This window comes from Muscardinus avellanarius, assembly GCF_963383645.1.
Source record: "Muscardinus avellanarius genome assembly, chromosome: 16".
Classification (NCBI taxonomy): domain Eukaryota; kingdom Metazoa; phylum Chordata; class Mammalia; order Rodentia; family Gliridae; genus Muscardinus; species Muscardinus avellanarius.
In genome coordinates this window covers 1,823,090-1,886,542 of record NC_137802.1, presented here as the reverse complement: position 1 = coordinate 1,886,542, position 63,453 = coordinate 1,823,090, and the positions used below count along the sequence as shown (strand labels likewise).

At 63.7% G+C, this 63,453-nt stretch overlaps 5 protein-coding genes across 7 annotated transcripts; 3 read left to right on the top strand and 2 right to left on the bottom strand.

Annotated features, from left to right (window-relative positions):
- Positions 1–3,136: 3,136 nt before the first annotated feature.
- On the top strand, positions 3,137–11,707 carry BSG (basigin (Ok blood group); the record flags this gene model as incomplete). Its single annotated transcript, XM_080712352.1, has 8 exons — positions 3,137–3,203; positions 8,536–8,883; positions 10,012–10,168; positions 10,598–10,680; positions 10,771–10,907; positions 10,980–11,256; positions 11,526–11,550; positions 11,647–11,707. 8 exons carry the CDS (start codon positions 3,137–3,139, stop codon positions 11,705–11,707), a joined length of 1,155 nt encoding a protein of 384 aa, XP_080568478.1.
- Positions 11,708–17,931: 6,224 nt separating this feature from the next.
- HCN2 (hyperpolarization activated cyclic nucleotide gated potassium and sodium channel 2) lies at positions 17,932–34,262 on the top strand (the record flags this gene model as incomplete). The annotated part of the gene is made up of 8 exons (XM_080713069.1): positions 17,932–18,302; positions 26,219–26,642; positions 27,918–28,079; positions 29,384–29,602; positions 30,717–30,863; positions 32,198–32,438; positions 32,514–32,678; positions 33,745–34,262. 8 exons carry the CDS (start codon positions 17,932–17,934, stop codon positions 34,260–34,262), a joined length of 2,247 nt encoding a protein of 748 aa, XP_080569195.1.
- A 282-nt stretch (positions 34,263–34,544) lies between these two features.
- On the bottom strand, positions 34,545–44,852 carry POLRMT (RNA polymerase mitochondrial; the record flags this gene model as incomplete). Its single annotated transcript, XM_080713068.1, has 21 exons — positions 34,545–34,594; positions 34,660–34,724; positions 34,804–34,889; positions 34,975–35,047; positions 35,452–35,550; positions 35,642–35,694; positions 35,772–35,885; positions 35,980–36,066; positions 36,156–36,335; positions 36,427–36,549; positions 36,756–36,878; positions 37,097–37,885; positions 38,004–38,228; positions 38,340–38,510; positions 38,581–38,745; positions 38,972–39,121; positions 40,223–40,409; positions 40,498–40,628; positions 42,297–42,904; positions 44,178–44,276; positions 44,765–44,852. 21 exons carry the CDS (start codon positions 44,850–44,852, stop codon positions 34,545–34,547), a joined length of 3,666 nt encoding a protein of 1,221 aa, XP_080569194.1.
- A 6,620-nt stretch (positions 44,853–51,472) lies between these two features.
- On the top strand, positions 51,473–53,565 carry FGF22 (fibroblast growth factor 22; the record flags this gene model as incomplete). 2 transcript variants are annotated; one of them, XM_080712768.1, is made up of 3 exons in its annotated part: positions 51,473–51,677; positions 53,191–53,294; positions 53,371–53,565. In XM_080712768.1, 3 exons carry the CDS (start codon positions 51,473–51,475, stop codon positions 53,563–53,565), a joined length of 504 nt encoding a protein of 167 aa, XP_080568894.1. The 2 variants fall into 2 exon arrangements, with proteins under 2 accessions (XP_080568894.1, XP_080568895.1); XM_080712769.1 differs by having other exon boundaries at positions 53,394–53,426.
- A 1,803-nt stretch (positions 53,566–55,368) lies between these two features.
- Positions 55,369–61,053, bottom strand: RNF126 (ring finger protein 126; the record flags this gene model as incomplete). 2 transcript variants are annotated; one of them, XM_080712767.1, is made up of 9 exons in its annotated part: positions 55,369–55,512; positions 55,581–55,696; positions 55,764–55,857; positions 56,050–56,119; positions 56,187–56,255; positions 56,642–56,886; positions 57,065–57,128; positions 57,419–57,477; positions 60,892–61,053. In XM_080712767.1, 9 exons carry the CDS (start codon positions 60,964–60,966, stop codon positions 55,369–55,371), a joined length of 936 nt encoding a protein of 311 aa, XP_080568893.1. The 2 variants fall into 2 exon arrangements, with proteins under 2 accessions (XP_080568893.1, XP_080568892.1); XM_080712766.1 differs by having other exon boundaries at positions 56,723–56,886; positions 60,892–60,966.
- Between the last annotated feature and the right edge of the window lie 2,400 nt (positions 61,054–63,453).

Here is a 63,453-nt window from a genome sequence, read left to right as displayed (position 1 = left end):
CCCAGTCCAATTGTTTTTATTTTGAAACAGGGTCTCACTGAGTTGCAGAGGGCCTCACTAAGTAGCTGAGGCTGGCCGCGAACCGCGATCCCGCTGTCTCAGCCTCCCGAGTGCTGGGATGACGAGCGTGCGCTACTGTGCCTGGCTAAAACTGAATTTCAAATGAGCAAGTGATTATTCTCAGGTTAAGTGTCTCCTGAACACTGCGTAGGATACACTTGGACTAAAAATAACCAAGGAGCCAGGCATGGTGGCGCACGCTTGTAATTTCAGTACTTAGGAGGCTGAGACAAGAGGATCACAGGTTCAAAGCCAGCTTCAACAACTTGGTGAGGCCCTCAGCAACTTAGTAAGATCCTGTTTCTTTTTTCCTTTTTTTTTTTTGGTGGTACGGGGTTCCTGGCAGCCCTTCTACCTCCGGGCTACACTCCCAGACCTATTTTATATTTTTTATTTGGAAACAGGGTCTCTTAAGCCAGCACGGCTGTCGAACCTGCGCGCTCCTCCTGTCTTCACCTCCCAAGCGCGGGGATTACAAGCGTGTGCCTCCACGCCCGGCAAGATCCTGTTTCAAAATAAAAAATAAAATCAGGCCGGGAGTTTAGCTCACAGGTAGACCACCTTTATGTTCAATCCTCAGCACCAAAAAGAAATAAAGAAATAAAAACAAATTATGAACCAGGCGTGGTGGCGCACGCTTGTAATCCCAGCATTCTGGAGGCTGAGACCTGAGGATCGCAGTTCGTGGACAGCCTCAGCTACTGAGTGAGGCCCTCTGCAACTCAGCGAGACCCTGTTTCAAATTAAAGAATAAAAAATAGGGCAGGGGGTGGAGCTTGGAGGTCGAATATCCCTGGATTCCATCCCCAGACCTGCAAAAAATAAATTTTAAAAACACAACATTTATGAGCTCGGGACAGGGTTCAGTAATTAGTGTTTGCTCAGCATGCATAGGCCCTAGTTCTGTCCCAAGCACTGTGAAACAAACAGCTAGTTAATTAATTAACAACTGTCTATAATCCTGTAATCCCAGTATGTGAGAGGCTGAGGCAGGAGGACCACCCCTTTGAGGACAGCCTCATCAACTTAGTGAGGCCCTTTGCAACTCAGTGAGACCCTGTTTCAAAATAAAGAAAGAAAAAAATCAGGGTGTGTAGCAGAGGTAGAATGCCCCTAGGTTTAATCCTCAGCACCACACACACACACACACACACACACACACACACACACACACACACACACACACGGTCTCTCTAAATTGCTGATGGTCTCACTGGATCCGGGGCATGCCTGGTGCTCTGGCAAGGCTGGGCTTTATTTAGTAAACAAAAGCCAAGGCTTTCTGGCAGCCCTGAAATTTCCCAGGGGTCTGGACTGTCCAGGGGAGGGCCAGGCAGGGGGCAGGAATTCCACCCGCAGCTGGCGGGTGGTCCTGCGGGGGCTTACAGGCCAGCTGGCTGCTCCAGGCCCGGCCTCCTCCTGCCTGTAGATTCCAAGACCTCAACAAGATCCACTGTCCTCAGGGCTGGGGCCTCTGGGCTCCTCCCCACAGTTCTGAGGCTCCAGGCCCCTGAGGGGCACTGAATAGGGGTGGATCTCAGCAGGGGCCCCTCTCTCCCTCCCTCACTCCCTCCCTCCCTCTCTCTGTCTCTGTCTCTGTCTCTCTCTCCACTCCATCTGTGGCTACGACCCCTCCTCACCATTCCCAAGACCCTCACACACCAGGTGCCATCCCTGGAGTCACCCAGGAGTCGACACTCTGGTTTCTCCCTGACTTCTGAAGGCGGGATGGTACTGCGGATCGGACACAGGGGAGTTCTACCTCCGATCTATAGCCCCAGCCCGACTTTTTACTCTTTTTTAAAAAAATATTTTATTTAATTTTTTTTTTTTTTTGCAGTACTGGGGATGGAACCCAGGGGCTTCTACCTCTGAGCTACAACTCCAGCCCTATTTTTAATTCTTTATTTGAAAACAGGGTCTCACTAGGTTGCTGAGAGCCTTGCTAAGTTACTGAGGCTGGCTTTGAACCTGCGATCCTCCTGTCTCAGCCTCCCAAGTGCTGGGATTACAAACGTGCGCCACCACACCCGGCAACAGGTAACTCTCAGAAGGACTGATGGAGCCGTGCATGGTGGCGCATGCTTGTAATCCCAGTACTTGGGAAGCTGAGACAGGAGGTTGGCCGGTTCTCAGCCAGCCTCAGCTACTTAGGTCCTCCACAACTTAGAGAGACCCTGTTTCAAACTAAGGAATAAAAATTGGGGTGGGGGTGTAGGTCACAGGTAGAATGCATCTGGGTTCAATTCCATGTACCACAAAATAATAGTAATAATTTTAAAATAATAATGATTTTAAACCCGGGCGTGGTGTCGCATGCTTGTAATCCCTGCGCTTGGGAGGCTGAGACAGGTTCGAAGCCAGCCTCAGCTACTTAGGCTCTCGGCAACTCAGTGAGACCCTGTTTCCAAATAAAGTATAAAATAGGTCTGGGAGTATAGCCCTGAGGTAGAAAGCCCCAGGGTTCCACCCCCAGTACCACACACACACACACACACACACACACACTGATTTTAAATAATAATTATTTTAAAGTAATAATGATTTTAAAAATTAAATAGAGGAGCCAGGCGAGGTGATGCATGTTGGTAACCCCAGTACTTGGGAGGCTGAGACAGGAGGACCGCAGGCTTGTGGCCAGCCTCAGCTACTTAGGCCCTCTGCAACTTAGTGAGACCTTGTTTCAAAATAAAGAATAAAAAATGGGGCTGGAGGTGTAGGTCAGAGATAGAAGGCCCCCCGCGTTCAATCCCCAGTATCCCCCAAACAGAAAATGGTTAAGGAAACTGCCAAGCCTGAGAAGCCGCGAGGCCCCGCCCCTGGGCGGTCCCACCCGTCTCCAGGCAACGCAGGCTCCGCCCCCAGAGGGAGGCGTGGCCCTCGCGTCACGCGCCGCCGCGCGGCTTCCGTAGCGGGAGCCGGCCGGGCGGTCGGGGCCGGACGTGCGCGCGCGCGTGCGCAGGGCGTGGCGCCCAGCGTGCCCCGCCCCGCGACGTCGCCTGCGTGCGCGCGCCCCGGCGTGCCCCTCCCTTCTTATAGCGCCGCGCGGGGACGGGCGCGGGGACTGACGGGCGACATGGCGGCCGCGCTGGTCTTGGCCCTGAGCTTCACGCTGCTAGGCGTCCAGGGCGCCTCCGCGGCGGGTGAGGAGCGGTCTGGGGCCGCGGGCCCCGGGGGAGGGCTGAGAGGGCCCGAGCCGTGGTGGGGGCGTCGCCTCTCGGCGCCCCCAGCCCGGGGACGGGGGTGGAGGGCCCGCCACCCGGGGACGGGGGCGAGAGGTGACCCTGGGCGCTCTCGTGGTCATCAGCGCCTGGAAGCGGCGTCCCCGAGGTTTGGGGGCACGTGGTGGCCGGGAGCGGGTAGGGCAGTCGACTGGGGGTCCTGAGGGGGGGCAGCAGTTTTGGGGGCTGGCTTTCCCAATGTGTGGGGGGATCTGGACACCAGGGTGGGGGTGATGGGGCTCTCGGGGTGCAGGAAGCCCGGGCCAGTGTCTTTGAGGTCTGGGGGCCGGGGTCTAGGGAGCCGCTGCATGGCGGTTCCCATCCCAGGGCCAGCTGTGCTTCGGGAGATGTCTTTGGGATGTGGCCGCCCTTAACTAAGCTGCGGCCAAGGGGCACCGCCGGCGTGGGGGGCCTCTGGACAGAGGGGTACAGGGTCGAGGGGCACCGCTGTAAACGGGATTCCCTCTCAGAGGGCACCTGATGTTGAAAAGACCCCGAGGAGGCCTTGGGGGTGGCACTGCACGAAATCGCCACCCCTAGGAACGTCCTCAAGGTTTGGGGAGTCCCATCCCGGTTTCTCGGGGGGTCCTTGCCTGGGTACATGCGTACAAAGCCCCTGCCCATATTTTGGAGGTGATCTCCCAATTTTTTGTGGCCTTGGGGTGGGCCGTCGTCCCTAGAAGATTTAGTCTGAAGCCTGGACGCAGGTCCCTGGGGCATCGGGCCACCACAGCCACCTGTTTGTGCCACCGGCCAGGGAATGGGAGCCCCAACCCTGGGTGCTTGAGGGCCCCCTCTGGGCCGGAGCCAGAGCTCAGGGCCAGTTTGGTGCCGGCCCAACCGTGTCCACAGGCTGGAGCCTGCCAGGCTTGGAGAGGACACCTGCTTGAGCAATGCCGGGCGAGGGACTGCCCACCTTGGGCCCTCCATCTCGCATGTGAGCCATTGTGACCTTTGCTGCCAGAGAGCAGCCCCTCCGGCCTGGGCGCTCATCCGGAAAACCGCTATTGTGCTCAGATGGAAGCTGGGCCTCCTGACGCTCGGCCTGCAGGAATTATCATTCTTGGTGGGATTTAGCTCCCTCCCTCCTGGGCAGGGCCTTTGGTCTTGCCTGGTTCTGGGCAGAGGGACAGATCACTAGTCCCGTACAAGTTGGGGTCCTGAGTGCTGGAGGTGGGTGAGGTCGCCTCGGCCTCCTGGTTGAGGGAACTCGGCTCGGTGCCGTGCTTGGTCTTGCTTTCTGGGGCCTTCTGGGTAGGTGGTCCAGGGGTGTTTCTCCAGGAGAAAAGCCAGCCGCGCTTTTGCTCGACAGGGGAATTTATTTGTTTTCCTTTACGGAGCGCCCCCTTTCCCCGCAACCCCGTTTGATTCCCAGTTAAAGATCTACAGTGTCTGACATGCAGGGGGGAGAGGGCAGACCCTGGGGTCTGGGGCTCTGTGCAGAGGTGGGGGCTGGGAATGGCAGGTGCCAGGGCCACAGAGGGGAGACCTCTAGCAGAAACCTCACAGGCTGGCTCCTGACCCACTTTAACAGTCCCTTTTCCTCGTAATCAAACAGCCTTATGGATGTGTCCCAGGCCAGGGCCTTGGTCCCGGCCGCCAGGCTGGCTCTCTGGGCTGGTGCAGCTAGGTCCCGGCCAGGTGAGCAGGGGAGATAAGCCGGCCGGGGACGCGGGGCGCAGTCGCCCGCCTCCCGCTTCAGCCTGGCTTCCCAAGCAGATTGCTGCCAACGGAAAGCGCGGTTCCTGGGCAGACGCCCCGCTCGTCCCTGGATGTCGGCACGCAGAGCCAGTGCCTGGCCGTCACACCCCGAGGCGCAGTGTGGGCAGGGAAGTGTCTCGTCCGTCTGGGGCGGGTTTCCCTGCTAGCTCCGGGCTCTGCGCCTGGAGGGAGAGGCTCAGTGTCCTGGACGTGCAGCCTGCCCCTGTGGCCTGGACGCTCCAGGTCTGGGGTATTTTTGGTACTGGGGTTTGAACTTAAGGCATTCTACCTCCAAGCTGTAGCCCAGCCCCCCGCCTTTTTTTTTTTTAACGGTCTGGGGATAGAACCCTGGGGGCATTTGACCCCCGAGCTACACCCCCAGCCCTATTTTTTATTTTGAAACAGGGTCTCGCTGAGTTGCAGAGGGTATCACTAAGTAGCTGAGAATGTCCGCGAACCGCGATCCTCCTGTCTCAGCCTCCCGACTGCTGGGATGACAAGCGTGCGCCACCACTCCCGGCTAGCCCAGCTCTTTTTATTTTTATTTATTTTTTAATTTTTGGTGGTACTGGGTGGGGTTCCTGGAAGCCCTTCTGCCTCCGGGCTACACTCCATACCTATTTTAATTTTGGAAACAGGGTCTCCTGAGCCAGCGCAGCGTGATCCTCCTGTCTCCGCCTCTCAAGGCCTCTCAAGCGCTGGGATTACAAGCGTGCGCCACCACGCCCATCTTTATTTCTTATTTTGAAACAGGGTCTGTCTTAGTTTCTGAACTTGCAATCCAACTATCTCAGCTTCTCAAGTATTGGGATTACAGGTGTGCACCACTCCGTCCTTATTTATTTTGTGGTACTGGGGATGAACGCAGGGGCACTCTACCTCCGAGCTACACCCCCAGCCCGATTTGTTTTGTGTTTGTGGTGCTGGGGGTTGAACCCAGGGGGCATTTTATCTCCGAGCTACAACCCCAACCCAATTTTTTATTTTTTTATTTTTGAAACTGGATCTTAGTAAATTGCAGGGGGCCTCACTAGGTAGCTGAGGCTGCCCACAAACCTGCAATCCTCCTGTCTCAGCCTCCCAAGTGCTGGGATTACAAGCGTGGCTCACCATGCCTAGCTTCCCAGCCCTATTTTTTATTCTTTATTTAAAGACAGTTTGCCGGGTGTAGTGGCGCACGCTTGTAATCCCAGCTCTTGGGAGGCTGAGACAGGAGGATCGCGCAGGTTCGAAACCAGCCTCAGCTACTTAGGCTCTCAGCAACTTAGTGAGGCCCTGTTTTCAAATAAAAAATAAAAAGTGCTGGAGATATAGCTCAGAAGTAGAACATCGCTCGGTTCAATCCCCAGTGCCAAAAAATGAAGAAGAGCTCGGGAGCCTGGGTGGCGGCGCACGCCGGTCATCCCAGCATTGGGAGGCTGAGACCGGAGGATCGCGGTTCGCGGACAGCCTCAGCTACTTTGTGAGGCCCTCCGCAACTTAGTGGGACCCTGTTCAAAAATGAAGAATAAAATATAGGGCAGAGGGTGTAGCTTGGAGCTAGAATGCCCCTGGGTTCCATCCCCAGACCCATAAAAAAAAAAAAAAAAGAAGAGCTCAGGGTATAGCCCAGTGGTAGAGAGAGAGAAAGAGAGAGAAGGGAGGAAGGAGAGAGAGGAACCCGGGGCCCTCTGCTGGGGCGCCCAGCCTGGCAGGAGAACCCACAGAAGGCACGGGCTTCCCAGCGGGGCCGGTTAGCCCCAGCCTCAGGTGGCAAGGGGAGAGCTGACGCGCTCCGCCTGCTTTCCAGAATGTTCTCAGCGCTGCAGTGGGCAGGAACAAGGGCGGCTGCTCGGGGAGGGGCGCCCTCCACCTAGAGGGCCCAGCCCTGGGCTTGCTTACCCCATGGCCGGGCCTGGCCCCTGCCCCGCCTGGCTGCCAGGTGGCCTAGGAGGCGGCTGCGGCTGTTAGACAGAGGTGCCTGCCTGCCAGAGGCCGTGGGCTGCAGGCCAGAGCCCAGCCATGGCAGGGGCGGGGCTGGGGGCTCCCCTGGCCTGGGGGTTGCCAGCCTCTCTGCAGGCATCTTGCAGTGCGCCCTCTTGCCCACCCAGCGGGATGCCCAGAGCACCATGTGCACCCACGTGAAGGGCAGCGCGCAGAGTCCTGGGGAGAGGACCCCGCTGGCCACAGCCCCAGCCTGGGGTTCTGCGAAGGGCGTGGCCAGCTTTCCCACAGGGCGCCGGCTGGGACGCAGGGCCGCCTGGGAGCAGATCTCTTGTCCCTTACGGTGCACCCCCAGACACAGGGCAGCTGGTGTGGGGGTGCACGCCCGTGATCCCAGTACTCAGGAGGCTGAGGGAGGCTGAGACCAGAGGATCGCGGGTTTGTGGGAGTCCTCAGCAACTTAGTGAGGCCTTGTTTCAAAATGAAAGAGTACAATAGGGCTGGGGGTGTAGTTTGGAGGTAGAGTGCCCCTGGTTCCATCCCCAGCACTGTACGCACACGCACGCACGTAATGGGGGGGGGCTGGGGTAGCCATGACAAGACCTGGCAGCTGAGGAGCGCCTCCGCTGCACCAGATGCTGCCCTGAGGCTGAGGATGGGCGGCCAGTGTTGCCTGGGACAGGAAGGGGCTCGCCCGCCCTGACTCTGCCCGCTGCCCTCAGGAATCTCCACTCCCAAGGAATGTAGGTTACCCGGAGGTAATCTTTTCCTAAAAATGGCAGTGCCAAGAATTGTTGCCCGCTCTGATGGCCCGGGTCCTGGGGCCAGAGCCCTTGTCCACCCAGTTCTGGAGCCTTGGGGCCTGGAGCCTCGGGGCGGGGCAGGCGCCTGCTTTCTCTTGAGCACACCGCCTGGGGCTTTTGCAGCCGCACCTCCCTCCTCCCAGGGCTCGCACCTCCCTCCCAGGGCTCGCACCTCCCTCCTCCCAGGGCTCGCGAGGGTGAGGGTCTGCTCCTCCCCACCCCCTTGCAGTTCCCAGACCCCCGGCCCGCGCAAAGAAACTGGCGGGGCACAGTGGCACAGGCCTGTAGTCCAAGCACTTGGGAGGCCGGGACAGGAGGATAATGGAGTCAAGGCCAGCCTCGGCAACTTAGACTTTCCAGAACCTAACATGACCTTGTTTCGGAATAAAACAAGCCGGGTGTGGTGTTCAATCCCCAGCACCGCCAAAAAAAATACCCAAAGAGAGGAGAGCTGGGGTAGAACGCGCCTGGGCTCAACCTCCAGAGCAGGCCGCTGCCCCTGCCTGCCCCCTGCTGCTCCAGAGACTCTGCCCCGCGCCGGGAGGACTCCCTCCCTCTTGGGTGGCGTGATTCGCTCCAACTGACCTGGATCAGAGGGGCCGCCCACCCTGGGAGTCCCGCCGGTGTCCGGGTCCTTCCTTGGGCCGGGGCGCAGGGCTGGAGTCAGGCCCCGAGGGCGCTGGTGTCCGGAAGGCCTCTTGGAGGGCAGCCCACAGGTGGAGGGCCCTCCCCCAAGGGGACGGAAGCGAAGCCCGTGGTGGATAGCGGCCCGGCCCGTCCAGGGCGCCTCTCCTAACGGCACCACCGGCCCTCTCCCGCAGCCGTAGCCGGCTTCGTCACGTCGCCGCTGTCCCAGGAGGGGTGGGCGGGGGGCAGCGTGGAGCTGCACTGCGAGGCTGTGGGCAGCCCCGTGCCCGAGATCCAGTGGTGGTTTGAAGGGAACCGTCCCAACGACACCTGCGCCCAGCTCTGGGATGGCGCGCGGCAGGACCGCGTCCACATCCACGCCGCCTACCGCCAGCACGCGGCCAGCAGCATGTCGGTCCACAAGCTGAGCGTGGAGGACGCGGGTACCTACGAGTGCCGGGCCAGCAACGACCCCGACCGTAACCACCTGAGCCGGGCGCCCAGGCTCAAGTGGGTCCGCGCCCAGGCCAGCGTGGTGGTCCTCGAACGTGAGTGGCCGGGTGCCCGCCTCCGTTCCCCTCCTGTGCCGCCCGGCCCTGGCCCCGCTCGGTAGAACCCAGACGCTGTCCTGCCCCGAGGCCTCCACCCTCCTGCTCCTGGGCCCCGAGCTGGTGGCGGGGGGCCCCCATTCCGTTCCACCTGTCTGCTCCGTCGTCTGTCCTGCTCCCAGCGCCTTCCCGGCCCTCTGCTCCTGTGCTGCCCAGGGGCCCGGGGTCCGCAGCTCCTGTAGCCATACTGAGCATCCACACTGAGCCCGGGGCCCAGGCACGAGGCCCGTCAGGACCTCCCAGGGCTTCCCAGCCCTAAAGTGATTCAAGTTTTCACTCCCTAGGGCAGGCTGACAGCTGTGGGAGGGGGTGGGATTGCCAGGCTGCTCGCCTGGGTCCCTCGGCAGGATCGGGGCCACCAGAGACGGGGTTCCAAGCAGACCTCACCCACAGCGGGGCGGGGGGCAGGGCCTGAATTGCCACGTCTTAATTTTGGATGTGAATTTCTTATTTGCGGTCAGTACCACAGGTCAGTCCTTGTCCAGAGGTGTTGGGGGCACTCTGTTCCCCAGACACACAGGTCTGAGCCATTAAAGGGTCCCCACAGCAGGAAAGAAGCCTCTTTGAACAGGGTGCTGAGCCAGGGGTAGTGGCACCGCCTGGAATCCCAACATTGGGAGGCTGAGACGGGGGGGGGGGGGTGTCGCAGGTTGGAGGTCAGCCTCACCAACTTAGCAAGGCGCTCAGCAAGTTCGTGAAACCTTGTCTCAAAAGTAAAATAAGCTGAGTGTGGTGGCGCAGGCTTGTCATCCCAGCATCTGGGAGGCTGAGACCGGAGGATCGTGGTTCTCAGACAGCCTCAGCTACTTGGTGAGGCCCTCTGCAACTCAGTGAGACCCTGTTTCAAAATAAAGAATTAAAAAATAGGGCTGGAGGTGTAGCTCGGAGGTAGAGCCCCCTGGGTTCAGTCCACTGTACTACACACACAAATAGACACAGGGTGGTGCCGGCCTCTGGGAGAAGCCGTGGCCTGGGCCTCAGCGTCGGGCAGGGCCCGGCTGCGCGCTGGGGGCCTGGGCTGGGGCGGGTCCCCTGCTGCTGTGCTGATGTCCCCCCTGTGTGCTCCAGCGGGCACCATCTTCACCCACACGGACGGCATGGGCCCCAAGATCCGCCTGAGCTGCACCCTGAACCACAGCGCCGTGGAGGTCGCCGGCCACCGGTGGATGAAGGGGGACAAGGTGCTGGAGGAGGACGCACTGCCCGGCCTGACCACCGAGCACCTGTGAGTGGCCGCACGTGGGGGGCCGAGGCAGGAGGACCGCGAGCTTGAGGCCAGCCTTAGCAACTTCAGGAGATCCTGTTTCAACATTTAAAAATAAATTTAAAGGGCTGGGTGTGTGGCTTGGAGAGAGAACTCTATGTCCCTGGGTTCAGTCCCCAGAACCAAAAAAAAAAAACTAGGACAGGAGGCTCTGCTCAGACCTGGGGGCAGGGGCGTCCTGGGCGGGGACCAGGGACAGGCCGGAGCCGCCTCGGCCGTCCACACTGCGGGGCTCCTGCGCCCGGGCACAGAGCCTTGTAATGGGGCCATGGGGCCCTTCGCGTCTGGCTTGCTGGGGACCCCGGGCCAGGGCCTCTCCTGGGGGCAGCATCCGGGGGGGAGGGGGCCGTGCGGAGTGCCCCGGGGAGCTCACCGGCCCTGTGACCGCAGGGTGGACATGGAGGACAGCGCGGGCAGGTACTCCTGTGTCTTCCTCCCAGAGGCCTTGGGCAAGGCCGAGGTCCTGGTGCCTGGTGAGTCCTGCTGGCGGGGGCAGCCTGCTCTGGGCGAGGGCCTGGGAGCACTGGGCCTGGGCTCAGGCTCCCCCGCTCCTGTCCCTCCAGGGCCCCCCAAGATCAAGGCCGGGAAGAAGTCTGAACACGCCAACGAGGGGGAGACCGTCACCCTGACCTGCAAGTCCGAGTCCTTCCCGCCCGTCACCGAGTGGGCCTGGTACAAGGTGGTGGACTCCGCGTTCCAGGTGAGGGCCCGGGCTGGGCCGGGGCGGGGTGGGGGGCCGCAGCGCCCTCCCGGCTAACGCGCCCCCCCGCAGGTCATCGCCAACGGCTCGCAGAGCAAGTTCTACGTGATGTCCTCGGAGACCAGCTCTGAGCTGCGCATCAAGGACCTGGACCTGAGCGCCGACGGGGGCACGTACGTGTGCAACGCCACCAACACGGAGGGCAGCGCGCAGCTGGAGGTGACGCTGCGCGTGCGCAGCCGCCTGGCCGCGCTCTGGCCCTTCCTGGGCATCGTGGCCGAGGTGCTGGTGCTGGTAACCATCATCTTCATCTACGAGAAGCGGCGGAAGCCCGACGACCCCGTGGAAGGTGAGTGGCGGGCGGCGGCCTGCGCCAGCCTCACCCCTCCCTCCTCCCGCCAGCCCCCAGCCCGTGTCCTCAATGGTGAGTGGCCGCCGGGGCCGGGCCCGGGCCTGGGCAGCCCTCGGCACGCTGGGCGGCTCCGGCATGGCTGCCCTGGCTCCGGCCGCCGGCACGTGGCCGCTCCTGGGGCGGGCGGGCTGCCCGGCCGCGCTGCCCAGCGTCCAGGCCGCGCTGACGCCACCTCCGTCTCTCTTTCATGCCGGCTGCATCTTCAGACGATGACGCAGGGTCCGCGCCGCTGTAAGTGCCAGCTGGGCCGTGGGGGCGCCCCTTGGGCACTGGGGTGGGGGGTGGCGCGGCCAGACCCCAGTGCTGAGGCTCCGCCCGTGTCCCCAGGAAGAGCAGCGGGTCCGTGAACGACAAGGACAAAAATGTCCGCCAGAGGAACGCCACCTGAGCAGGTGCTTGGCTGCGGGCCCCGGGTGCAGGGGGGCCGGTGTCTGAGCGCCCCGCCCTCCTGGTGCCCCAGGACTGGAGCCCACGCGGGAGCCTGGCGTCCAGTCTCCATCCCCAGTGCGCAAAGCCCACCTCTCACCTCAGAACAGCCGCCTGGCAGCAGACCTTAGCCCAAAGTAGGGCTTCCTCGTAGACCCCGTGGCTTGGGGTTCCCCGTGTCAGCCTGTCGTTACAGCCGGGCATGTCCCCAAGGCCCCAGCCCTGAAGCCCGCGCGCTCCTCGCCCCTGCACGGCCGTGATGTTTCTTCTGAAGCCGCAGGTCCGTTCTTGGCCCAGGAGAGGCCCCGTGACCACTCTGACCTCTCGGTAAAGAGGACCTGCCCGCCCATCCAGGCGACCCCTCACCGCTCCCGAGACCCCAGCCCCCTGCTGCCTGCGTGCCCAGGACAGGACTCCAGCCGCCCGTCCCAGTGGATCACATCACCCTCTCCCGGTGTCGGGCCCACGCAGGAACCCCACAATAAAGACTGACCCCCATCCTGTGTGGGCCTTGGCTTTGACGGGCAGGCAGGGTGGCCTGGGGTCCTGGGCTGGGGCCAGCGAAGCTGGTCTTGGGAGCCTTCGTGCTAGGAGCAGCTGGGGAACGGGGAGGGGCTGTGGGAACCTCAGGTGCCAGAACACAGTGGGGTCACCCTGGCAGCCCGGCCTGCGGGGGGGGGTGCCTCCTGGCAGGATGCCCGGAGCATCAGCTGAGCTGCGGCTGGGCAGGGAGGGGAGGCGCGGGAGCAGGTGGGGCAGCGCCAGCAGGCCCACAGGGAAGAGGCCGGCCCCGGCGGGCAGGGCTGAGGGACACGGGCCCAGCCGTGTGGGAGCGGAGCCCCAGCCCCGGGTCAGGAAGGGGCTGTGGGGGAGTAAGGTGGGCCCCCAGGCCAAGGTGCCAGAGCCCCAGGTGGGCCTCCTGCCCAGGCAGGGAGGCAGCCCCGAGCCAGGCAGCTCTTCCTGGGCTTTCAGGGAAAAGGAACCAGGTCAGGTGTGAAATGTGTGCATTCCGGTGGGGGTGGAACCCAGCGTTTGAACTCCAGAGAAGCCACGAACACAGTTGAGCTGGTGCAGTGCCGCACCCTGTAATCCCAGTAAGCTGGGACAGGAGGGTCGCAGGCTCGAGGCCAGCCTCGGTACCTTAGCAAGCCTGTTATAAGTGGAGTGGTAGGTAGCACAGTCCTGTAATCCCAGTGCCCCAGTACTGGAAAAAGAAAAAAACAGAAAAAAACAGCTGGCTGCAGACCTGTGGTCCTCCTGTCCCGGCCTCCCAAGTACTGCGGTGACAAGCGTGCGCCACCGCGCCCGGCTCAGCCGCAGTATTTTAACGAGGCCCTGGGCAACCTAGGAAGACCCTGTCTGCAAAAGCAAAATAGGGCTGGGGGTGCAGCTCAGAGGTAGAATGCCCTTGGGTTCCATCCCCAGCACCACAAAAAAAAAAGTAGAGGCCGTAGTGTGTATCTTGGAGGTAGACCGCCCCTGTGTTCAGCCCCCAGCACCCCCACCATCCCCAAATAACCCCTACCTAGCTCGTGGCCACAGCCCTGGGGAGCGCTGTCTCCCCACCTCTTTTCTGCTTTTTGCAGAAAAGCCTGGCTTCACGCCCAGAAACGTTTGGCCCGGAAGGGGCTCTGCCCGGCCCTGCCCGCGACCGCCACCAGGGGGCGCCGAGGGCACAGCAAGGATGGAGACCTGCCGGCCAGCCGGGGCCGTACTGCCCGTGGGCACCTGCAGCCGGGCCCCTGGGGCCCCGTGCTCCCTGGCCTTGGGAGGAGGCCTCCCTGGGGCCCAGGTGCCTCCTGTAAACACTTAGCCAGGGACCTGTGCACAGGGCTGCCCCCGTGTGAGCATCCCGGGCCCCGAGTGGGTGCCCGTGGTACTCAGTGGACAGGCGGGGCAGGGGAGAGGGGTGGTCAGCGCCCGGAGCCCGCGTGGCAGGGAGGGTGCGAGTGGACGTGACCCCGCTCACCTGGAGCCCGGGCCGGTCCCCTGCCCGACCCCTCCTGCCTGGGGCTCTCCATGGGGCCTGGCGCGGGGCCTGGGGGAGGGGGTGTGGGAGGGGCGCGGCTGCCAAGGGGCTCCACCTGGGAATGCCAGCGGCTCCTTCAGCACCTGGCGACTTCATCTACTGCGGGGGGGGGGGGACCGGGGGTGGAACCCAGGACAGTCTATATCTGAGCTATACCCCCAGCACAATTTTTGGGGGGGAGAGTTCTGGGGATAGAGCCCAGGGGCATTTGACCTCTGAGCTACACCCCCAGCCCTATTTTTTAATTCTTTATTTTGAAACCGGGTCTCACTGAGTTGCAGAGGGCCTCGCTAAGTAGCTGAGGCTGGCCGCGAACCGCGATCCTCCTGTCTCAGCCTCCCGAGTGCTGGGATTATAACCGTGGGCCACCAAACCCGGCCCTTATTTTTTGAAACAGCATCTCACTAAATTGCAGAAGGCCTCACTCAGTAGCTGCGGCCGGCCACGCACCGCGCTCCTCCTGTCTCAGCCTACCAACTACTGGAATGATAAGCGTGCGCCACTACAACTGGCTTTTATTTTATTTTATTATTATTATTATTTTTTTTTGGTGGTACTGGGGTTCCTGGAAGCCCTTCTTCCTCCGGACTACACTCCCAGACCTATTTTATATTTTTGAAACAGGGTCTCTTACGCCAGCACGGCTGGCTTCGAACCTGCGCGATCCTCCTGTCTCCGCCTCCCAAGCGCGGGGATGACAAGCGTGCACCACCACGCCCGGCATTTATTTTTTATTTTGAAGCAGGGTCTCACGAAATCACTGAGGCTGGCCTTGAGCCTTGATCTTTTTCTCTCAGTCTTAAGTACTGGGATTACAGGTGCACACCACTGTGCCCAGCCACACCCCCAGCCCTTTTTCCTTTGAAACAGTCCCACTAAGTTGCTGAGGGCCTAAGTTTCTGAGGCTGGCCTCAGACCTGTGGCCTCCGGTCTCAGCCTCCTAAGCACGAGGGTGACAGCCACCGCGCCTAGCTCACCCGGTGCCCTTTGTCCCTCCAATAACATTCAGTCTCGGGGTCCAGAGTGAGCCCCCGGAAATAAGTGTTGGCCTCTCGCCAAAGCTGGCCTCAGTTTCCCCAGAGGTGAGACGAGGAAGCCTGGCATCAGGGGTCAAGTGCTTGGAACGAACAGGAAATGGCCGCCAGGATGCCGCGGGGTCTCAGAAGTGCATTTGTATAAACAAAAGTTCATTCACACAGCCGGACTGCACACGGGGCAGCAGCTGGCCGCTCGCTTCCGCCAGGCCGAGGGGGGCTGCCACCCCCTCTCCAGCCTCTCCCTGCCCATAGGACGGGCCCGGGCTGCCCTCCCGGCCCTGCGGCGCCCCTCCCATCCTGGGGTGAGGGGGCCACTGAAGCCCGGGGCGGGGCCGCCTGCCCGGCCAGCCTGCCCAGGCCTCGTTCTGTCTTCGCGATGGGAAGTGTTTCTCACCGGAAAGGCACCGGGCAGAGACCCTGGGGGCTCAGCAGGGAGGAGGGCTAACCCCGGGGCCCAGCAGTGGGCACAGGCGGCCGGAGACGGGCAGGGGCTTGGGGTGGTTTCCCAAAGCTGACAGGGCGTCGCAGGGAGCTTCAGGCAACAGACCAGGGTGATTTCAGAACCTCGAAGCCCGTCAGCCGGGCCTGGTGGCACCTGCCCGTGATTCCAGTACTTGGGAGGCTGAGACAGGAGGGTCACAGATCCGAGGCCAGCATCGATTTAGTGAGGCTGTTAGCGATTTACTGAGACCCCGTTTCGAAATAAAGAATACAAAATAGGGCAGGGAGCCGGGCGTGGTGGCGCACGCTTGTCATCCCAGCACTCGGGAGGTTGAGACCGGAGATCGCGGTTCGCGGACAGCCTCAGCTACTTAGCGAGGCCCTCTGCAACTCAGTGAGACCCGGTTTCAAAATAAAGAATAAAAAAATGGGGCAGGGGGTGTAGCTCGGAAGTAGAATGCCCCTGGGTTCCATCCCCAGACCCGCAAAAAAAAAAAAAAAAAAAACCTGTTTCCAAATAAAAATATAAAAATAGGTCTGGGAGTGTAGCCCAGAGGTAGAAGGGTTTCCAGGAACCCCAGTACTACCAAATATAAAATAAAAATAATAATAAAAACTAGGGCTGGGGGTGCAGTTCAGAGGTAGGAAGTCCCTGGGTTCAATCCCCAGCACCACCAAATAAAAAATTTAAAATGAGGGACTGATGTATGCGTCCACAGCTCCCACCCCCATCTCTGCAGCAGCCCCTGGGCTCCGGGCTCCTGGAACAAACAAGCCGGTGTGGCTGCGCCTGAGGCCTCTGCACAGGCCGCAGCTCCCGTCTAGAATGCTCTCCTCGCAGGAGTCCTCCCCTGCTTCCCGTCCTCCTGGACGTCCGTCCACCTTCCTCACCCGCTCCTGCTGGACTTGTGTACAAGCACCACCAGCTCCAGCTGACAGCGCGTTTGCAAAACGCCACGTTTATAGCCCTGTCCCGAATCCCCAGCCCCATCCGGAATCCCCAGCCCCGATCAGGCACTTAATGGGAATTTGTTGGATAAATGGATAAAGACAGGGCACGCCGGCCTGGCAGGTGGTCAGCGTGGGTGTGGAGGGCCTGGGAGGCTGGGGGCCTGGGCTTGGGAGTGACCAGGACCCCAAGGCTCACAGAGGGGCCTTATGCCATGCAGGCTGGGAGGGGGTCTCCGTGCCTCACCCCTCCGGGCATGGCAGGTCCCCGGGCAGCCCAGCCTGCTCCTTCCACTGCCCAGCAGCAAGCCCTCGGGCTCTGGCGACCTGCCCAGCCTGACATCTTCCCAGGGTGAGCATAAAAGGTCTCCCTTCAGAGGGACACGCGTCTGCCCTGGGGCGGCCACAGCCTGGCACTGCCAACTCTGCTGCCGCCCGCCCAGAGACGGCTGCGGGGGCGCGTGGGGGCCTCGGGAGTCCCCAAGCCAGGGGGATGGGGGCTCGGCCCATCCTCCACCGTCCGGACGAGACGGGCGGCCAGGCTGGGCTCCTCCTGGCACCACTGAGCACCTGCGTTGGGCAGGGACGGTTCTCATCTCCACCTCCTGGCCCCAGGCCCCAGCGGGGCCGGCACGAGGCATGGTTGCCCAGCATGACGTCAAACCTCGAACCAGATGAAGTCTGGAGGCCCCGGGAGCTCCCCAGGGGTCCGGGACACATCCAGCGGGGCCCAGGCAGCCGGCGCGCTGGCTCCTGACCCCGTCCCTGAGGGAGCTGGGGGGGGAGGGTGGGAGCTGGGGCCAGGCCCCCATCACCGGGCCCCAGCCCAGCACAGGCCTCGGGCTGCCTCTGGGTGGGGAACAGCCCTGGTCTCCCCATCTGTGGACCAAGGACTGGGCAGTAAGAGACAGAAGTAGGCCTCTGCCAGGGGCGTGGGGTGGAGGCGATGTCAACCTGGGCCCCCGGGGCCTTCCTGCCCCTCAGCAGACTCCCAGCGGCCCGCTGAGCTCAAGGGCACGGCTTGGGGTGGGGGGAGCACCAGCGACCTGGCCGGCTCTTCCTCCCGTTCCTCCTCGATGCAGAGGGGAGAGGGGGTACGCGGTGCCCCAGCACCTTCAAGGGTCTTTGTTCAGGGCGCGCAGGGGACAGGGGCTGGGGCCCTGGTGACCTTTTATTTATTTATTTATTTATTTATTTATTTATTTATTTATTTTTGGTGGTGCTGGGGTTCCTGGAAACCCTTCTACCTCCGGGCGACGCCCCCAGACTTATTTTCATTTTGTTATTTATTTTTATTTATTTTTGGTGGTACTGGGGTTCCTGGAAACCCTTCTACCTCCGGGCTACACTCCCAGACCTATTTTTATTTTGTTTTATATTATTTATTTATTTATTTTGGTGGTGCTGGGGTTCCTGGAAGCCCTTCTGACTCCGGGCGACGCTCCCAGACCTAGGTCCAGCCTTTCTTATTTGGGGACAGGGCCTCCTAGGCCCGCGCGCCCCTCCCGCCCCCGCCTCCCGAGCGCGACCTCCACCGGGGCCGGCCGCCCGGTGACCTTGGGCGCGACCTTCCCGGGGGCGGGGCCTCGGGCCGGCGGGGCGGGGCGCGGGGGCGGGGCTCGCGCCGGCCCCGCCCCGCCCCGCCCTCCCCTCCCCCTCGGGCTCGGGCCGGCGGCGGCGGCGGCGGCGGCGGCGGCGGCTCCGCTGCGCACTGCCCGGCGCCGCCTCGCCATGGACGCGCGCGGGGGCGGCGGGCGGCCGGGGGAGGGTCCGGGCGCGCCCCCCGCGCCGGGGCCGCCGCCGCCGCCGCCGCCCGCGCCCCCCCAGCCGCCGCCGGGCGCGGCGCCCCCCGAGGCCGCCAGCCCCAAGGGCAGCCCGAACGGCGAGTGCGCGCGCGGGCCGCCGCAGTGCAGCGCGGCGCGGGCGGGGGGCGCGGGCCGGGGGGCGCCCGGCCTCCTGCAGCGCCAGCTCGGCGCGCTGCTGCAGCCCGGCGTCAACAAGTTCTCGCTGCGGATGTTCGGCAGCCAGAAGGCGGTGGAGCGCGAGCAGGAGCGCGTCAAGTCGGCGGGGGCCTGGATCATCCACCCCTACAGCGACTTCAGGTGCGCCCTTGGCCGCCGCGACCCGGGGGCGTGGCCGGGCGGGGGCGGCGCGGTTCAGCACCGCGGACAGCGCCCGGGCCTCCGCGGCCTCCCGGCCCCCCCTGGCCCGCGCGGGGTCCCGCCCGGCGCCCGGGGCACGGAGTCGGGGCGCAGCGGGAGGGAGGCGCGGCTCTGGTCCACCCTGCCCTGCCCCAGCCTTGCCGCAGCTGTGACCCTCAGCTCGGGCTCCGGGAAAGGTCAGGGGTGGGGGGCTCGGGAGGGACCCCCCACCTGCCCGGCCGGGGTCTCTGTTCAGCGTTCCCATCGGTGAGGCCCGTTTGCTGACCAGCCAGCCCGGCCAGAGCGGCGCCCACACCCCAGCTGTTGGCCCCGGGCCCGGGGAGCACCCACCCGGCTTCTCTTGGCCCCCGCGTGCGGCCTCCGCTGGCTGGGCCCACTGGAAGCTGGCCGGAGGTGGTGGTCTTCCACACCAGCCCCCCCCGGGCCAGGCTGTCTCTGTGCTCTGGACTCAGACGGGTTCCAGATTGGGGGGAGCCAGGCGTGGGGCGCACAAGTGTGACCCCAGCATGGGGGAGACGGGAGGATCTCGGTGTGCGGCCAGCCTCAGCTACTTAGTGAGGCCCTCGGCAACTCAGAGCCTGTTTCAAAATAAAGAATAGAAAATAGGGCTGGGGTTAGAGCTTGGTCACAGCTATAATAGGGGTCCCGGCAGAGTGGGCTGATGGTGAAAGGGAGCGAGGAGGGGGCCGAACGTGGCCCCGGGTCAAGACCAGAGGGACCGTGACAGTCAAACGTGAAGGCTAGCCTCTGTGGCGTTGGGCACCTTTGATCCCGGTATGTGGGAGGCTGAGACGGGGGGAGCCCAGGTTTGAGGCCAGCCTCAGCAACTTAGTGAGATCCTGGTTCACAATTAAAAAAAAAAAAAAATTAGCCGGTGCGGTGGGGCACACTTGTAATCCTAGCTCTTGGGAGGCCGGGACAGGAGGATCACACCGTGCGTCTGAGTGTCGGCTTAATAATCTTCACAGCTGGGTGCTGTGGTGCCCGTCTGGAATGCTAGCACTTGGGAGGCTTAGTCTGGAGGATTGCAGGCGTGGAGGCTGACCTCAGCCACTTAGCGAGGACCTCAGCAACTGAGCAAAACCCTGTTTCGAGATTAAAAAATAAAAAGGCCTGGGGTTGTGGCTCAGAGGCAGAATGCCCCTGGGTTCAATCCCCAGTGCTAAATAATAACACTAATAACTGTTATAACAAGGGCACACACGTGGAGAGAGAAATCTCATCCAGCCTGGAGAGAGATAAGAGAGAAAAGGTGTTCCAGAGACCTTGAGGATACTGGAGGAGGCCGGGCGCGGTGGGCGCGCTGGTCATCCCCGCACTCGGGAGGCTGAGACGGGAGGATCGCGGTTCGCGGCCAGCCTCGGCTACTTAGTGAGGCCCTCTGCAACTCACTGGGGCCCTGTTTCAAAATAAAGAATAAAAATTAGGACTGGGGTGTAGCTCGGAGGCAGAGTGCCCCTGGGTTCCATCCCCAGTACCTCAGAAAAAAAAGAAAAAGAAAAAAGTACGTGTGTGTACACACGTGTGTGTGTTGGAGACCGAGCCCAGGAGTGTGCTGCCTCTAGGCTCTGCCCTCAGCCTTTTTAATTTCTTATTTTGAAAGGGAGTCTCACGGTGTGCGCATGGTGGCACATGTCTGCAATCCTAGGAGAATCGCAGGTTCGAGGACAGCCTTGGCAAGTAGCAGGACTCTCAGCAACCTAGAGAGACCCGGTATCAAAAACAAAAACACAGAGCCTGTCATCCCCGCGCTGGGGAGGCTGAGACAGGAGGATCGCACGGGTTCGAAGCCAGCCTCGGCTACTTAGTGAGGCTCTCGGCAACTCAGTGAGACCCTGTTTCCAAATAAAGTATAAAAATAGGTCTGGGAGAATAGCCCGGAGGTAGAAAGCCCCTGGGTTCCACCCCCAGTACCACACACACACACACACACACACAAATACAGAGCCGGGCGTGGTGGCGCACGCTGGTCATCCCAGCACTCGGGAGGCCGAGACAGCAGGATCGCGGTTCGCAGCCAGCCTCAGCTACTTAGTGAGGTCCTTTGCAACTCAGTGAGACCCTGTTTCAAGATAAAGAATAAAAAATTGGGCTGGGGGTGTGGCTCGGAGGTCGAATGCCCCTGGGTCCCATCCCCAGTACCACACACACACACACACACACACACACACACACGCACAGAGTTCCTGGGGGGTTGGTGCGCGCGTGTGAGCGGTGTGTATGGCGTGGGGGGCAGCTCCCCGCCCGGCGTCTCCTCTCCTTCCTCTTTGACTTGGCTGGCGGGTGCTTCTGTCCCGGCAAGTTGGCCGGCGTTCCTGGCTCCGGAGGGACCGTCCAGGATTGGCCATCTGGAATGACGGCGTGTGCCCAGGCCAGGGAGGCAGGACGGGGTGGGGAACAGGCGGGGCACGGAGAGGCCCCTGAGTCTCCCGGGCCTGGGGTACCCCGTGGGCCTCTCTGCCTTGGTTTCTCCAAACGGGGCAGGAGCGGGGCTGGACGATGTCACTGTCCCCTACGCACCTGGCGGGCTCAGGGGTCACGCCGGCCGCGTCCTCTGCCCCCTCCCGTGCCCCGGCATGCCGCGCCCCTTGCTGTTCCGCCTTGACCCGTGCAACACCCAGGTCCTGCACGCCGGGGGTGCACAGAGCAAGTTCTCTGAAGCCCCGGGTCTCTGTAGGGGAGCTGCCGCAGGGAAACCCCAGGAGAGCATCCAGGAGACTGGGTGCAGAGGGGAGCTCAGGGATGTGGGGAAGGATTCTAGGTTTGGAGGTTCAGTTTCCCCTCTCTCTCTCTCTCTCTCTCTCTCTCTCTCTCTCTCTCTCTCTCTCTCTGTATTGGGGATGGAACCCAGGGGCCTTCTACCTCCAGGCTCCACCCCCAGCCCGATTTTATATTCTTTATTTTGAAACAGGGTCTCACTGAGTTGCAGAGGGCCTCGCTAAGTAGCCGAGGCTGGCCGCGAACCGCGATCCTCGTCTCAGCCTCCCGAGTGCTGGGGTGACGACGAGCGTGCGCCCCCAGGCCCGGCTTCATTCTCTCTTGCCGCTGCCACAGTAGCTCAGCTCCTGACCCGTCCAGCCCAGGAGAGGCCTGGCTGCGCAGACACAGCCACACGGTCCATCTCTGGGTCCCCCAGGTCCGGGCCAAGCTGAGACCTGCGGCTTTAGCCGGAGCCTCCCCCAGAGGCTGGAGCAGGAGGGAGCTCTAAGAACCTGAGGGAACCGGGAATGCCTTCCTGAGACCCCACCCCAGATGACCAGCAGGGGGTCGGGACAGGGCGCCTGGCCCTGTAAAACTGCCCTGCATTAGGGCAGAAGAAACCCACATGAGCACCCGGGCGCGGTGGTGCACCCTTGTCATCCCTGTACCTGGGAGGCTGAGACAGGAGGGTCACAAGTTCGCAGCCAGCCTCAGCTACTTAGCGAGGCCTTCGCAATTTAGTGAGACCCTGTTTCAAAATAAAGAATGAAATATTGGAGCCGGGCGCGGTGGCGCACGCTTGTCACCCCAGCAATCGGGAGGCTGAGACGGGAGGATCGCGGTTCGCGAACAGCCTCAGCTACTTAGTGAGGCCCTCTGCCACTCAGTGAGACCCTGTTTCCAAATAAAGAATAAAAAATAGGGCTGGGGGTGTAGCTCGGAGGTCGAATGCCCCCCCTGGGCTCCATCCCCAGTACAAGAAAGAAAAAGAAAGAAAGAAGGACCCACGTTCTCTGGGTGGGGGGGGGAGATGGGGTCAGGCCCAGGTGTGGGGCACCGCGCAGGCCGACCTCCCAGGTGGGGTTAGGGGCCCAGGCCGCCCTCAGACTATGGTCTGTTTGGTGGAAGGCTTTTTGTGGCTGCTTTAGGGTGCTGGACTCTGGTGTGGTCCCGGCGCCACCGTGGCACCTGGCACGCGCTCAGCCCCGCAGCGGGCAGCCCGGCCCCGCCGGGAGCCAGCGCCCAGGAATCCCCCTCCTAAGCCTAACACCTGCGCAGGGCTTAACTGTATACCAGGCTCAGCCCTGATCCTCAGCCCCTGCCGGCCTCGCCCTTAATCCCTGACCTGAGGCCTCTAATCCTCCGGGATCTGTGATCCCTGGACTTTCTCCCGCCAGCCGGTGCCCCCAGCCTTGACCCCTCGGGCCTTGGGGGTCGCAGCAGCCAGGACCCCGTGGGGGTGGAAGGGAGCTGCAGACCCCGGGCAGAGCCGAGCAGGAGGGCAGGGGCGCTCCCCACGTAACCCTGAGCCCCTTCAGACCACGGGCCTCAGTTTCCCCGCCTCTCACCGGAGCAAGTGGCCGCACTGGGTCTGTGTTTGCCGTGGAACTTGATGGGTGCCGGGTTGTGCAGGCCCAGAGCCCATGGCGCACGAGCCTCAGTTTCCCTGCCTGAGCTGATGAGCAGAGAGAGAGGGAGAGAGAGACTCCTGTTGGCGTTGGCAGCGGGGCCAAGGGGGAGACCTTGGGGGCCTGTTTGGCTTCATTACTGTTGCTAGGGGTGCCTTTGTGTGTGTGTGTATGCGGGGGGCACTAGAGATTGAACCCAGGGGCATTCTACCTCCCAGCTACACCCCCTGCCCTATTTTTTATTCTTTATTTGAAACCGGGTCTCACTGAGTTGCAGAGGGCCTCGCTAAGTAGCTGAGGCTGGCCGCGAACCGCGATCCTCCCGTCTCAGCCTCCGGGCTGCTGGGGTGACCAGCGTGCGCCTGGCTGGAGCCATTTGATTTTTTGACCTTGAAACTCAAGGGTCACAAAGCTCCAGCCCTCCCCACCCCAGAGGCGCAGCACCTGGGCTCTGGGCGTCTGGAAGCAGCAGGGGGCTCCAGGGGGCCGTCCATGGGCGCGGCCTCCTCCCACCGCAGCCCAGCCCGGGGTCGCCGCACGCCAGGCCCTGGACCGAGCTGCCGCGGACAGCTCAGTACGAGCCACTTTTTAACTTTTCCCCCTCCCTTTTATGGATGATTTCCTTGACATCAATTCCCCGAAGCGGAGCGCCGGTAGGTAGCTCGGCAGGCGTGGCGTCGGGAGCCCGGCCTCAGCGGCAGTGCTGTCCAGCCGGCCGGCTCCTCCCCAAGCTTACTGTTTTCATTCCTGGTGCTGGGGGTGAGCCCAGTGTGCCCCACCTCCACTACGCCCCGGCCCTTTGTATTTTTTATTTGTGCGTGTGTGTGTGTGTGTGTGTGTGTGTGTGTGTGTGTGTGTGGTACTGGAGATGGAACCGGGGCATTCTATTGGAGCTCCACCCCCAGCCCTATTTATTATTATTATTATTATTATTATTATTATTATTATTATTATTTCAGTACTGAGGATTTTTTATTTTTAAATTTTTATTTTTATTTTTTTATCTTTTATTTTTTATACTTATTTTTTATTTTTTGTGATACTGGGGATGGAACCCAGGGGCTTTCTACCTCCATGCTATACCTCCAGCCCCTATTTTTATTCTTTATTTTTATTTATTTATTTATTTTATTTTTTTGCGGGTCTAGGGATGTAACCCAGGGTCATTCTACCTCTGAGATATACCCCTAGCCCTATATTTTTATTCTTTATTCTGAAGCAGGGTCTCACTGAGTTGCAAAGGGCCTCGCTAAGTAGTAGCTGAGGCTGTCAGCAAACTGTGATCCTCCTGTCTCAGCCTCCCAAACACTGGAATTACAAGCGTGTGCCACCATGCCCAGCTTTTTTATTTTTTTATACTTATTTTTTATTTTTTGTGATACTGGGGATGGAACCCAGGGGCTTTCTACCTCCATGCTACACCCCCAGCCCCTATTTTTATTCTTTATATTTATTTATTTATTTATTTATTTATTTTATTTTTTTGCGGGTCTGGGGATGTAACCTAGAGACATTCGACCTCCAAGCTACACCCACCCCCGGCCAATTTTTTATTCTTTATTTGGAAACAGGGTCTCACTGAGTTGCTAAGGGCCTCACTAAGTAGCCGAGGCTGTCCACGAACCGCGATCCTCCTGTCTCAGCCTCCCGAATGCTGGGATGACAAGCGTGCGCCACCACGCCCGGCTCCATTTAGCCTTTTTTTTTTTTTTTTTTTTTTTGTGGTACTAGGGGTAGAACCTAGAGGCTTTCTACCTCTGGGCTGTACTCCCAGACCTATTTTATATTTTATTTGGAAACAGGGTCTCACTAAGTAGCCGAGGCTGGCTTCGAACCTGTGCAATCCTGTCTCATCCATTTAGCCATTTTAAAGTGTGTACTGCATTACACATATCCACATTGTTGTGTAATCTTTTTAATTTATTTTTGCAGTAGTGTGGATGGAACCCAGAGGCTTTTGACCTCCAAGCTACACCCCCTGCCCTATTTTTATTCTTTATTTTTTTATTTTTTATTTTTATATTTTTGGTGGCACTGGGGTTCCTGGAAACCCTTCTACCTCCGGGCTACACTCCCAGACCTATTTTATATTTTTATTTGGAAACAGGGTCTCTTAAGCCAGCGCGGCTGGCTTCGAACCTGCGCGATCCTCCTGTCTCCGCCTCCCTAGCGCGGCGATTTCAAGCGTGCGCCGCCACGCCCGGCTTGTTCTTTATTTTGAAACAGGGTCTCGCTGAGTTGCGAGGGCCTAAGTAGTTGAGACTGTCCGCGAACCGCGACCCTCCCAAATGCTGGGATGCCAGCCGCGGAAGCCCCACCTCTTTGAGCAATCACCCCACCTCCCGCCCCCACAGGCCCACTCCCTGTCTCTGGATTCCCCCGTCCTGGGCGTCTGCATCAGTGGAGTCGCACAGGCTGTGTGGCCTTTGCGTCTGGTTCCCACTGAGCATGACATCCTCAATGTCTGGCCATGTTGCGGCCTGTGTCAGAGCCTGTCTCCTTTTTCACGGCTAAGTAGTATTCTAGCGTGTGCTTGGGCTGAGCCCACTGTTCGGCTGTGTGGATGGCACCGCTGGGACCGGGGTGGGACATTTCTGGTAAAGTCCTTGCTTTGCCTTTGTGTGTGTAGACTCAGACTGGAACTGTTGGGGGAAGAACTGTTTAGTCCTTTGAGGAGCCACCAGGGAGGCTTTGGTTTGCATTTTCCCTCTGTCTGCGAGCTGGGCATCTGTCCCCGTGGCCTGTGTCCCCACAGAGACTCTTCAGTCACGGCACCGGATCCAGACCATCAGTAGATGCCCCTGAGTGGACAGGCCTGTTTCTGCGAGCAGGTCCCAGGAGGAAGCTGGGGCTTGACCCTGGGGACACGATTTTGTCTGGGTGTGTCCCAAGAAACAACCTGTGCTCACCTTTTTTTCTTTTTCTTTTGCGGGTCCGGGGATGGAGCCCAGGGGCACTCGACCTCCAGCTCCACCCCTGCCCTATTTTTTATTCTTTATTTTGAAACCGGGTCTCACTGAGTTGCAGAGGACCTCGCTAAGGGGCCGAGGCTGTCCGCGAACCGCGATCCTCCCGTCTCAGCCTCCCGAATGCCGGGATGACAGGCGTGCCCACCACGTCCGGCCTGCGGTCGTCGCTTTTTTAGAAGCGCAGAGCCAGATGTGGCGGCGCGCCCCGTCAGCACTTGGGAGGCTGAGACACGGGAGGATCGCGGGTTCGAGGCCAGCCTTGCCAACATAGTGAGCCCCACGGCAATCTCGAGCAACCGTGTTCCAAAGCAGAAAATAAAAAGAGCGAGGAAGCCGGGCGTGGTGGTGGCGCACGCTTGTGATCCCCGCGCTGGGGAGGCTGAGACGGGGGATCGCGCGGGTTCGAAGCCAGCCTCGGCTACTGAGTGAGGCTCTCAGCAACTTAGTGAGACCCTGGTTCCAAATAAAATGTAAAACAGGCCTGGAGGTGGGAGCCCTGGGTTCCTCCCGCAGACCCGGCGGAGCGGCCGGGCCGGTGTGAGCGCCCCGCGTCCCCCAGGTTCTACTGGGACTTCACCATGCTGCTGTTCATGGTGGGCAACCTCGTCATCATCCCCGTCGGCATCACCTTCTTCAAGGACGAGACCACGGCGCCCTGGATCGTGTTCAACGTGGTGTCCGACACCTTCTTCCTCCTGGACCTGGTGCTGAACTTCCGCACGGGCATCGTCATCGAGGACAACACGGAGATCATCCTGGACCCCGCCAAGATCAAGCGGCGCTACCTGCGCACGTGGTTCGCCGTGGACTTCGTGTCGTCCATCCCCGTGGACTACATCTTCCTCATCGTGGAGAAGGGCATCGACTCCGAGGTGTACAAGACGGCGCGGGCGCTGCGCATCGTGCGCTTCACCAAGATTCTCAGCCTCCTGCGGCTGCTGCGCCTGTCCCGGCTCATCCGCTACATCCACCAGTGGGAGGAGGTGACGGCGGGCCGGGGGCGGGGCCGAGGGGCGGGGCCGAGGGGGCGGGGCATCGGGGCGGGGCCAGGGCGGGCGGGGCCGCAGGGCGGGGCCGCGTGGCGGGGCCAGGGTGGGCGGGGCATCGGGGGCGGGGCCAGGGCGGGCGGGGCTCGGGCTGAGGATGCATGAACAAGGGTGGGGGCGGGGCCACACAGATGGGCGGGGCTACGGGCAGGGCCAGGGCGGGCGGGGCCTCAAGGACGGGGAGGCGGGGCTGAGGATACCTGGTGAAGCCATGAACACGGGGTGGGGAGGGGCCGCGAGCGAGAGGGGCGTGGCCACACAGATGGGCGGGGCTACGGGCGTGGTGTGGCCATGGAGGAGGAGGAGGAGGGGCTAAGGATGCAAGGACGAAGCCGTAAGGACCAGGGGCGGGGCCACGTAGTGAATAGGCGGGGCCACGGGTGAGGGGCGGGGTTACAGGGCAGGGGCGGGGCCATGAAGGACGGGGAGGGGAGACTGAGTGTAAGGGCGAAACCCTGAGGACCAGGGGCGGGGCCACGCGGTGGGGAGGGCCATGGGGCGGGGCCACATGGCAGGGCGGGTCTATCGGAAGGGGCGGGGCCACAAGGGATGGGAGGCCGGGCTGAGGCTGTGAGGGCGGGGCCATGAGAGGCAGGGCGGGGCCTAAGTTGTGGGGGCGGAGTCACGGTTGCTGGGTAGCCTGTTGTCCTGGGAGTGCCTGGCTGCCGCGGCCGGGCAGGACCCAGGTGGGGCGAGCATGACGGGTCCTGGCCGGGCAGGGCCGGGCCCCAGGGAGGAGATGGGGCCAGCCCGGTGCGGGTCGCCTGGGGCTGGGGAGCAGCAGGGGTGCGTCCCCAGCCTCTGAGAGGGTTTGCTGCGCGGGTTTGCGGGTTCAGGCTGGGTTGGGGGCGTAAGGGCCGCGATGGAGTCCCAGAGTGCGGCCAGGGAGCAGACTTGTAACCCCAGCCCTGGGGAGGCCGAGACAGGAGGGTCACAGGTTTGTGGGCAGCCTCGGCTATTTGTGAGGCCCTCGGCAACTTAGAATAAAGTAGGGCTGCGGGGGTAGCTTGGAGGCAGAATGGCGCTGGGGATGGAAGCCCCCCAAAAAAGAAGGGATCCACAGCCCTGTTGCCAATAGGTAAACTGAGGCTGAGGGACAAAACCAGGGCCTCCATCCAGCTGGGGCGCAGAGGTCGGCCCTGGCGCTGAGCAGGGCCGGGCGGCAGGGCCGGCGGCTGGCCTGGGGGGCCGCTGACGCCCCCCGCCCCCCAGATCTTCCACATGACCTACGACCTGGCGAGCGCCGTCATGCGCATCTGTAACCTCATCAGCATGATGCTCCTGCTGTGCCACTGGGACGGCTGCCTGCAGTTCCTGGTGCCCATGCTGCAGGACTTCCCCAGCAACTGCTGGGTGTCCATCAACAACATGGTGGTGAGTGCCCGCGCCAGCCGCCGCCCGAGCGCCACGAGCCGGGCCGCCTGCCCGGGGGTGTCCAGGGACGCCCACGCCCAGGGACCCCCATGCCCAGGGACCCCATGCCCAGGGACCCTCACGCCCCACCCAGGGACCCCCACGCCAGGGACGCCCACGCCAGGGACCCCCACGCCCCACCCAGGGACCCCACCCTTCCCAGACTCTCACCCTTCCCGGGACCCTGCTAACCCGGGGCACCCGGGCATCTTGCTACCCAAGGATGACCTCAGGGCTAAACAGTTGATTCCCCCGTGTCTTTACACCAATTTATTAAAAATAAATAAAAGCCGGGCGTGGTGGCGCACGCTCCTCATCCCAGCCTTTGGGAGGCTGAGACAGGAGGATCCTGGTTCGAGGACAGCCTCAGCTACTTAGGCCTCTACAACTCAGTGAGACCCTGTTTCAAAAATAAAGAATAAAAAATAGGACAGGGGGTGTAGCTCGGAGATAGAGTGCCCCTGGGTTCTGTCCCCAGACCCGCAAAAAACAAGGGACCAGGAGCATTATTTGGAGGTAGAATGCCCCTGGGTTCCATCCTTGGTACTGCAAACAAAATAAAAATAAATTTAAAAGGCTGCTCAGAGATAGATTGCCCCATTGTTGAATTCCTAGAACAAAACAAAACAAAAAGATTGTGAAGCCGGGCATGGTGGTGCACACCCTTTATCCCAGAACTTGGGAGGCGGAGATAGGAGGATCACAGGTTCGAGGTCAGCCTTAGCAACTTAGGCTGGCAGCAAGGTCAGACCCTGCTTCCAAATTTAAAAAAGGCTGGGAGCGTAGCTCAGAGGTGTTCGCTCCCGCCTTCCATCCCCAGCACCACAAAATGATAAAATAAATAGAGCCGGGGGCGTAGCAAGGAGGTAGGTCATCCCTGGCTCAGTCCCAGCACCACGCCCACATGAAGCATGACCCATAGGTGCCGGAGTCCGGCGCTGCCCCCGCGGGCCCGTCTCCCCGCCCGGGCCGGGGCACACGTGGGCTTGGCAGGCTCTGGGTTTGGACGCAGTGGGCGCCCGCCCCGGCGCCTGGCACAGCTGGCCGGCCTGAGGACTCCATTGTCCAGCCGCCCGCACAAGCGGTTCCATTTCCTCGACGGGCCCGCGGCCCCCCTTCCCCAGCGGGTCGACCGAGGACGCCGGAGCGGCCCCCCCCTGCCCCCGGCGGGCTCTGCCCCCCCCCAGCTCAGATCGGGCCACAGACACGGGTGGGGGGCCGGGGCGGGGTCGGCGCGCCCTGGCCTGAGCGCCCTCCGCCCGCAGAACCACTCCTGGAGCGAGCTGTACTCCTTCGCGCTGTTCAAGGCCATGAGTCACATGCTGTGCATCGGCTACGGGCGCCAGGCGCCCGAGAGCATGACGGACATCTGGCTCACCATGCTCAGCATGATCGTGGGCGCCACCTGCTACGCCATGTTCATCGGCCACGCCACGGCCCTCATCCAGTCGCTGGACTCCTCGCGGCGCCAGTACCAGGAGAAGGTTGGCCTCGGGTGCTTGGTGCTGGGGCGGGGGCATCGGCGGCCCCTGCCTGGCCTCGGGCCGAGGGTGTGCCCGGCCCCGCACGCGCCCCGCGCGCCCTGCCTGCTGCCGGGGCCTCGAAGCCCCCCCAGCGGTGCCAGCCGGGGCGGCTGGGCCCTGTGCCAGGCGCCCCGGCTGTCCGGAAGCCGCGGGCCTCCCACCCAAACATGAGCTGGCGCTGCCACCCGCCCGCATCACGGGTTCCGCTGAGCTCAGGGCAGCTGTGGTCGGGAGGGGTGGGCGAAAACGGGGCCCGGGCGCCCCTGGGGCCGTCCTGGGGACGGCAGGGCCTGGCACCCACGCCCCCGCCCTGCTCGGGAGGGCTGACACCGTGGTCTCTCGGGGCCTGGTGGGGTCAGGACTCTGGGCGGGAACTTGGCCTCCGTGCCCGTAGGAATCCCTGGGGTTCACTTGCTCCCCAAATCTCAGGGCAGAGCAGCAGAGAGGGGAAGCTGGGTGCGCTGGCACACGCCTGTGATCCCTCGACTTGGGAGGTTGAGACAGGAGGACTGAGGGTGTGAGGCCAGCCTCGGCGACTTTAGCATGGTCTTGTTTCAAAGTGAAATAGGGCCGAGGGCGTGGCTCGGAGGTAGACTACTTCTGTGTTCCATCCCCAGTACAAAAGTAAAAAACCAGGACTGGGTTCAGATATAAAACACGCACCTCGGCCCGGCGTGGTGGCGCGCGCCTGTCATCCCAGCACTCGGGAGGCTGCGGTGGGGAGGATCAGGTTGGCGGACAGCCTCCGCTACCAAGTAACTCTACTAAGTTACTTTGCAACGTAGTGGGACCCTGTTTCTAAATAAAGAATAAAAAATAGGGCTGGGGGTGCGGGTCAGAGGTAGAAGGCCCCGGGTTCCATTCCCCAGTACCACACACACACACACACACACAAAAAAAAAAAAAAAAAAAAATAGGGCCGGGGTGTAGGTCAAAGCCGGAACGCCCCGGGTTCCATCCCCAGTACTGAAAAAAAAAAAAAAAAAATTGTGTGTCGTGGCTGGTCGCAGCCCCCGGGGCCGGGCGCCGTGCGGGCGCGCTCCGGCACCGACCTCCTCACCGCCTCCCCCCGCAGTACAAGCAAGTGGAGCAATACATGTCCTTCCACAAGCTGCCCGCCGACTTCCGCCAGAAGATCCATGACTACTACGAGCACCGCTACCAGGGCAAGATGTTTGACGAGGATAGCATCCTGGAGGAGCTCAACGGGCCCCTGCGGGAGGTGAGGCCCCCCCCCCCCCGGGTTCAGTTCCCGGGACCGTGGGAAAGACATGGGACGAACGTGTGCTCGGTTCAACCCGGGGCGGCCTCTTCTCGCCGCGTGCACCTGTCCCGCTGCGGCTTCGGGCCTCCCCGCGCCCTGGGGTCCGCGCTGGGGCAACCACGCCGTCCAGTCTCGGTGGCTTTGGCGGCGCGGGGAGTCGGTCTCGTGCCGGCGAGGCCCATCCTTGACAGCGCCGAGGCGTGCCGGCCTCCCGCCGGGCCTCCCCTCTGCACCGGGCGCCCTCTCTTTCTTCCTCTGTGCTCTGGTTTCTCTCCGGCGCCATCCGTCTTGTTCTATTCTTAGAATTTCTTTGTATGTGGAGGACAGTGGCCCTTTGTGATTCAGAGTCCACCCTGAGCCATAACTTTGCTTATGGCCTCTTCTTTGTCGGTGCTGGAGATGAACCGTGTGCACATTAGCCAGGCAGGCTCCCCCCACTGAGCTGCCCGCCCGGCCCCGCTCGTGTTGTCATCTTTGAGTGCTGGGGACGGAGCCCGGGGGCTTTCTACCTCTGACACACACCCCTAGCATCTTTATTTTGAAACAGGGCTTACCCAGTTGCTGAAGCTAGCCTCAAACCTGCATCCCTCCGGCCTCAGCCTCCCAAGTACTGAAATTACGAGTGCGCGCCACGGTGCCCGCTTCCTTTTCTGTACTTGAATCCCGACCGCCCCGGTCTTCCTGGCCTGTGGGGTGTGAGGCAGGGGTCAGGTCCGGCCCCTGCCCTGCCCTCGCTGCCTTTGCTTCTGGATTCAGGGGTTTATTTTTGGCGTCTGGGTTGCCAGCGCCCTCGCGGCCTCTGCCCTCTCTGCGTCGCCCGGCAGTGAGTCATGGGCGCCCAGCTCCCTCACAGGCGAGCAGAGGGCTGGTCCCGCCCCTCCTCCTCTGCCTTCATGGGCTTCCTGCTGGGTCCTGCTGGGCTCTTCCAAATGACCTTGACTGGCCTGTTACTTAAAAATCCAATCCTGCTGTGTTTCAACGGGGCTCGTTAAGTGCCTGAAGGACGGGGTAAGGGATGGCCCCGGGATGGGCGGGTGTCCGAGGAGGTGGTGTGGCCAGGCCACTGGGTCTCGCTGGGTTGCTGAGGCTGGGAACCCGCAGTCCTCCTGTCCCGGCCCGCCGGCGCGGGGCTGTCAGGCGTGCGCCATCACGCCGGGCACAAGCTGCTGTCTCTTGTCCACCTACACCGTCCGGTGTCGGGGTGTGGTGCTGGGAGTAGCGGGTGCCTCTGTCCGTGCCGGAACTCTGCTAGCAGAACCTCCGCCCCCCTTGGCGGCCTCCCCGCCCCGCAGGAGATCGTCAACTTCAACTGCCGGAAGCTGGTGGCTTCCATGCCGCTCTTTGCCAACGCCGACCCCAACTTCGTCACGGCCATGCTGACCAAGCTCAAGTTCGAGGTCTTCCAGCCGGGCGACTACATCATCCGCGAGGGCACCATCGGCAAGAAGATGTACTTCATTCAGCACGGCGTGGTGAGCGTGCTGACCAAGGGCAACCGCGAGATGAAGCTGGCCGACGGCTCCTACTTCGGAGGTGGGCGCGGGCACGGGCGGGGGGCGGGAGGTGGGGAGGCCGGGCGGCCGCTGAGGCCGGCCTCTGCCTCCACAGAGATCTGCCTGCTCACGCGGGGCCGCCGCACGGCCAGCGTGCGCGCCGACACCTACTGCCGCCTCTACTCTCTGAGCGTGGACAACTTCAACGAGGTGCTGGAGGAGTACCCCATGATGCGGCGCGCCTTCGAGACGGTGGCCATCGACCGCCTGGACCGCATCGGTGAGCGCGCCTCGGCCCCCGTAAGGGCTCTCCAGCCCCCATCTTGCCCCAAGGCTAGCCAGGGAGCTTCTGGTCAGTGTGCGCAACCTGTGGCTGGTAATCCAACCTGTGGCTGGATTATTATTTTTTTTGTACGGGTGATGGAGCCCAGGGGCATTCGACCTCCGAGCTACACCCCCTGCCCTATTTTTTATTATTTATTTTGAAACAAGGGGTCACTGAGTTGCAGAGGGCCTTGCTAAGTAGCTGAGGCTGGCCGCGAACCGCGATCCTCCTGTCTTAGCCTCCCGAGCGCTGGGATGACGAGCGTGCGCCACCACGCCCGGCTGTTTGTTGAGCTCGAGGAGGCTGCCCGGGGACTGTGACCCAGGCCTAGCTGGGTGCCACATGGGCCTGCCCTGAGGGCAGGGACTCGTGGAAAGGGGAAAGTGCTCCTTGGGTGGGCAGAGCACATGCGAAGCCCCGGGGCAGGAGGAAGGCCTGGCGGGGGAGGAAGGAGGCCAAAGTTCAGACTGGAGGCCTGGGCACTCGGGAGCCGCGGAGGGCTCTGTGTGGGGAAGGACCTGAGGAGATGGCATGGTACAGGGCCTGCCAGGGAGACGCAGCGCCCAAGACCCGCTGATGGTGGGAGGCAGAAAGGGACGTGCAGACGGTGACCGGGAGAGCGGCCAGGGGGCGGGGTCAGAGGGCTCCTGTGCAGGCGCTCGGCTCGAGCTTACCAACGACACTCCATGGCGACGTGAGAGTACGAGCCGTAGGCGGTGGGCACCGGAGGCCCGCGCGCTCCGGTAGATGGAGGCGTTTCCCTTGTCGCACACCCCGGGCCGACAGGTGGCTCGGTGGCCGGGAGGTGCCGATGCCTGGAGAGGCGGACGGGCCCGCGCGCGCCCGCTGCACACAGCAGGTGCTCGGCCCGTGCTGGCTGCGTGCAGAGCGCCGTGTGTGGGCCAAGACTGCCCGCACTCGTGTTCTCTGTGCCAGCTGCAGAGATGCCGGGCGGCGTTCAGCAGTGGTTGGCCCCGCTTCCCGCGGCGGCTCTGACGGCAAGTGCGCCCGCTCCCCGCAGGCAAGAAGAACTCGATCCTGCTACACAAGGTGCAGCACGACCTCAGCTCGGGCGTGTTCAACAACCAGGAGAACGCCATCATCCAGGAGATCGTCAAGTACGACCGCGAGATGGCGCGGCAGGCCGAGCTGGGCCCGCGCGCCCCGCTGCTGGCGCCGCCGCCCGCCTCGGCCATCGCCACGCTGCAGCAGGCCGTGGCGCTGAGCTTCTGCCCGCAGGCCGCGCGGCCGCTCGCGGGGCCCCTGGCGCTCGGCTCCCCGCGCCCGCCGCGCCGCCCGCCCCTGGGCGCCGCCTCGCCCGGCCCGCCCAGCCCGCCCGGGCCGCCCAGCCCGCGGCCGCCCGCCGCGCTGCCCGCCCGCCGCCTGAGCCGCGCGTCGCGCCCGCTGTCCGCCTCGCAGCCCTCGCTGCCCCACGGCGCGCCCGCGCCCGCCGCCCGGCCGGCCAGCAGCTCCACGCCGCGCCTGGGGCCCGCGCCCGGCCCGCCGGACTCGCGCTCGCGCCTCTCGTCCAACTTGTGACCCTCGGCGCCGCCCCGGCCGCGCTGACCGCACGGACCGCCGGACGGACAGACGGCCGGGGCGGCCGCACACCCAAGCCACGCCACGCCCGCCGCACAAGCCATAGCGGGCCGCCGCGGAGCGCTCCCGCCGCCTCGCCACAATAAGCGGACGGCGACTACTGAGGCCGCGGCCGCCCGCACCCGCCCCGCCCCATCCCGCGCAATAAACGACTGCACTGGCGCCATGCTTGTGGCGGGCGGCTCCGCGGGCGGCTCTTTATTCACACCGGGAGGGCGGGGCTCAGCTGAAGAAGTAGGTGGAGCGCTGCACCTGCTCCAGGTCGAAGTCCCCTGCGAGGGAGGGGGGCGTGAGGCCCGGCGCGACCCCGCCCGGCCGCCGCCCCGCCAAAGCCTACCTGTCTCGGGCACCGACTTCAGCGTGTGCAGCAGCTTCAGGTTGTCGTTCTTGAACTGCGGGGACCTGGCGGGGGCGGGCGGGGTGAGCGGGGCGGGTGAGGGGGGGGCGGGCCGAGTGAGCGGGATGGGCGGGGCGGCCTCACCTGCCGCAGAAGCGCTGCACCAGAAAGTTGGACAGGTCCTGCAGGATGGGCTGGCTGTGCAGCCGGATGAACTGCTCACGGCACACCTGGGGGGTCGGGGGGACACAGGTCAGGGGGTGTGGGCCCAGGCTGCCGGCAGGTGGGCACCTGCGGGGCGGGCAGCAGGCGCACCTGGTTCATGACGGGGATGTCGGCGGCGTGTGTCCAGAAGCAGTCGTGGACAGAGACGAAGGTCAGGCCCCGCCTGCGGGCACAGGGGCTGCTGAGGGGCCTCCTGGGCACGCGCCCACCCGCCTCTCACCCCTGCCCAGCGTCTAGGCAGCAGGAGGCTCCAGGAAGACCCCGCCCCACACTCCACAGCCCCCAAGCCCCTCACCCCAGGCCCGCAGGCCGCCCAGCTGTGAGCACAGGCCCTGAGCCCCTCAGCCCATGGCGCCAACTCTGGAGGGGAACCAGGTGCCTCACATGGCCGGGGTCCGCAGAAGTGATGCACCCCAGCCCACGTGGCTCCTCAGGGGCGGGCCCCACCACGCCAGGCAGACGCCTCCCACCGTGGTCCCTGCCAGCCTGGCACGGTGTGCCTGCGGGGCTCTGCCCGCCCCGCGCTGCTGTGTCCCGGGCCAGAGCGGGCCGCGGGGCGCCACGCACCTGTAGCAGTGCAGGGCCGTGAGCATCATGTGGGAGGAGTCCAGGGAGTGGATGAAGTTGGGCGGGAAGCCATTCTTCTGCTTGAGCGTGTTGGGCTTCCTGCGGGACAGTGAGCTGCGGCCCCGCCCCAGGGCCCGCCCCTCCCCTCCCCAGGGCACGCCCCTCCCCTCCCCAGTCCCGCAGTGCTCACTGGTTGCTGTCCCTGGAGCTGCTGCAGGTGAGGCTCTGTATGCCGCCTTTGACCTGTGGGTGGGGGCAGCGCCATGAGCCAGGCCCAGAGCGCAGCCTGGGGCGGGCGGGCGGCCGGCGGGGGCTCCTACCATGATCTTGGTGTCGCGGTGGTAGGGCTGGATGACAGGGATGCCCAGGGGAGTGACCCACTCTACTGCCGAGCCCATGTGGGAGATGAGGCGGGCGCTCTCGGTCAGCCAGTGCTGCAGGACGGGTGTGGGTTCAGCGCCAGCCCGTGCCCTGGGGGCCCGGGCGAGCGGGTGAGCAGGGTGGAGATGCGGGAGGGCGGGCGTGCACCTGGATGGCCCGCGTGCCCGAGAACATCTCCTGGAGGCTGCTGAAGACCTGGCGCACCAGGTAGTGGGAGGCCTCCCACACGAACTCCTGCAGGGCGCAGACGCAGCGTCAGGCACCAGCCCTGGCCCGCGGGCTGGCCGGGGAGGCCGCGGCGGGCGCAGGCGGGCCGGGCGCACCTGGGGGAAGTGGCTGAGCTCCCGGAGGCGCTTCTCGATCTGCAGGCGCCCGCCGTAGCGTGTGACTCCGTACACCACGGTCATCACGGTCTGCTTCACCACCTTGCGCGTGATAAAGCCTTCCAGCACCTTGGCCACTCGCACGCCCTTGGCCGCGTCCTGCCTGCGGAACACCTCCACCTGGCAGCAGGCGGGCGGCGGCTCAGGGCCAGGCGAGCCCCGCCCCAGCCCAGGCCCCACCCCGCGGGGCCCTTGGGGGCCTTCTGCCCACCTGCGCGGCCACCTCGCTGTACACGTCCTGAGGCAGGTCCGCGGGCAGCAGGTTGACGGAGGCAGCCCCCAAGGTGTCCCGGCCCAGGGCTGCGTAGTGCTGCAGACCGTTGCAGGAGCCATCCTGGAGGGGTCCACGAGCCTGAGCCCCCGCACTGGGAAACAGGCCGCACCCCCCCCCCCCCGGCATGCCTGGGAAACCGAGGCCCCGCAAGGCGGGCTGTGGGGCGGCCCCTAGAACCATCCCCGCAACCAGGGCTGTGAGAGGATGCCGCCGCCTGCGGAGGACGGGGCATCTGGGGCCCCGCGAGTCCACGGCCAAGGGCGCACCTGGTGCACGGGCATGTGGGAGACGTAGGCGGCGGGGTCGGGGGCCCGCGTGGCTCTGGCGATCTCCATGCAGCAGGCCAGCGTCTGCCAGGGCTCCTCAGACTCCATCCACCATTTGCGGCCCTGCAGAGAGGGGCGGTGGCCAGGTCAGGGAGCGCGAGGTCACAGGAGGCTGGACGGGGCGGGCAGCGTGACGCGGGCCCAGGCCGTCAGCTGAGTGGCCAAGGAATGTGGGGAAGACTCAGGGAGGCAGGGACAGAGGAAGGGGCCTGGGGGCAGTGGGGAGCCCGGGGGGTGGGGTGGGGGGTCGGAGAGCTCGAGGCAGGTGGAGCCGGCGGCACCGTCATGGGCTGGTCTGCGGAGTCCAGGATGTCGTCCATGTGCGCGTCGGCGAAGTCCAGCCGGGCCTGCAGCGAGTCGCGCTTCCTGAGCCCGGTGAGGTTCACCAGGTGGATTTTGAGCCAGTCCAGGCCCCGCGGCCCGAGCGGGCGGCCCTCAGCGAACTCCAGCAGGGCGCGTGCCAGGTCGCTGCCCAGGTGGTTGAAGTGGGGCGGGCAGGGGTAGGTGCGGCCGCGGAAGTCCATGTTGTGGGGCAGCCAGAAGATGCGGTGGCGCAGGTGCTGGGCCAGCGAGAGGCGGTACAGCGCCTCCGCCCGCAGGCCGCGCATCTCCCGCGCCACCTTCAGGCAGCGGGCCAGCTCCTCCCGCAGCTCCGCCTTGCGCGTAGGGGTGGAGCTGGGCGGCAGGTGGCGCTTGGAGGGCTGGGGGGCCTCGGAGGCGGGCGGCGGCACACCCAGGCGGGCGCAGCCCTTGGCCCGGAAGATGTCCAGCACCAGGTCCAGCACGCGGCCGTTGACGCGCCAGGCGCAGTTGCCCAGCTGGGTGAGGGTGTCCAGCGCGCCATGCAGCTTGGCGGGCGGGTGGTGCTCCAGCAGCTGCTGGTGCTGGGTGGTGCCCTCGACCGCCCGCATCAGCTTGGTGGGGCTCAGCAGGAAGGCGCCCGTGTGCGGCGAGGTCCAGGGCAGCGGGGGGCACAGCATGGGCATGTCACATGTCTCGAAGGCCAGCGTGGGCTCCGCCGCTGCCTCCAGCAGCTGCACGAAGTCCGGGTGCGGCTTCACGACACCGATCTGGGGACGGCAGGCAGGTCAGGGGCCACGCGACGGGAAAACTCGTGTCCCGCACCAGCAGGGGAACGCCAACGCGAGCTGGCGAGGCCCCGCCCCACGGGAGGCCCCGCCCACCCACCTGGCGGAAGCTGCGGAAGGAGTAGACGTGGTACAACACGGGGATGAGGCTGCCGGAGCCCTGCGCCGTGGCTGGGCTGCGGGGCATCCGCAGGGCCTGCACCAGCACCTCGGCCAGCTGCATGCCCAGCTGCATGAGCACCTGCAGGGGCCAGGGCTGCCGTGGCGGGGCCTCGGGCGGCCCGAGCGCCTCCCAGTACTGCCGCGGCAGGCACGGAGCGGACACCTGCAGGGAGCGCTGGTCAGTGGGGCCGAGGCCGGGCCTGGCCCTCCCGCTGGGGGTGGCCCCCACCCCACCTTGCACACGAGGATACTGAGGCTGGGGGCCGCGGCTCACCTGTGTGTCCGAGGCCAGCAGGTGCAGGTACTGCAGGTACCTTCGCTCCAGCGCCTGCACCTCCTTGGTCAGCTGCTTCTGCTGCACGGTGTGCCGGTTGAAGACCCGCAGGCCCAGGTCCTTGGCCAGCTTGATGAGCGACTCGCCCTGGGCGGGCAGCATCTGCAGGCCCTGGGGAGGCAGCGGTGAGCGCCCGCCCGCCCGCCCGCCCGCCCGGGGCCCGGCGGCAGCGGGAGCCCACCTGCATCAGGATCCGCACGAGCTCGTGCTCGTCCAGCAGGCACAGGTAGGGGTAGAGCGAGGGCTGGCCCTTGTAGGCCTCCTCGGCCAGCCTGGCCTTGGTTTCCTGCAGGACTTGGTGCAGCGCCGCCTCCCACTGCCCCTGCAGCGCCTTCAAGGCCTTCCGCTGCGGGGAACAGACGCGCGCCTGTCATGGCCGCTGGCCCACAGGGGCGGGCAGACAGGGCAGGAGAGCGTCCGTCCAGAAGATGATCACAGAGAGGCCTCCCCACAGGTGCTCTGGCGGCCCCTCGCCTGGGACGGGCCGCACGCCGGGCTTCAGTGAAGGGGTGGGAGGCGGCCCTGAGGGACTCCACCCGGGGCCCCGGGCCCAGCACAGGGTGCGGCCTCACCGCCTGTTCCACCTCCGTGGTCAGCGCCGGGGCGGCCTCCACCGACTGCACGCTGACGCTGGGGGCCAGCTCCGCAAGGACCTGCTCCTGGAAGAGGTCCTGCAGGGTCTTCAGGGGCAGGTGCAGCTTCGGGTAGGACGCCGAGCCGTGCTGCTGAGCACAGGTGTGGTGAGGGTGGGCGCCCCGGCGGGCCGCCAGGCTCCCAGTGCCCTCAGCACCCAGGACACACCGCCCAGCAGCCCCAAAGGCTTGCTGTTTTCTTTGCAAACGTGCATTTAAAAGGGTGAACAAAGCCCAGAGCACTATGGCCCGGAGGCAGGAATCCGCACAAAAGTTGGTACAAGGGCGCTCGGACCAGCGTGATTCATAGCTGCTAAAAGCTCGAGCGGCCCAAGGGTCCCGCCACGGACGAGGGGTGCTGGTGAGCGTCCCGCCACGAGCCGGAGCATCACTCAGCCGCAACAGAGCCGGGGCTGGGCACACGCCGCACCAGGCCAGACCTGGAGGACACGGCTCTCGCCCGCTGAGAGCCAGGCGCAGGCCGCGTGCAGCTATCGACCGCGTCAGGACAGACAGGTCCAGGGACAGGAAGTGGGTCTGTGGGTGCCGGGGCCGGGGAGCTTGGGGTGGCTGCTCATAGGAACAGGGCTCCTTTTGGGGGTGATACGCAGCGGTGACGCCACACGACGGCAACCAGAGCCTCATGCTAGGCGATCGCTAACCGCTGAGCCATACCCCATAGCCCTTTTGATTTTTTGAGCCAGGGTTTTGCCAAGTTGCTGAGATTGGCCTCAATCTTGTGAACCTCCAGGCTCAGCCTCCTAAATTATACTCTTCAAAGGCTGAGGGAAGCCAGGCATGGGGCGCACACTTGCAATCCCAGTACTCGGAAGGCTGAGACAGGAGGATCACAGGTTCATAGCCAGCTTCAGTAACTTAGTGAGACCCTGTTTCAAGAAAAAGTAAAATAAGGCCGGGGTTTAACTCAGAGAAGAATGGCCCTGGGTTCAACCCCCAGGACCAACAAAAAGGCCCTGGGTGAATTCCCAGATCAGGAGCGCCCCACCCACCTCCACCCCTTCTCTGAAGGGCGGACTCTGCACCTTGAGTCCCTGCAGGGATGGGGTCTAGCGCCCTCCCCCAGCCTCGGAGCCGCCCAACCCGCACCCTGGCGGCCCAGCACTTTCTCAAGTAGGCGGGAAGCTGAGCTGCTAGGCGCTCCCAGGGGAGGGCTGAGGCCCCTGCCCGCACCTCCGCGTAGATCTCCTTGAGCAGCTCGGAGCAGTTGACCGGGGGCGGTGGTGGTGGCGGCAGGCTGAAGGTGGGGTCGGCCCGGCGCACAGCGCTCAGGAGCATGGCGCGCTCCTCCTTCGACAGGGGGGCCTCTGTGAAGAGCTGCTGCGGCCGCAGCCCGTCCTCGGCCATCTGCTCCAGACACCTGGGGATGCACGGGGCAGGCACCTGCCCTCAGGCCCTCCAAGGCGCCCCGGCTCCCTGCAGCCCCCCAGCCTGGCGGCCCCGCCTACCTTTTGATGGTGGGGGTGTTCTGGTCCAGCCGTCCCATGCACTGAAGTGCGGCTGCGTAAGACATCAGGTCCGGGGCAAGGCCAGCATCTTTCACCATGAAGAACACGTACACCAGCTCCTTGAAAGAGCCCTGGGGCGCCACACCAAGGTGAGGGCCTGCCGCCCTGCCCCTCTGCTCCCAGTGACCCAGGAGGGGCCGGCCCACCAGCCCTAGAGGCCAGCCCCGCGGACTGTGCCTGGGCGCCAGCGGAGGGGCTGGAGGGAAGGCCAGGCCCTGCGGGGAAGTGGCTGTCTATAGGTTGGGACCTTTTAGTTTTCAAGATTAAAAGCCCTGATCCCAATATTTTTTTTTTCAATACTGGAGATTGAGTCCAGGTACATTCTACCTCTGAGCCACACCTCCAACCATATTTTTTAAAATTATTTTGAAACAGGGCCTAAGTAGCTGAGGCTGGCCACAAACTTGCGATCCTGTTATCTCAGCCTCCGTGTCTTGGGATTATAAGTGCGCCACCACGCCCAGCTCACCTTTCTTTCTTTTTTCTTTTTCTTTTTTTTTTTTTTGGTGGTACTGGGGTTCCTGGAAGCCCTTCTACCTCCGGGCTACACTCCCAGACCTATTTTATATTTTTTTATTTGGAAACAGGGTCTCTTAAGCCAGCACGGCTGGCTTCAAACGTGCACGATCCTCCTGTCTCCGCCTCCCAAGCAGGGGGATGACAAGCGTGCGCCGCCACGCCCGGCCCAGCTCACCTTTCTTAGCGTAGCCATTTACAGCTACGAATTTCCCTCAGAACCCTGCTTTCGCAGAATTCCAAGTTGTGTTTTTGCTCCCGTTCATCTCTAAGTGCCTTCCCAGTTTCCCTTGCAATTCCTCCTTTGGCCCTTGACTGCTTAGGAACGCGCGCACGCCCTTACGAAGGGGAAATGTCCCCAACGCCTTGTTTCATGAGGTCCTGCTGCCCTGATTTGAGAAATGTCACATGACCGCAGCACCGGGCACCAAGGTTTTAGGGCTGCCGCCTGAGTGACCGCAGCCATATGCCTAATACGGCAGTCACCGGCCGCACACAGAGACTGGTATGTGATAGTGAGTGTACGTATGTGCGTGTACGTGTTTAGTGCTGGGACATTCTACTGACAAGCTACACTCCAGTCCTATTTTACTTTTTATTTTGAAACATAACCTTGCTAAGTTGCTGAGGGTCCCACAAACTGTTGAGGCTGACCTCAAACCTACCATCTTCCTGTCTCAGCCTCCCACGGACTGGGATTGCACATGTAAGCCACCACACCCAGCTCACACACAGGCATCTTGTTACTTTTAATTTAATTCATTAGTTTGCTTATTTGGGTGCTGGGGATTGGACCCAGGAACATTCTGCTTCTGGCCCCCCTTTTTTTTTTTTGGTGGTGGTACTGGGGATGGAACTCAGGGGCCTTCTACCTCCGGGCTACACTCCCAGACCTATTTTATATTTTATTTGTAAACAGGGTCTCTTACGCCAGCACGGCTGGCTTCGAACCTGCGCGATCCTCCTGTCTCAGCCTCCCAAGCGCGGGGATTACAAGCGTGCGCCTCCACGCCCGGCTATCTTTTTTTTTTATCTGAAGTATGGTCTTGCTAAGTTGCTGAGGCTGGCCTCGAACCTGCGGTCCCTGTCTCGGCTTCCCAAGGACTGGCATCACAAGCGTGCGCCCAGCAAGGGGCTGGCACTGAGTAAAGGCACCCCCGCCGTCGAGCCTGCTTGGACTCTGCTCCCTGGGCGGCCGCCCTCCCTCCGTGGGTCCCCCTCACCTGGCGAGCCCAGCCGCGCATGACGGCATTGTACATGGGGAGCGTGAGCAGCTGCTGCTTGCGGGCGCTGCCGTGGTGGGTGACCAGGACGTGGTGGGCGAGGGGCAGGTGGCCACTGGCCGAGCAGCACTCCAGGAAGGACAGGAGCCTCTGCTGCTGGTTCAGGACGTTGTCCTCCAGGTCCCTGTCCTTTCGCACCGGCTTCTTCCTCTTCCCCAGCCTCTGGGGGGCCTCCCGCAGAAGCTGGGCCAGCCGCTCCTCCCAGCAGCCCTCGGCGGCCCCCTGCTCCTCGGCCCGCAGGGACTGGGCCAGCCTGGCGCTCAGCAGCTGGGGCTCCAGGCGCAGGGCCCTGGACTGCAGCCTGCGGGCCTGCTTATCGGCACGCACTTGCATCTTCACCTCCAGCCTCTGCTTGCGTTTCTGCATAAGCCGCTTCTCCTTGTCCAGCTTCTGCGCCCAGCGGCCGCGGGGCGCCGTCTGCTCCTGCGTGGGCAGCGGGAGGCCGCCATCCCCGCTGCCAGCTTCCGGGAGGCGAGCCACCTCCACTCTCTTCACGGTCACCTCCAGCACGCTCTCGGCCTGCAGCTGCCGCACCCGCGCCTCCAACACTGTGGGGCCAGGGACCCTGCTCAGTGCCCGCTCGCCGCGCCCTGGGCGGGCCAGGCCTACATGCCAGGCATGTGCCGTAAACGGCCATCTTCCCGGCCGCCCTCCACCCGGGCCTCCCAGTGCCCCGCCTCCTAGGCAGTTCTCCAGCCGAGCCTCTTAAATGACTTCCCACTGGAGTCCCCAGACCTACTCCTCACCTCTCCCCCATCACGGGTACCTGGCCCGCAGGTGCGCAGCCGAGACCCTGAGGGCTCCACAAGTCTCTCCCTCCACACCGCGCCCCCGAGCACATCCTCTGGGCTCCGCCTGCAAGCCCTCTCCAGAGGCCCTCACCCTGCCTGCAGCCGCCTCAGGCCCCTGGGAGTGCCGTGAGGCCCAGCCCACCTGCCCGCTCCTGCTCCCGCTCCCCTCGGGCCACCTGACAACCAGAGCCCACCTCCTTCCTCCATCCCATGCGCCTGCTCCTCGGCAAATGCAGGGCCAGGTTCCTGTGGCCTTTGCTTACTTTATTTTTTTGTTTGTTTTGAGGTGCTGGGGATTGAATTTGGGGTACCTCCCAGCTAACTCCTATTACCCCGGCCCCACTTTTTATCCTTTATTTTGAAACAAGGTTTCAGTAAGTTGCAAAGGGCCTAAGTAGCTGAGGTTGGCGCAACCTGCAATCCACCTGTCTCCGCCTCCCACTTGCTGGGATTACAAGTGCGGGCAGCCACGCCCGGCTCCCTCTGGTCAGTCTAATCAACAGACCAGCACCTCATCCGGCTTCGTGTGTTTCTGTGTAAAGAAGCCTGGTTCACTTTCCCGGTACATCAAGGCTGAACTCGGGCCCACGCTCGACTGTAACTTTGCCTGAACCAACCGGCTCCATAAATCACAGGGCAGCAATACACACAGGGGCCATTCTGAACAGTGAGAGCGCCACCTAGAGCCACGCAGGGGCAGGAGGCGGCGCTGGGCGCACCACAGAGGACCCCAGAGCAGTGAAACAGGGAGGCCGCCCAACTCGGCTAGGGGAGGCACGTCAGGAGGCACCCCTGCCCTGTGTGTCCCCCTGAGCCCCAGGACAGGGCAGTCGGCTAAGTGGGCGGATCTGGACCTGGCTTGTGCTGGGCGCCCCTCCACTGGGACATCAGACCTGGAGTCGGCCCTGGGCTGGGGCCAGCGCATGGCGGGGCTCCTTACGGGGCTGAGAGCAGTCCGAGCCCCGATCCCTACTTATGGAGAGTCAGGAGAGTGACACCCCGAGTCCCGTGGGGACGGGGTCCCGCTTACCCTCCAGCAACTCTGCATGGCCCCAGTCCCTCCTGCGGTCCTGCTCACAGGGGCTGGCCGAGGAGCTCCTTCTGGGGCCCCAGAAGCCACCGAGGAACCCTGGGGGGAAGCAAGGAAAGACACAGAGGGCTGGGGGTCCTCGTGGGCAAACACAGCGGACCAAGGGCGACCTCAGTGCAGGGGAAGCCGTCGGCTGTCAGCGGTCTCCAACTGGAAGGAAATCAAAACTCCAGAGGCGGAGGGGCTACACGCACACCGAGAGGACCCGGGCGTGGGGCCAGAATTTAAAATCCCCAAGAAAGGTACTGAGAGTTCAAAGGTCAAGAGCCCCCAGTCCCAACAGGGTCAAGGGGCTCCCAGGGAAACCGAGAGTCAAAGGTCAAAATGCCCCGTGGACTCTCCTCAGGGGGCGGGGCCAAGGCGAGGGAAGCTGCGGTCAAGTCCAGCGGGCTCCCCGGGACCCCGCAAGGCAGGGCACAGACTCGGGGTAACGGGATCCCGGGCCGCGAAGAGCCAAAGGTCACCATGGCGCCGCAAAACTCGTGGCCCCGGCGCTGCCCCCGGCCGTCGGGCCTCCACCGTGTTACCTTCTCCGGCCACCGGGCGGGGGGCGCCAGAGGATCGCAGCGCCCGGCCGAGCCCCGCCGCGCCGAGCCCCCAGCGCAACGCCGACATGCCTCCGGCCCCAGCCGCACGCCGCCCGCACCGCGCATGCGCGACCTGCCGGCAGCCGTAGTTCTGCGGCGACGGCGGCCGCTGAGGGTCGTCCCAGCCGGAAGTGAGCCGCGGGAACTACAAATCCCAGGAGGCAGCGGGGTCAGGAGATAAGAGGGCATGCGCATAACTCACGCTACGATTGGCTTTCGCGTGCGCTCGGCCAGGAAGACGGGACAGCTGTTGCCGCGGCAACTGCGGTAACTGGGGGTAAGTCCTGAAGCAGCCTCTCGGAGGAGGATGAGAATTCCGAATTCGAATTTTTTTTTTGTTTCTTTTAAGAAAAAGACCTGGGAGGTCGAGCAGGTTTGAGCGCGGCTCAGAAATGCACAGAGCCGGGCGCGGGGGCATGCTGTCATCCCGGCACTGGGAGGCCGAGACAGGAGGATGGCGGTTCCCGGCCGGCCTCCGCTACCTAGTGAGGCCTCTGCAACTCAGTGAGACCCGGTTTCCAAATAAAGAATAAAAGAGGGCTGGGGTGGAGCTCGGGGGTCGAGCTTTGAGGTGGGGGTAGCGGCCCTGGGGCCAGGAAGGTGCCCCGAGCCGGCCACGCCTGAGTTCACGCCCGGCGCCCTCGGCGAGGCCGCTGCTGTCCCCTGCCCACATTCCTGGCCGGTGGCATCATCGCGCCAGACCTGCGTGGGCAGCCGGGCTGGCGAGGGGCCGGACGCCCAGGCAGCAGGCGGCCCGGACCGGGGTGTCCGCCCGGCCCCTCCAGAGCCGGCCCTGCCGCAGCTGCCGGGAACACGGCTGCCCGGTGCGCGTGTGCGCGTGTGCACGCGTGTGTGTGTGTGCGCGTGGGGGGTACTAGGGATGGAACCCAGGGGCATTCTACCTCCAAGCTCCAAGCTCCACCCCCAGCCCTATTATACATACATACATACATACATACATACATACATACACACACTATATATATATTGGTGGTACTGGGGTTCCTGGAAACCCTTCTACCTCTGGGCTACACTCCCAGACCTATTTTTATATTTTTATTTGGAAACAGGGTCTCCTAAGCCAGCAAGGCTGGCTTTGAACCAGCACGATCCTCCTGTCTCCGCCTCCCAAGTGCAGGGACTACAAGCGTGTGCGACCATGCCCGGCTATTCTTTATTTTGAAACAGGGTCTCACTGAGTTGCAAAGGGCCTCGCTAAGTAGCTGAGGCTGGCCACGAACCCGGATCCTCCTGACTCAACCTCCCGAATGCTGGGATTATAAGCGTGCGCCACCACGCCTGGCTTATTTTTTATTCTTTTTTTTTTGTTTTTTTTTTTTTTGCGGGTCTGAGGATAGACCCCAGGGGCATTCGACCTCTGAGCCACAACCCCTGCCCTATTTTTTATTCTTTATTTTGAAACAGGGTCTCACTAAGTAGCTGAAGCTGTCCACAAAGCACAACCCTCCTGTCTCAGCCTCCCGAATGCTGGGATTATAAATGTGCGCCACCACGCCCGGCTCATTCTTTATTTCCAAACAGGGTCTCACAGAGCTGCAGAGGGCCTCGCTAAGCAGCTGAGGCTGTCCAAGAACCCATCCTCCTGTCTCCGCCTCCCCAATGCTGGGGTGACAAGCCTGCGCCACCACGCAGGTTTCTGAAGGCCTAAGTTGTGACTTTCCTCTTCCAGTGGCAATATTAAGTTTCCCTGTAAACCTTAAGCTAAAAATACCAGCCAGAGCCGAGCGTGGTGGCACACACTTGTAATCCCCACGCTTGGGAGGCTGAGACAGGAGGATCGCACGGGTTCAAAGCCAGCCTCAGCTACTTAGTGAGGCTCTCAGCAACTCAGTGAGACCCTGTTTCCAAATAAAATATAGAAAAGGTCTTGGAGTATAGAAGCCTCTGGGTTCCACCCCCAGTAACACACACACACACACACACACACACACACACACACACACACACACACAAAAACCAGCCAGGGCCAGTGGCACCCCGTTGTAATTACGGTACTTGGGGGGCTGAGACAGCAGAAAGGCAGGTTGAGGCCAGGCTCAGCAGTTTAGTGAGACCCTCAACAACTCAGTGAGACCTTGTTTCAAAATATACAATAAAAATAAGGCTGGGGGTGTAGCTCAGAGGTAGAATGCCCCTGGGTTCCATCCCCAGTAACACACACACACACACACACACACACACACACACACACGCTTATTAATTTTGTCAAATAGAACACAGGTTTTCTAGAGAACAGTAACAGAATAGGTACACTCCAAAGTCCTCCTGAGTCCTGAGGGCGGTGCCGTGCTGAAGGCACACAGCAGGGCCGGTTCTGCCGCCTTGGAAGCCACATGAGTGGCTTCCTGGGTGTCTGGCTACTTTGACTCAGCCTTAGGTTCTGTGAGATTGATCCTTGTCTTGTATTTCAGGGATTGGTTCTTTTTCTTGACTGTGTAGTATTCTGCAGTGAATTTGTCACAATGTATTGAATCTATTTTCCTGCTGACTGGCAGCAAAAGAAATATATAGAAGCCAGGCGTGGTGGGCGCGCTGGCAATCCCAGCACTCGGGAGGCTGAGACCAGAGGATCACGGTTTGCGGACAGCCTCAGCTACTTAGTGAGGCTCTTTGCAAGTCAGTGACACCCTGTTTCAAAAATAAAGAATAAAAACTAGGGCTGAGGGTGTAGTTCGGAGGTAGAATGCACCTGAGTTCCATCGCCAGACCCGCAAAAAATAAAATAAAATAAAGAAAATAAAATAAAAAACAGAATCCAGTGTGGTGGCACACACTTGTAATCCCAGTACTTGGAGGCTGAGACAGGAGAATCACGGGTTCTGGGTCAGCCTCAGGAACTTGTGAGGTCCTCTGCAACTTAGTCCCTGTTTCAAAATAAAGAATAAAAAAAAAGGGCTGGAGGTATAGCTAGGAAGTACAATGCCCTGGATTCCATCCCCAGTACCAAAAAGAAAAAAAAAAAGAAAGAAAGAAAGAAAGAATAAAATAGTGCTAAATGTATAGCTCAGAGGGAGAATGCCCCTGGGTTCCATTCCCAGTACTGTAAAAAAAAAAAAAAAAGTGTTCATACAGTGTGGTTCACAGCCATTTTGAAATATTACTCAGCCACGAACAGGACCACCACTCTGCCACACACGTGCTCCGTGAGAGGACCGGACACACCGCCTGCGGCTCCATTGATAGGAAATGTCCAGAACAGGCTCCTCCAGAGACAGGAAGTGGATTCGTGGGTGCCGGGGGCCGGGGAGGGACTGAGGGTTCCTTCTGGGGTGACGGACCCTGAGGAATCGGTGAGATGGTTCGGTTGCGGCTGCGTGTGTGCGCTAATAACACCGGGGCGTACACTCCGAGTGGGTGATTTGCGTGGCTTGCAGATGAGACCTCAATAAAGCTGTTATTAAATGACCCACTCAGACACCTGGGTGCGGCCGGGCTCCGGGGCGTATGTCCGGTCCTGTCACCTCTGGGGTGACCGGGCGGGGACTTTGCAGGGAGAGAAGCTGCAGGTTTCTGGCGTCCCAGAAGGCGGAGGCTGTTTACTCAACGCCGTGTGTCCTGCGCGTCACCTGGGCCGCCTGCTCACGCCTGCACGTCCTCCGCGGGCAGGGCGGGGAGCTGGGCCCGCGCTCCAGGGGACACCCTGCGCCCTGGGTCCTGGGGGACACCCTGCGCCCTGGGTCCTGGGGGACACCCTGGGTCCTGGGGGACACCCTGCGCCCTGGGTCCTGGGGGACACCCTGCGCCCTGGGTCCTGGGGGACACCCTGGGTCCTGGGGGACACCCTGCGCCCTGGGTCCTGGGGGACACCCTGCGCCCTGGGTCCTGGGGGACACCCTGCCCCCTGGGTCCTGGGGGACACCCTGCGCCCTGGGTCCTGGGGGACACCCTGGGTCCTGGGGGACACCCTGCGCCCTGGGTCCTGGGGGACACCCTGCGCCCTGGGTCCTGGGGGACACCCTGCGCCCTGGGTCCTGGGGGACACCCTGCGCCCTGGGTCCTGGGGGACACCCTGCCCCCTGGGTCCTGGGGGACACCCTGCCCCCTGGGTCCTGGGGCCGGGGACCCAGACAGGAGGATCGCGCTGGTTTGGAGCCAGCCGCGCTGGCTTAATAGACCCTGTTTCAAAAAATATATATAAAAAATAGGTCTGGGAGTGTAGCCCGTGGGAGTGCATCCCGGAGGTAGAAGGGCTTCCAGGAACCCCAGTATCACCAAATAAAGAAAGAAAGAAAGAAAGAAAGAGAATAAAAAATCAGGCTGGGTGTGTAACTTGGGAAGAATGCCCCAGGGTTCAATTACTAGTATCCCAAAAATAAAAAATATAAGTATAAATCAAATAGAATTGAGGAAGCCAGGTGTAGGGGCTCAGGCTTGTAATCCCAGCACTCGGGAGGCTGAGACGGGAGGATCCGGGTCTGCGGACAGCCTCAGATAATACTTAGGCCCTCTGCAACGCAGTGAGACCCTGTTTCAAAACAATAAATAAATAAAAATAAAAACTAGGGCTGGGGGTGCAGCTCGGAGGTGGAATGCCCCTGGGTTCCAGCCCCAGTATTGCAAAAAAAAAAAAAAAAAGAATCTAAGAACTGGGCTGAGGTCAGAGGTGGAATGCCCCTTTCAATCCTCAGTACAAAGAAAATTAAAAATAAAAAGGTGCCTCCTGGGGCCCAAGCGCACATAGACTAGACTCCTGGGAGCAGGACCTGGGGTCCGGCGTTTCCCCCGTCCGTGCCGCCCCATCGAGCCTCAGTTTCCCCGCCTGCCCGGGGTTCCTCTGGCTCGGAGTGTGCTGGGCACGGAGCCCGGGGCGAGGGCGAGGGCGATCGCTGGCGGCCTGGCAGCCGTGATGGGCGCGGCGTGGGTGTGGGTGGCGGCCATTCCTCCCGCCTGCGCCGCGCGGCTCTGCCCCGGGAAGCCCTCGGCCAGCCTGCGGCTGTCCCCCTGCCCGGCGGCGGCGGGTCCCTCACGCCCACCGCCCCTGCCCCAGCCCGGTGCTGGCCCTGCGCGGCCTCTCGGTGCTGCCCGTCTTTGCGTCCCTCCTCCTCCTCCTCCTCCTCCTCCTCCTCCTCCTCCTCCTCCTCCTCCTCCTCCTCCTTCTTCCTTCTCTCTCTCTCTCTCTCTCTCTCTCTCTCTCTCTCTCTCTCTCTCTCTCTCTCTCAGTACTGGGGATGGAACCCAGGGACATTCTACCTCCGAGCTACACCCCAACCTTATTTATTTATTTATTTATTTTTGTTTGGTTGGTTTCGGTGGCACATGAATGGTACCTCCCGTTCTACCTCCCAGCTACACTCCCAGACCTATTTGATATTTTATTTGGAAACAGGGTCTCACTAAGTTGCTGAGAGCCTCATTAAGTAGCTGAGGCTGGCTTCGAACCTGCGATCCTCCTGTCTCCGCCTCCCAAGCGCGGGGATGACAAGCGTGCCCACCACGCCCGGTTTCCTTTTTTTTTTTGAAACAGGGTCTCGCTGAGTTGTGAAGGGCCTCGCTAATGTAGCTGAGGCGGGTCGTGAATCCAGATCCTCCTGTCTCCACCTCCCGAATGCTGGGACTAGAAGTGTGCACCTCCACCCGCAGCCTCTGTCTCTCTTTTTATTACTTTTATTAATTTATTTCATTTTATTTGCAGTACTAGGGATGGTGCCCAGGGGCATTCTACACTCTGAGCGACACCCGCAGCCCTGTTTTTCATTCTTTATTTTGAAACGGGGTCTCACTGAGTTGCAGAGGGTCTCGCTAAGTAGCTGAGGCTGTCCGCGAACCGCGATCCTCCTGTCTCAGCCTCCCGACTGCTGGGATGACAAGCGTGCGCCACCACGCCCGGTTTTTATTATTATTTTTTATTTTTGCAGTACTGGCAATGGAACCCAGGAACTCTGTACCTCTGAGTTGCTGCGGTCCTCACCAAGTCGCTGAGGCTGGCTGCGAACCTGTGGTCCTCCTGTCTCAGCCTCCTAAGAACTGGGTGGCACAGGCGCGTGCCACCACGCACGTGTGTGCGAGTGTATGTATTGCGTATGTGTGTGGTACTGGGGATTGAACCCAGAGGCACTCTGCCTCCGAGCTACACCCCCAGACCGCTTTTATTTTTATTTTGAAACAGGGGCTCGCTTGGTTGAAGTCTCACTACTTGCTGAGGCTGTCCTCGAACCTGCAGCCCTCCCGCGTCACCCTCCGGAGCACGGGGCTTACAGGTGTGCGCCGCACCTGGCGCTCTCTGCTCCCGGTCTCTCCTTGTCTGTGTCTACATCGCTCTCAGTCTCCGTCTCCATCTCTGCCTCTGTTTTTCTCTCTTTTCTCTCGTCTCGGTCTCCACCTCCCATCTCGCAGCCCGCGCCGCCAGCCCTCTGAGGAGACAAACAAACGCGCAGGAGGCCACGCGCGCTCCGGACCGCCCGGCCCCGCCCCCGCCCCGCCCCCGGGCGCCCATTGGCCGCGCGGCTCCCGGGCCGCGCCCCCTGGCGCAGCGCCGGCCCCGCCCCGCGGCCCTCTATTGGCCGGCTCCCGGGCCGCGCCCCCTGGCGCAGCGCCGGCCCCGCCCCCGCCTGCCCATTGGCTGGGGCGCGCCCCGCCCCGCCGGCGCCTGGGCGAGCCGGGACGCGGAGGCAGAGCGGAGCGAGCGGGATGCGCCGCCGCCTCTGGCTGGGCCTCGCCTGGCTGCTGCTGGCGCGGGCGCCGGGCGCCCCGAGCGCGCCGCGGAGGCCGCGCAGCTACCCGCACCTGGAGGGCGACGTGCGCTGGCGGCGCCTCTTCTCCTCCACGCACTTCTTCCTGCGCGTGGACCCCGGCGGCCGCGTGCTGGGCACCCGCTGGCGCCACGGCCAGGACAGTGAGTGGACCGGCGGCGGGGCGGGGGTCCCAGAGAGGCGGCGGCGGGGCGGGCTTCCCCGTGCCCCGGACGCCGCCGTCCGCCCTCCTGCTGGGCTCTGCCCAGCACACAGTGGGCGCTCAATAAGTGCTGGTGGGGCGTCTGAGATCCCACAGTTGAGAAGCGAGGCCACAGGGAGAGAGAGCGGAGCTGGGCTTCCTCCGGCCCGGGGTGGCAGGGGCGCTGGCAGGGGGCAGCTGTCCGCGTGAATCACGCCACCAGCGAGCTAATCACCCGCCCTTCCCAGCGGCTTTCATCTGGGGCTCCGAGGCCCTCGGGCAGCGCGCGACCAGGGCAAGGACAGGGGACTGGCCAGGCAGGTCGACCGTGGTAGCATGGCCAGGCGGGGTGGCCTCGGGCTGCGGCGCTGACCCAGCTCTGCGGGGACCGTCACCACTGAGCCTTGGTTTCCCCGCCTGGATGGAGCTGGGGTGCTGGATGCTCAGGTGCGCGGTGTGAGTGGGGCTTGGGACTCTTTGATTAACTGACTCTGTAATTATTAATTAGGTACTTCTGGTGTGCTGTGCTGGTCACGATGGTGACCATGATGGCCATTCTGTGGGGCTCCCAATGTAGAGGGCCACATGGGGCAGTGCATGGGGGCCCGGGGCCTGTCTGGGTTTTAAGCCGAGCCTTGCATGCCGTGCACAGGGGGCACGGGTACCCAGCAGAGGGAAGGGCAGTGCAAAGGCCTTGGGGTAGGGTGAGTGATGGGGCAGCGTGGGCCATGCGTGGTCACCACACAAATGACAGGTCCCCAAGTCTAGACCTACGGCCAGTGGGCAGGGCCCAGACCTCGACGTGGCCCCATATCTTGGATCAAAGGCAGGGGGCTCCGCCCTGCTCCTCTGCCTTGGATGGGGGCTGCGGCTCAGCAGGGCAGGGCTCACCCAGGTGGCCTGACAGGGCCCACTACTCCCAGGCCTGTCTCTGCCTCTGGGAAGTGGGTATGGTCAGCATCTCCCCCAGGCCAGGAGTGCCAATACTGCTGGCACTCAAGCACATGGTGGTCTCTTTGCCTAGACGTGCTGCCTGTCCACACCCAGCGCCCCCTTTCCAGGCTCCGGCCTGGCCTGGGCCTGTTGCACGGAGGCACGTCTCTCCACAAGGGCACGGGTCCGGCCAGAGGGCGGTCGCGGGGTGCAGGAGCCACAGGCCAGCGGTGCGGTCCTCTGGGGGCTGGGGCCTTGCCCTTAGCAGCTGGCTGATAGCCTCTCCCACCTCAATTCGGGCCCTCCAGCAGGCCCTGTGCCCCCACACACACCCCTGGTGCCCCGGGGGCCTGCTCCCCACACTGCATGCTCTGACCTAGCCGGGCCTCAGCCCGCTCCAGACGCGCCAGGCCTCTTGCCTCCAGGACGGCCGCACCTGCGAGGTCTCTCTCTGCCACAGCCTCCTCCCACGTCCCGGGGAGCTCTGGGCGTCCTGCAGCCAGGAGGGAGGGTGGCCCGGAGCTGACGCGCCCTGCACACAGGTGTCCTGGAGATCCGCGCTGTCCGCGTGGGCACGGTGGTCATCAAGGCGGTGTACTCGGGCTTCTACGTGGCCATGAACCACAGGGGCCACCTGTACGGGTCGGTGAGTGCGGTGGCGGGCGTGCGGGCGCGGTGGGGGGGCAGGCAGCAGGCGCCCCGCTCACCCTTGCGCCCCGCAGCGGGCCTACACTGCCGACTGCAGGTTCCGGGAGCGCATCGAGGAGAACGGCTGTAACACCTACGCCTCGCACCGCTGGCGCCACCGGGGCCGGCCTATGTTCCTGGCACTGGATGGCCGGGGGGCGCCCCGGCGAGGGGCCCGGACACGGCGGCGCCACGTGTCCACGCACTTCCTGCCCATCCTGGTCTCCTGAGGCCCCACGGGCACCTGCTGACAGCTGGCTGAGGGCGCCATGCCAGGCCCGCCTGTCCTCCTAAGCTCTCAGGGTACTGGATACTGGGAACACAGTGGGGTCCCTGACAGGCAAGGCACCCCGAGCCCGGGCCGTGGAGGCCAAAGGCGAGCAGTGCCCATGTATGTAGGGTGAGGTCACCGCAGAGGCGAGGTTTAGAGGTGGCGACCACGCTGCCCAGGGCAGTGTGCAGGGGCCGGGGACAGTGGATGGCTGGGGTCATCGTAGGCGTCCACACCCCATTCCCAAGCCTTGGGCCGTGTCACCTCACAGGGGCGAGGGAAGTGCGGGAGGGTGAGTGGGGGTCCTGAGACCTGGGGCCCAAGGTCACTGCTGGCGACCACCAGTTCCCCGCTGCAGACTCCAGGCATGGAGGACGGGGCTGAGCCGGCGCTCCTGGAGCTGGAGGAGGCGGGACACAGGTTCTCCCTGGGCCTCCTGGCGGGACTGAGCCCAGGGAGGCTGGTCGGGCTCGGGACCCCCGAACCATAGCTACTGTGTTAGGCCCTGTGGTTCTAAGGGTGCCGACATGCAGCCCCTGCTCTGGGGCACGAGGGGCTGGGTAGGAGCAGGTCTGCGGCAGGGAACGGGCTGTGCGGCGTCTTGCAGGACCGGCCTCCAGGCCACACCAGGAGCCTGCTCCGGCCCGCCCTCCAGGTGCTGCCCGTGGCCGTGGCGTTTCCCCAGGTCTGCAGCTCTGGACACTCCGAGTCAAGCCTCATCTTCCTGGTTTCCGCCAGAGCAGGCCTGGCTGTGCGGCCTGCGCCATGGCCGGCCTGGGCCTGCACCAGCGCCTGGCTTCAGGAATGAGGTCCGAGGTGCTGGAGCTGAGGATCGTCCTGGCTGGCGGGCCCTCACGGGCCTCAGCCTCGCACGCATGGCCCCACCTGCAGGCTCTGGGAATGGGATGTGACCTTCGGCGCGGCCGTCCTGGCACAGCCGGGCACCGAGGTGCTCCTCTGCTCTGGCATTCACGAAGCATCTACCAGATGTCCTCCGGCGGCCGCTTCTGCTGGAGTCCAGGACCATGGGGCCGTACCGTCGGGGCCGGCCAGGTCCCGGGTGGACACAGCAGGACTCGCGCTGTGGACCCTTGGAAGGGAAGGGCGGGCCGGGCCTGCGCCCTCGGCACCCTGCAGACCACTCCAGCGCCGCCCGCAGCCCGGCTGCACGTTTGTTCCGCGCCATCAGCTGGACCTGCAGCGCGGCCGAGGCGGGACCGCATACAGGGCGGGTGGGTTGTGCTCTCTGCCCCGCCCTGGGCGTGGTGGCGCAGAAGGAACACGCCAAGCACCAGCTCCGCTTTTCAAGTAGGTGTATTTTAAATAGCTTTCAAGATACACATATTTTCCCTTTAAAAAATGTCTGTCGGAGCAGCTTTGCCCTCGGTGCTGCCGTCACCCCGGTGGTCCCCGGTTCTGCGGCCCGTCTGGCAGCAGGTGGCCCTGGTGGGCAGCCACACCCGGCCTCTCCACAGATCATGCGCGGCCGCGTGTGAGCGAAAACGTCCATTTATTTCAAAGCAGTAATAATTTAAGATCATAAAAACCTTTCCGCCGTGGAACAGTGGAGGGTGATGGTGGAGGCGGGCAGGAGGCTGCTCCCTGCGCCGCGCCCCTCCGTGCCGGGGCAGCGGGTGCAGACGTCCCCGGGGGCCACGTGGCAGGGCCCGAGCGGCGCAGGCTGCGGCTGCGGCTGCTGCCCGAGGCCGCGGCGCCCTCATCCGCGGCCGGCGCGCGGCGGGAACTCTCCGGCAGCTGGGACTCAGGAGTTGCTTGTGGCGTTCTCGTTGCTGGGCGAGTTGGACGAGGACGAGGACGAGGAGAAGCTGACCCCGGTCAGCCCCGGGGGGTTGGTGGCCGTGTTCTGTCCCGTCAGGCTCTTGCGGCAGACCGGGCAGCTGTCGTGCTTTGTGGGGGAGAGGGAGGGTCAGAGCGGCGCGGGGGGCGGGGGGCGGCGGGCGGACACGGGCTCACCTGCTCCAGCCAGGGCACGATGCAGCCGTCGTGGAACAGGTGGTTGCAGGGCAGCTGCCGCACACGCTCACCCAAGGCATAGTCGTCCTTGCACACGGGACACTCGAGCCCGGAGCCTGCGGGGTGGGGGTGTGTGAGGCAGTGCCCGCCCGCCCCCACGGCGTCCCAGGCGCGCGTCCGTACCTACGTGCTCCTCGGTGACGGGCACGGTGGGGAGGGCCTGGATCCGCTCCTTGTCTGCGGGCGGGGGGCCGGTGCTTTCAAACTGGTTGAGGAGCTGAAAGACACGAGGCCACGGTGCCCACAGCGCCCAAGGCCTGGGGCGGGCGGGCGGGTGGCTGTGCGCTGGGGGCCGTGGGGGCAGGGGGAGTGTGGCCGCCAGGGCCATTTACTAGTGCTTTCCAGGGAAGGAGAAAGGCCGCCCCGGGGTTAGACCCTGAGGACGGGCGCGGGTGCCAGCTTCCTGTACCTGGGTGATGATGGCGTCCAGGCCGTTGGCCCCCCAGGCGTAGTCCATCGGGTTGGAGTGCAGGACGCCCCTGGGGGTGAGAGGCCGGTCAGGGGCCGGAGGGGTGGGCAGGGCGGGGCAGCCCACCTGCTACTCACCAGGGGCCCAGGCCCAGGTTGGGGATGGTGGCGGGGGTGATGATGCCGTTGACCAGCTGCTGGATGATCCTGCGGAGAGCGAGGGCGGTCACGGGGCGCAGGCAGACAGGGCGGGGCCTGCGCCCCCTTCCTGTAAGTAGTGCTAAAGATAACTTTTCAATTACAAGACGGACAGGGGGCCGGCCGGGGTGTGGTCCAGGGTTCCATCCCCATGACCTCAAGAGAAAAAAAGAACCCAGCAAAGCACAAAGCCAGGCCAAAGCATGTGGTGCAGGCCCCGCCCACCGCGAGACCCCGCCCACCCACCCAGTCCGCTGAGCAGGGCAGCTGAGCAGGGCAGCCGATCCGAGAGCCTGGCCAGGGCGGGCTCAGGCGGCCCCCACGGCACAAACAGACCCCGGCCCGGACACCTGCCCCCTGCACCGGGGCCCTCCGGCCGCCCCCGGCCCCCTCACCCTTCCAGCGTGGGGACGCCTTCGTGCCTGCCGGTGGCCCGCCGGGCAGTGAGGCGGGCTCGGGGCTGCCGGGCGCCATACCGGTGCCGGGACGGGTGCTCTCTCTCCCGCCGGCTCTCGGGGTCCCTGCCGTCATCGGCCTGCGCTCCAGGAGGGAACGTGGGGATCTCGAAGCTGTCATCAAAGATGCCAAAAGCAAACTGCCCGTAGCCCTGGGGCAGTGTGAACAGGTGCTGGTCCACGTTCTGTAAGGAGGGAGCTGTCTGAGCCTGTGCCGTCTGCGGGGCGCTGGCATGGGGCTCGGCAGGACAGGTCGAGGAAAGGGCCCCGGACCCGCAGTCCTGCGTCCCCCAAGCCAGAGCCCAGGCGGAGCTCAGGAACAAGGCAGAGGGGGACCCAGGCCGGGGTTGGGGCCCGACGTACCTCGAATGGCTGCCGGCTCTGCTCAGTGGGGGCTGTGGAGGGGGTGGAGCTGCTCTCTGAATTCCTGGGGAAGATGGGGCCTGTGAGTAGCAGCGAGGCTCCCACCCAGGGGTACAGCCTCCCACACCCCCTGGCCCCGAGCACCAGGCAGCAGGAATGACAGCCATACCACAGCCTCCCCTGGCCTCGGCCTGCACCACACCCATGGCAGCTCAGGGCCGAGCCCGCCTGTGCCCCTCTGCGGCCAACGCGCGCGCGTCTGTGTGGGCGCGATCCCCCGCAGTCCAGGCACGGGCCGCCCTCCCATGGGCAGGTGAGCCGCTCCCGCACGCCCCTGGGCACCAGCCGCGCTACCTGGTCTCTTCTGGGAGCTCCTCGATGAACCCAGACTCGCACCTCGGGCAGATGTAATCCTGCCGGGAAGAGGAGGACGAGGTCACCATGAGAGCCGCCCACCTGCCAAGCCTCCCGTGCTCAGGGGTCTTCGCGGCCCCCAGCACAGGCAGCACCTGCTTGCCGCTGTGCTGACCCAGCCACTCCACCAGGCTCCCTGCAGGCGAGGCTGCTTCCCTGCAGACACCAGACCCAGACCCAGAGGTACACGCTTGTAATCCCAGCTACTTAGGCCCTCCGCAACCTAGTGAGACCTTGTTTCAAAATAAAGAATAAAAGCAAGACCTGGGGGTGCAGCTCAGAGGCAGAATGCCCCTGGGTTCCATCCCCAGTGCTGAAAAAAACAAAAAAAACCCCAAAACGGTTCCCTCAGACAACCTCCCTGGCCCAATGCGAGTCCCCTGAGGACAGCAGTCACGGGGCCTCTCAAGACGGGCGCTCAGACACAGGCCTGCGGCGGACACCCACAGCGGCGTCCAGGACGCCGGAGCCCTGGGAGGCGTTGCAAGGTCCCAGGAGGGGCCACAGAGCCAGGCTGGTGCCCGAGGCGCACGGTCAGGGGCGCGGGCCGGCGCAGGGCACTCGAAGGCAGCGGGCCGAGGTTCAGCCCAGGGCCTGCAAATGCCAGGGCCGGCTGGTCTGGGGCAAACGCGTGCAGCTGCCTCAACCCACCGCCAGGGTCGCCTGCTGGCCCCGGGGCGGGGGGGCCAAGAACCCCAGCTCATGCCACAGCCCCTCGGCCATGTGAGGACTCACCGGGTGCCTGCGCGTCCAGCTGCCCACGCTCAAGGGCCCACGCAGAGCTCGCGCCATCCCGGGACCCGGCTGCCCAAGCAGCGCGTGCCACAGTGCAGCCCCACGCTGCCTCTCACTGGCCCCGTCCACCGGGCTGTCGACCCCATGGCCCTGCCCCAGCCGGCCATGCAGCCTGGCCCAGGTCCCCCACACCACCTGACCACACTCCTCCATAGCACCATCCCCAATCAGGCCAGCTCAAGCACCCCAACCTGCACCCTCAGCCCCGAGCCAGGGCCCGGCCCACTGCCCCTCCAGCCCAGCTGTCCTCAGGCCCTGCACACAGCCTGTGCTGCCCTCATCCTGCGGCCATTCCGCTCTGCTGGAATGCCCTCCCCCAGGGGGCCACCGGCCACCCCTCTGCAGAAGCCGTGTTCAGAGGTCAGCCCTGAGGGCTAGCCCGACCAGCCCAGCACAGCTCCCACGGGGCCTGCAGGGTGGCGGGAGCCCCGGGGACGGCCACCGCCCTTACTCGGGTGGCCTGCACAGCACGTGCCCTGCACTCTGTAGCCGGCACGCATCGGGAGGCTGGGGAAACTGAGGCCTGAGCTGGAGAGACGCTGGCTCAAGCAGGTACCGCGGTGAAGCCCTCAGCGGGCCACAGACCCGGGAACTGCCTGCTGGCGCCACACACAGGCACCTGGCGAGGCACCCAGGGCACACGGCTCCCAGCAGCCACTGAGACCACTGCCCAACTCCACCCGGGCTCTCCAGGCTGGCCCACACGTGAACGCCCGCCCCAGGCTCCAGCAGGAAGCGCCGGTGTGGCCAGAGCCCCGAGTGGGGAGGAGCGCAGCGCAGGCCCCGGCGGCGGCGCGTGCGGAGGGCAGGCTGCACGTCAGCGCTCAGCACAGCACCAGCGGGCAGGCCGGCGCTAGAGACACACGCTGGGCAGAGCTGGCGCAGGGCCCCGGTGGCGATGGCGGCAGCCACCCACACCGCCCAGTGCCTACCACCGGCCTCCCCACCCACCCTGCAGGTGGGTGCCCATGCCACCTGGACGAGGGCAGTGCACGGGTGTGGATGGCGCCCAGCTGGTGGCAGCACAGAGAGCAGCCCATTCTGGGGGCCCGCAGGCTTGCGGCCACCTCCCGGGGACGGGTGCCAGGTGGCGCCACAGGCCTGAAAATAAACCCATGAGCAGCCCCTCCACTCGGGCTCGGCCGCCAGGCACCGCAAGCAGGTGCAGCCAAGGATGCCAGGCTGGGCAGGGGTGCCCATGGGCGCTCCACGCGTGCCCGCCACACCACCTGGACCAGCCGTCCCAGGAGGACTGAGTTCAGGCCTGTGTGCCTTCAGCTCTGCTCCTGCTCCTGCAGCCCGGCTCAGCCGGCCTTCCCTGGCTCCCACTGCTCTGCCGACGCCCCTCACCGGGCACCGCCACCTGCACACGCAGGCACCCGGGGCTCTGGCTGGCGAGGGTCGCACTGTCAACCTGTCGGCGGCTGAGGTTACGTGAGCATGGCACGGCTGGGGGGCTCCAGCCTGGCCCAGAACTTGGGCTGGCAACAGGGCCGTCCCACCAGGCCCCTGGGAACAGGACCCTCGTGACCGCAGCCAGCTCTCGCCACCCTCGGCAGCCTGCACTTCAGGAAAACCCGAAGGCGGTGAGCACTGACGACACGGGCAAGCCCCCTCTTGGGGTGCCTGCGTGGTAGGGGCTTTCCCACTGAGAGGGCCAGGTGTGGCATCCAGCAGCAGCGCATCTGCCAGTCAGCCCGCGGCCGGCTGAATCCCGCGCGGGGCCCAGGGGCAGGCGGCCCCAGCCCCAGGCACGGGACTCCGCCTGGCACCCCCTCCCGCCATCACCTGCAACCCAACCCGTCCCTCCCTGGCCAGCCCATCCGCCCCGTAAGGGCAAAGGCTAGGCTGAACCGCGGTGACTTAGAGAAGCGTCCTCACCAGGCTCAGCAACAGGAGGCGGCGGCCAGGGTCCCCGTGTCCGGCCACAGGGCCCAGAGGTGGCCGCACCGCACCCCAGGAAGGGAGCACGCTGCCGGCAGCTGGCCCCTCCAGAACCACGGCCCAGGGCTGCGGGGCGCCCGGGACTCACTCACAGCAGGGCAGCCCCGAGCCTACGGCGCCGCCACCCGGGCTGGCAGGCGCCGGCCTGGAAGGAGAAGCCGGGGCGCAAGACGCCGGGGGCGGCAGCGAGGACGCTCCGGGACGCTGGGTGCGAGCGGCGGCCGCAGCCCCCCGCCCGCACCGCGCCCGCAGTCCGCCGGCGTCCCGCTCCCGGGAGGCGCGAGCCCGGCCTCTGCGAGCCACACCTGTGCGGCGCCCGGCGGGAGCACCTGCGCGGGAGCACCTGCGCGGTCCCTCCTCCCGAGGGTCGCGGGGACCCCGCTCTCCATCACACGCCGCCGCCCCGCGGGCCGCGCAGCCGGCTGTCCCCCGAGCCCGCGGCCGGCCGCCCCGTCCCGGGCTGCAGGCGGACATGGCCGGCCTCCGGGCGCCGGCCAGACCCGGGCCGGCCCGCAGAGCGCCCGCGATCGCGCCGAGGCCCGGCCGGGGGGCGCCTGGACCCCGGCGGGGGCGGCCCCGGGACCCTCGGCCGCGGCCGCCCCGCACCTGCGGCCACGCGGGGGGCGCCGGCCCGCGCCGCCCCCGCCCCGCCCCGCGCCCGCCCCCGGGCTCACCGGCAGGCGCGGCTGGATCTCCACCGAGCAGCAGTGGCAGAAGTACCGTCCGGGCTGCGGCGACGCCTCGGCCATGGCCGCCGCCGCCTCCGCGCCGCCCGGCCCCGTGCGGCGCCCGCCGCCGGCCGTTTGCTGCTCCCTCGCCGGCCGACGCGCCCGCGCACGCTCACGCTCACGCACGGCACGCACACTCACGCACGGCACGCACGGCGTGGGCTGCGCGAGCGGCTCGGGCTGCACGCCGCGGCGGCGGGGGCGCGGGCGACGGTGGCCGCCGAGGGGCAAACTAGGGGCGGCGCTACCTGCGCGGCGGGGGTGGGGCAGGGGCGGGGCGGGGCCTAATCTCTTTAACAACCGAGGTTGGGGCGGGGCCCGGAAAGTGGCTGTGGAGTTCGAGGGCGGGGCTGCGCGGGGCGGGGCCTAATCTCCTTGGCAACCGGGGTTGGGGCGGGGCCAGCGGGAGGCTGTGGAGTCTGGAGGCGGGGTCTGAGCGGGGCGGGGCCGAATCTCCTTGGCAACCGGGGTTGGGGCGGGGCCCCGCAGGAAGCTCTGTAGTCCGGAGGCGGAAACTGCGCGGGGCGGTGCTGAATCTCCTTGGCAACCTGATTCGGGGCGGGGTCTGCGGAAGGCTGTGGAGTTCAGGGGCGGGGCCTGAGCGGGGCGGGGGCGAAACTCCTTGGCAACCTAGATTGGGGCGGGGCCGGGCGGATGCCTGTGAGCCCGGGGGCGGGGCCCGATAGGGCGGGGCCGAAACTCCTTGGCAACATGGATTGGGGCGGGGCCCGGCGGGAGGCTGTGTTTCCGGGGGTGGGGCTTGAGAGGGGCGGGGCCGAGTCTCCTTAGCAACCGCGACGTGCCGCGGGCGGGGCCTGCGGGACTCGCCGCCTCCCTCACCTGCGGAGGTCCTCACCCGTGGTCCAGCCCAGCTGTCCCCGCGGTGCCCAGGACTCGCGGCGCGCTCTCACCTGCTTTTCGTCTTTCGGTCCTTGGCAAACGTGGCTTTCCCACGAGGTCTTCTCTGGCGTCCGCCACTTAGCGATTCTTCCCGCCTGGTTGTGAGATCGCCCCCGGACAGTCCCTGGCACACGGGAGCGGCTCCACACCGGTGGAGCTGGCTGCGGACGCGCGGGGGGGCCCGGAGCCTCGCGCGGTGGTGGTGGACCACCTGGGTCTGGTTCCGACGGCATCTGCGGCTGGGGCTGCAGCCTGGGCGCCCCCCCGGAACTGCGCCACCACCAGCAGAGGCCGGAGTCCGCCCGTCCTTTCTTCCTTTTTGCAGTGCTGGAGATGAAACTCAGGGGCATTCCACTCCTGAGCTACATCCCCAGTCCTATTTGTTTTATTTTTTTATTTTGAAGCAGTGTCTCACTAATTTGCGGTGGGCCTCATTAAGTAGCTGAGGCTGGCCGCGAACTTGCGATCCTCCTGTCTCAGCCTCCGAGGTTCTGGGGTTACAAGCATGGGCTACCACGCCCGGCCTCACAGCCTCTTGAGAACTGGGATTACCGGCGTGCACCACCGTGCCCTGCTTTTTAATTTAATTTATTGTTATTATTATTATTTTTTTTGGTGGTGGGTACTTTGCGGGGCGGGCTCATTTCCTGGCTCAATTATTTATTTATGTATCCAAGCCAGTCTCAGCAATTTAGTGAGGCTCTCAACAACTAAATAAGACCCACACTTGTAATCCCAGTACTTGAGAGGCTGAGACAGAAGGATCGCAGTTCGCAGACAGCCTCAGATACTTAGTGAGGCCCTTTGCAATTCAGTGAGGCCCTGTTTCAAAATAAATAAAAAATAGGGCTGAGGGTGTGGCTCGGAGGTAGAATGCCCCTGGGTTCCATCCCCAGTACCGCCACAAAAATAAATAAAATAAAAATTATAAAATAGGGCTGGGGATATATCTCGAAGGTAGAATGTTTCAGGATTCAATCCCTAGCGCCACAAAAAAAAGGGGGGGAAAGGGGGTGGCGGAGAATACGGAATTAGACTTGCCTGCTAGTCAATCTTCCAGCCTGGAAGGGCGACTCGCAGCTATTCCTGCCGTGGCCACTAGAGCGCGCACTTGCCCACCCGAGGCGAACCCGGTTTTTTCTCCAGGGCCAGGACTAGGATGCCCGCCCGGCCTCGGGTCACACCAGCTTCCCTCCCGCAGGCATCTTCAAGGATCCAGCCTAGGACGGTAGTCAAGAGGCCCCCGGGCAGCAGACGGCGTCCAGCAGGTACCAGAGCCTGCCTGCGCGGGCTTCAGGTTGGAGCGGCGCAGACACGGGGGCCTTGGCCCTCCGTGGTCCCCGCTGGCCTGGCCACCTGTGCTCTCCCCGCCCCAGCCTCACTGGCGTTATTGGCTGGGCACAGCCCGCCTTCCTCACAAACCTTTTTTTTTTTTTTTTTTGGGCACTGGGGATGGAACCCAGGGGCGTTCTACCTCCGAGCTCCACCCCCAGCCCTATTTTTTTATTCTTTATTTTGAAACAGTGTCTCACTGAGTTGCAAAAGGCCTCACTAAGTAACTGAGGCTGTCCGCGAACCGCGATCCTCCGGTCTCAGCCTCCCAAATGC